Below are 58841 nucleotides of genomic sequence, written 5' to 3' on the forward strand. Positions count from 1 at the left end.
GACGCTCTGTGCCGGGGAACGCCGTGTCTGACGCTCTGTGCCAGTGAAGGTCGTGTCTGACGCTCTGTGCCAGTGAAGGTCGTGTCTAACGCTCTGTGCCAGTGAAGGTCGTGTCTGACACTCTGTGCCCATGGTTTTTCTTGTGAACGTTGTGTCTGACACTGTGCCTGCGATGCTGCTGCATGTTTTTCATTACACCTGTGTTCACATGGACTTGTGCAGATGACAATAAACTTGACTGAATCTAGTATAACAATCGGTCATCATCGCATCCATTGCGAGTTGCCACAGCCTTACCTAGAACACCTCCTACACTATCAGGAAAGCTCACCAATGCCTCCACTTTCTGAGGAGGCTGAAGAAAGCTGGACTTTGCACGTCTATATTCATGTCATTCTACAAGTGCAGTGTAGAGAGCATCCTAACAAACTACGTCACTGCATGGTACGGAAGCTGCACTCCGACAGACAGGAAGACTCTACAACGGACAGTCAAAACTGCCCAATGCATCACTGGCACCAGGCTACCTGCCACCAAGGACACATATACAGAAAGGTGCCAGAAAAGGGCCAGCAATATCATGAAGGATCCCACCCGCCCTGCTCAGGGACTGTTTGTCCCAATCCCATCATGGAGGAGGCTACATAGCATCCACACTGGGACCACCAGACTCAAAAACAGTTACTTTCTTCAAGCAATAAGGCTGATGAACACCTCCACCCAGTAATCCACCCCTCCACAACTTTATCAATTCCTGTCAGTCACCCTATGTACAGTCACTTCTGTGCCCAGCGCCACTTTTTGGACATAAAATCCATCTATGCATATAAGCTATTTTGTGTATTTCTATTCGTTGTGTTTTTTTTAAATTTGTGTTCTTTATCTTATTGTGTTTAGTTTTGTGTTGCATCAAATCCGGAGTAACAATTATTTTGTTTTCCTTTACACTTGTGCACAGGAAATGACCTTAAACAACGTTGAATTTAACACCTGGCAGTTCAAGTGGAGCTTCTCTGAAATTTACTGAACAATATGCAGTTGCTCGACCAGTCATAAAATGGAGAACATCACACAGAGATCTGCTAAACAGATTTATTCAAAGAAAGGTGTAAAATACAATACTGATAAAACGAGTTTCTTTGTAAGGACACATACAAATCCTGCCCACCATCACACTGCGGCCTCTTTCCACAAGCTGGTGGGGAGATGGCAACACACCCCGAGAGTGGGCACAACTCTGAGGATAACTGATGTTCTGGATGCCATCGTCCATCCAGCATAAATCAGTACAGGCAGTGAACGGGCAGCCCGAAAACAGGCAAGGACCTCAGCTCCAGCCTGCTCAGCTGACCAAAATGTAACTGAGGTTGGAAAATACCTGCCGGGCTTTGAGGGCAGGTGGCTTTTAAAACTGTAAACTGAACACAATATGTTTTCCTTTAAACCCTCAAACCATTCTTTTTCAGGTTAATCTTGTTTCGGGCTCAGCGCAGGCAGAAGTCCACTGATGAAAGGCCTGTTGAGTTGGGAGTCCCAGGTTCGTACACGTGTACACACACGCTGTAGTACAATGCATCATACCCAGGTCAGAGGTGGTTATGTGATAAAATGGGTGCATTCTCTTTAGCAGTCCCCTGAACAAGGTGGAGAGGAATTAAGTCCATTGCCTCTCACAGATTAAAAATAAAGCATCTGAACGTTACACATTGTCAAAGATTCCAAATTTCATAACATGCAATTACATGTACTCCATGACAACTCCTTCCTAGATTACAAAAAGGTGGTACGTAACCCCACAATTTGAAATGGTTCTGTAAGACAACAGTGATGCAATTATCGCAGGCTCTCAGCCCACTCTGTCCATTGGAGATGGCAGGATGAATATCCGAGGGTCAAGGCAACCGTGAGATTGTCAAGTGTGCGACACACACCTCCCAGGCGATCTCAGTCAATGACTGATCTCCCAGATCATCCGGGAGGGAATGAAAAACAGCTAAGGGCATTTTTTGCCATTACACCACTGTCAGTGGATTCAGGATGCCGTGAGGCACTGGTCAAACTGTGGACGGGGTGCCGTCGGGCACTGGTCAAACTGCGGACGGGGTGACGTGGGGCACTGGTCAAACTGCGGACGGGGTGACGTGGGGCACTGGTCAAACTGCGGACGGGGTGACGTGGGGCACTGGTCAAACTGCGGACGGGGTGCCGTCAGGCACTGGTCAAACTGCAGACGGGGTGCCGTCAGGCACTGGTCAAACTGCGGACGGGGTGACGTGGGGCACTGGTCAAACTGCGGACGGGGTGCTCGCAGGGTTGGAGTCCAGAGGAACTGCAAGGGCCCCAAGAATGAAAGACTGATCGGATTCAGGCAGCTGGGAAGAGAAGTCACTCGATAAAACCTTCCAAAATATGGTCCCACCAGAGCAGGCAACACCAACAGATGGACATTCTTTATGTTCATGAATCATGAGGTGACTTACCTTTCCTGACAACATCAGAAGTTTAGAAGAATCTTTTCCCTTATCTTTTCACATGAACGCTCGGCATCATAAAACACAAAAGTCTGTGTTCACCTTTCACGCACATTGAAGCCGCTGAATGGCTCAGACCGTTCCCAGGTTAGTTACCAAAGCTAATCCTGCACTCAAAAGTAACACAGACAGAACTCAGTATGTCAGGCAGCATCTATTAGAGAGGAACAAACAGCCGAAGTTTCGGGCTGAGACTCTTTATCAGGGAAGTCCTGGTGAAGGGTCTCGGGCTGACAGTTTTTTCCCGTTCGTAGATGCTGCCCGACCTGCTGAGTTCCTCCATCATTTTAATGTGTGCTACACTTCAAGATCACCCCCGAGCAATGAGGGTCCCAATTCTGACCTTCACAGTGATAACAGGCAGGGTGCCCTTCCCGCCTAGCTTGTGGGCCTTTTCAACAATGAATTGCTCTGTTTTCATCCTTTCATTTGTACTTGCCGTTCAGCTGAGCCACAGAGTACGTAAAATGGAGGGTGTCGGCCATTCCCCACCACCACACCCCCGCTTATATTCACCAAAACAAAATGGCGGGTAGGTCAGCTGTGAAAATGGAACAGAACTGGCCAACTTCAGAGCAGGACTGGATCTCCTCAGTAAAAGTGACCAAAGATGTTGAGCAAAACGCCAGTCATTTGGAATACCAATCCCTTGCTGAGATTTGTCAAACCCAAAAGGATCAGGCCAGCCCAGCTCAAACAGCTACTTAGACTGGAGTGTTCAGCCTGAATCACTGCACAACACCAGGACACCTGCAGTGGGCTTTCAGCCTGTGTTTTGGGTGCTCTCCCGTGAGATGGCGACCCTCTCAGTCACACACAAGAATGCCTAGATAACAATTATATTTTTACTGAGGGGGGGGCAGAATTTGAGATGAGGAGCTGTCAAAAAGCTCTCTCCCCTTCCCCTCCCATCTCCCCCATCATCCCCTTGAAAACAGTTAAGCTTCTCCCCTGCAACCTGGTGGATACTAAAGTCCACCAGCTCCCTTGGCGATCCACACTGACTTGGGCCTCGGTCCAGACGGAACCAGATACAAAACCCCGTGCACGAGAAGCTGATAGATTCAGAAGGCCCAAAACGCAACCCCTCAGACCAAAAGGTGATATGTCGCAAATCCTCTCCCCCACCCCACCCCCCTCCCCCAATCCATCTGGCAGAGTCCAAGTGCCAGGTGCCCATTTCAATGGCCGCTGCCAATCCAGTCTTCAGTCAGATTTGTCCTTCTTCTTGGTGGTAAACGGGACCTTGCTGGCCACGGTGGAGCCCACTGTGGAGACACCTCCTGCCATCGCGGACATGCCACCCTTCACCAGTCCAACGCCAGCCGCCGGCACAGAGGTGACGGCCGTCTTGGTCGCTGACAGACCTTTCCCGCCCAGCCACACCACGCCTCCGACTGTGGCGCCGACGGCTCCCTTGGTGATGTTGTAGAGGCCGCCAGTGACCTTCCAAATCATTCCAGCTTCTGTCTTGGGGTGGTCCTTTGAAGTATCAGGAACTGGGAAGGAGAAATAAAAAGGTCAGCGGTCACACCTGACGAGAGGAAGGATGTGGAGACTTTAGAGAGGGTGCAGAGGAGATTTACCAGGATGCTGCCAGGATTAGAGAGCACGTCTTTCGGGGGAATGGTTGAGCGATTTCCCCTTTGCAGCAGAAGAGATAACTGATGACTCGATAAAGATGTACAAGGTGGTAAGAGGCATAGATAGAACGGACAGCCACAGACTTTTCTCCCAGGCCTAAAATGGCTAATAGAAGAGGGCATAATTTTTAAGGTGATTGGAGGAAGTTATGGGGGGGGGGGGGGATGTCAGAGGCAAGTTTTAAATTTTACACAGAAAGTGCTGGGTGTCTGGAACACCCTGCCAGGAGTGATGGTAGGGGCAAATAAAATAAGGATACTTAAGAGACTCATGGATGTTAGAAAAGTGAGGGCTATGTGGGAGGGAAGGGAAGGGTTAGATTTAGCTTACAGTAAGTTAAAAGGTTGGCACAACAGTGTGTGGTCAAAGGGCTTATACTGTGCTGTAGTGTTCTATACTCCAAGAAACCACTAAAATCTACAAATCAGTGACTAGGAATGAGGGAAGGGCAGAGCAAGTAAAGGTCTTTGTTCCTGCCAGGTGGTTGAAGGAATGGAGGCTGCCATTTTGTGAACTGGTTCGTTCAATCAGAACAATTCAATGTGGACACAAAGAGTTTGGATCAGAAGACATTGGAGGGGAATGAGTCCATTTGGCCCATCAAGTCTGCTCTACTATTTCATCATGGCTGATTTATTATTCCTTTCCTGTCTTCTCCCCATAACCTTTCACACCGACTAATCAAGAACCTATCAACCTCTGCTTTAAATACACCCGATGACTTGGCCCCTACAGCCACCTGTGGCAATGAATTCCATAGATTCACCAGCCCCTGGTTAAAGAAATTTCTCCTCATCTCTGTTCTAAATGGACATCCCTCAATTCTGAGGCTGTGCCCTCTGGTCCTAAACTCACCCACCATAGGAAACAAAGCTCTCCACATCCACTCTATCTAAGCCTTTCACTATTCGATAGGTTTTAATGAGATTCTCTCTCATTTTTACTCCAGCGAGCACAAGTCCAGAGCCATCAAACGTTCTTCACACATTAACCCTTCCATTCCCAGAATTATTTTCATGAATCTCTGGACCTTCTCCAGTGCCAGAGTTGCCTGCTGAGGATCAGCTATACTGAGACCTAAGATAAGATGCTGTTTATTTGGTTATGTGGGAACAGCAGGTACAGGCCCATAGAAAGAACAGCTTGTGATCTTTAGTATCCCGAGCCCAGAATTCGGATGACCAGGCTAAACCGGTCTGAGTTGGAAAGAACAAAGGAAGTTACTGGAGACACAAATAAGACGTTTGGCCCATCAAGTCTATTCTGCCATTTCATCACAGCTAATCCATTTTTCCTCTCAGCCCCCATCTCCTGCCTTTCCCCCATATCCCTTCATGCCCTGAGCAATCAAGAATCTATCAACCTCTGCCTTAAATATACATAAAGACTTGGCCTCCACAGCTGCCTGGGGCAAAGAATTCCACAGATTCACTACTTTCTGGATGAAGAAATTCCTCCTCACCTCCGTTCTAGAATGACGCCCCTTGATTCTGAGGCTGTGCCCTCTGGTCTTAGATGTGGGGGAAAGAGTTATAATGTAAGACCGCTTGCAGCCTTGGATCAGATCCACGATTAAGCCGACACAGGTCAGTTAAGAGGAGCCTGAGCCAATGAAATCGAAAGATAACAGATTGATCTGATAAGGAAAAGGATAAGAATAGAGGATTTTGGAAGTACGGAGAGCGACATCTCTGTGGAGAGCGACCGTTGCAGATGTGATAATCCCATATCAGAAATGTGGAGATTCCATGAAGAATGCCTGGCTAGTGTAGACTCTAATTCCCGGAAATTATGTAGAACAGAGAACACGACAGCACGGTAGAGGCCCTTCAGCCTACAATGTTATGCCAAACTTTTAACCTACCTCGACATCAATATAACCCTTCCCTCCCACATAACCCTCTATCATCCATGTGCCTATCTGAGGTAAATGTCCCTAATGTACCAGCACCCCGGCAGCACATTCCACACATCCACCGCTCTCTGTGTAGCGAAACTAACCCTGTCATCCCTCCAATTGTCTTAAAATTACACCTCCTCGTGTTAGCCATTTCTGCCCTGGGAGGAAGTCTCTGGCTGCCCGCTCTAAGCTTCTTATCATCTTGTACATCTCTATCAAGTCACCTCACATCCTCCGCTCCTACCCCAAGATCAGCCTGACCCTTTCCTCCCACGTACCCCCCCCCCCCATTTTTCTATCATCCGTGTGCCTATCTCACTCAACCTGTCCTCATAAACATGCTCTCTAACCCAGGCAGCATCCCGGTATATCTCCTTTGCACACTCTCTAAAGCTTCCACATCCTTCCTATAATGAGGTGAGCAGACTGAACACAATACTCTAAATGCGGTCTAACCATGGATTTATGCAGTGCTGTTTGAATACATAAAGGTGATTAATCTGCTTAAAGCCATTAAACAAACAGGTAAGTGGCAAGGAAGCATTTAAGGAAATATCTCAGCCCACAGTCAAACTTAAAGCTTGGCCATTTGGGAATGGTACGGTTGACTCCAGTTCAGTGGGCCATCAGTTAATCGGGGCAGCTGCTTATTAAAGGTCAAAATTGAGAAATTGGTGGGATTTTTGTTCGATTGGGGCACCGTGCCAGTTCACTGGAGCAGGAGACTGCTCACCGTGGTTTCCAGCTTGGAGAAGCCACAAACTTCCGGGAATAAAAACAAAACAATTTCACTACTTCAGCAAGTTCGAAACTACAAAGAATTTGAAGGTATCTATAATCGTCTGATGAAACTGAAGATTTGGAGGATGCAACTGAAGATTCTTTGAAGGCAGTCCATTATCTGCACAAGGTGTTTGCACTGATTTTATTCATCGCGTACACTGGATAAATTCCTCCGTTGATAATTATTATGAACTAACAGAGTTTTATAGTACAGTAGCACTATTGGTAGTGTTCTAATTTGTTCTGCATCCTATTAAAATATACAATTTGTTACTCAGTTGGTCTTTATACCTTTTAACTATTTCCATGAAACTCAGCTAGTTGGGCTAGCCACTTAAATTGGGCCAAAATGTACTGGCCCTGATGTGTCCCAATTACCCGGAATCCCCTGCACTAGAAACTGTTCCTCTGCTGACGGGTCAGTCAACATCTGGAAAGCTCCAGCAAGAGAGCTGGTGAAGCACGTGCTCAGTAAAGGTCAAAAATCTTTAAAGATGAGCTTTGTCGCATGTACATCGAAACATACGGTGAAGTGCGTCGCTTTGCGTCAACGACCAGCACAGTCCAAGGGTTGTGTTGGGGGCAGCCCATAAGTGTTGTAACAGCTCTGATGCCAACATAGCACGTCGAGAACTCACTGACCACTAACCCGCATGCCTTCGGAATGTGAAGGAAACCAGCAGGAAAATGCGTGTGGGCACAGGGAGAATGTCCAAACTCCTTACAGACAGTGGCGGGAATCGAACGCTGATTGTTGGTCGATAACCACTGCTTAAAACGCTGGGCTAACCACCTGGATACCATGCTGCCCGTTAACAGTGGCGGACGCCTAGCCCGAGAGGAAAATGGTGGCGGCAGAACTGTCCTGAAGGCCAGCTGCCCCCACCGCACCTCCAGTCCTACCAGGCCTGAATCCAGCCACTGGCTTGAAGGGCGGACACAGGAGGGTGATGACGCCAAGGGCCCGGAGGGCTGGAAGAGAGGCGAGCGGATGATGAAAGACAGAAGGGCGGCTCGGACTCGGTCAAATGAGATGCAGTAAATAGACAGCACGGTAGCATAACGGTTCGCACAAAGCTCTCTGGCACCACGGAACTGGGTTCAATTCCCGCCACTGACTGTAAAGGAGTTTCTATGTTCTCCCCATGACCATGTGGGCTTCCTCCAGGTGTTGTTTCTCTCCCACATTCCATGTACAGACTGGGCACATGGATGGCACAAGCTCGTTGGGCCAGGAGGGGGGACTTACCACGCTGTAACTCCAAATTAATTTAGGGCGCCATGGTAGCGTAGCAGCCATCTCGAAGCTATTACAGCTCAGTGCACTGGAGTTCAGAGTTCAGAGTTCAATTCCAGTGTCCTCTGTGGGGAGTCTGTATGTCCTCCTCATGGAAAGAGTGAGTTTTCGCCCGCAGCCCAAAGGCATATCAGTTAGTAGGTTAGCTGGACATTGTAAATTGTCCCGTGATTAGGTTAGGGTGCAATTGGGGGTCGTTGGGCCTATTCTGTGCTGTATCCCAATCAATGCATAAACAAATATATGAGATGGAAAGGGTTATGCAAAAATTTAGGGATCTGTAGCAGACAGAGTTACGATGCACATCAGTCAACTCCCAACTAAAGAGTTTAGTAGCACTATGACCATTCTGAGTTAAAATGGACTGTTTTCTTTTCATTCTACTTCTTATTTTCTTGCTTGCTGCTGCAAGTAAGTTCTTCATTGCACCTGTGCAAACATAGACTCGTGCATTATCAATAAACTTGACACTGACTTTGCACAAACCGAAGATCAATGGCTTATTTAGAGATAGAGCACTGTAACAGGACCTACCAGCCACACAAACCCTCACCATCCAATTACACTGACCAATTAACCTACTAACCTGTACCTCCTTGGCCTCTCATTTCACTTGTTTCCAGTCAGGCAGACTTTCTTACCTTCTGGTTCGTGCTCCAGAACGCTTTCCTCCTTAGTGCTTTGCGATGGTGATCGGTTCATCTCTGCACCGTTCACAACCTGTAACGACAAGGAAATGTCTCCGTGAAACCATAGGCCTGAGACCAGAGCTCTCAGCCATAAGTTGAACAAACAAATAAACGTTACCAAACGATTCAGCACCATGAATCAGAGCGCGCGGAACCAGGAGGCATGTAACCTATTCAGCAATGACTCCAGCACAAGAGGAGAGGGGAGGAGGGGAGGGGGTGCGGACAAAGAAATTGTCGATATTTCAGGTGGAGATGCTACATTTGGGCTGTCATTGAAACGTATAAACTGTCATACGCACAGTCATTGAAACCCCACTTTTTAAAAAAAGGAGGGAGAGAGAAACCGGGGAATTATAGACCAGTTAGCCTAACATCGGTGGTGGGGAAACTGCTGGAGTCAGTTATCAAAGATGTGATAACAGCACAGTTGGAAAGCGGTGAAATCATCGGATAAAGTCAGCATGGATTTGTGAAAGGAAAATCATGTCTGACGAATCTCATAGAATTTTTTGAGGATGTAACTAGTAGAGTGGATAGGGGAGAACCAGTGGATGTGGTATATTTGGATTTTCAAAAGGCTTTTGACAAGGTCCCACACAGGAGATTAGTGTGCAAACTTAAAGCACACGGTATTGGGGGTAAGATATTGATGTGGATGGAGAATTGGTTAGCAGACAGGAAGCAAAGAGTGGGAATAAACGGGACCTTTTCAGAATAGCAGGCAGTGACTAGTGGGGTACCGCAAGGCTCAGTGCTGGGACCCCAGTTGTTTACAATATATGTTAATGACTTGGATGAGGGAATTAAATGCAGCATCTCCAAGATTGCGGATGACACGAAGCTGGGTGGCAGTGTTAGCTGTGAGGAGGATGCTAAGAGGATGCAGAGTGACTTGGATAGGTTGGGTGAGTGGGCAAATTCATGGCAGATGCAATTTAATGTGGATAAATGTGAAGTTATCCACTTTGGTGGCAAAAATAGGAAAACAGATTATTATCTGAATGGTGGCCGATTAGGAAAACGGAAGGTGCAACGAGACCTGGGTGTCATTATACACCAGTCATTGAAAGTGGGCATGCAGGTACAGCAGGCGGTGAAAAAGGTGAACGGTATGCTGGCATTTATAGCGAGAGGATTCGAGTACAGGAGCAGGGAGGTACTACTGCAGTTGTACAAGGCCTTGGTGAGACCACACCTGGAGTATTGTGTGCAGTTTTGGACCCCTAATCTGAGGAAAGACATCCCTGCCATAGAGGGAGTACAAAGAAGGTTCACCAGATTGATTCCTGGGATGGCAGGATTTTCATATGAAGAAAGACTGGATGAACTGGGCTTGTACTCATTGGAATTTAGAAGATTGAGGGGGGATCTGATTGAAACGTATAAAATCCTAAAGGGATTGGACAGGCTAGATGCAGGAAGATTGTTCCCGATGTTGGGGAAGTCCAGAACGAGGGGTCACAGTTTGAGGATAAAGGGGAAGCCTTTTAGGACCGAGATTAGGAAAAACTTCTTCACACAGAGTGGTGAATCTGTGGAATTCTCTGCCACAGGGAACAGTTGAGGCCAGTTCATTGGCTATATTTAAGAGGGAGTTAGATATGGCCCTTGTGGCTACAGGGATCAGGGGGTATGGAGAGAAGGCTGGAGCGGGGTTCTGAGTTGGATGATCAGCCATGATCATAATAAATGGCGGTGCAGGCTCGAAGGGCCGAATGGGCTACTCCTGCACCTATTTTCTATGTTTCTATGTATCCAATCTTCCACTGTATTTAATAGTATTTCTCTTCAAAACAAGGGTACACCAGCTGCTCAGCCACAGTATGACAACGTAGTGGTTAGCACAATGCTTTATAGCATGCCAGCTGTAAGATTAGGGTTCCATTCCCACTGCTGTCTGTAAAGCAGCTGCACATTCTCCTTGTGACCACACAGGTTTCCAGCAGGTTCCCTGGCCTCCTCATGCATTCCAAAGACGTTTGGGTTAATGTTAGTGAGGCCTAGGCATGTTGTGTTGGTGCTGGAATTGTAGAAACACTTGTGTGCTGCATCCAAACATCTCTGATGCATTTTATGATACGTTAAGATGTACATGTGACAAATAAAGCAAATGAAATGAAACCTTTGCACCTTCTGTGTTCTTGACCTTTCTTCTCTTCCTATTGCTACAACCCCCCAAACTCTATGGATTTGAAATTATATCAAAGAAAACAAGTTTGTGCCCAACTGTTGGGTGTAAATAGCATTTAATAGGTGATTTTGGGTTTGACCTGCAGTGTTCACATCAGAAGAATGAGAACAGATCTTACAAGAACATAAAATTATGAAAGGGATACATAAGATAGAAGCAGGAAAATTGTTTTCATTGGTAGGTGCGACGAGAACTAGAGGACATAGCCTTAAGATTTGGAGGGTAGATTTAGGACAGAGATGAGGAGAAACTGCTTTTCCCAGAGTGGTGAATCTGTGGAATTCCCTGCCCAATTAAACAGTGCAAGCTACCTCAGTGAATATATTTAATACAAGGTTGGATAGATTTTTGCATAGTCGGGGAATTAAGGTTATGGGGAAAAGGCAGGTAGGTGGAGATGAGTCCATGGTCAGATCAGCCATGATCTTATTGAATGGTGGAGCAGGCTTGACAGGCCAGATAGCCTACTCCTGCTCCTATTTCTTATGTTCTTATGATTCTGCCAATCAGGAAGGTGACTCGACTCTCCCCAATGTCCTACATGATGACATCTTATGTTGGATTAGAGTGTAAAGTTGTTATTTTTCTTCTCATTTAACTTGCCTGTGCTTGCTCATAATCAGGTGTATTGTTCAGGAAGTTTTCAGTGAATATGGCATCAGAATCAGGTTTAATGTGTTGTGAAATTTGATGCCTTTGCAGCAACAATGCATTGGAATGCATAATAAAAACTTAAATTACAATAAGTCCATATAAAAAGGAAAGTTAAATTAAATAAGCAGCGCTTATTTCTACCTCAGAAATAGTGAGGTGGTACTCATGGGTTCATTGTCTATTCAGAAATTTGATGGTGGAGGGGATAGAAGCTTTTCCTGAATCATTGAGTGTCTGTCTTTGGATTCCTGTCCCTCCTCCTTGATGGTAGCATTGAGAAGTGAGCATGTCCTGGGTGATGGAGGTCTTTAATGATCAAGCAGCACATTTTGAAGATGTTCTCAATGCTGGGGAAGCTGGTGCCCATGACAGAATTGGCTGAGTTTACAACTTTCTGCAGCTTTTTCCTCGATCCCGTGCAGATTCTATATTTTTGTAGAGGGTTCTCTGCAGTAGGCATCTCACCACAGAACCTGACATTTCATAGGCTGATCCTCATCACTAGAATGTCTAGTCTGAGCTGGCTTTTTGTAGAAGACAACCATAACTTCTTTGCCTTTTTCTATTCATTCTTTGTTCTCTCCCTCCCTTACAGTAAAATTAATTATTGAACTACGTATATATCACATACAACCTTGAAATTCATTTTCTTGCAGGCATTCACAGGAAAATGAAGAAACGCAATAGAATTTATGAAAACTGCACATAAGGACTGACAAACAACCAATGTGCAAAAGACGACAAACTGTGCATATAAAAATTAACAATACTGAGAACACAAGTTGAAGAGACCTTGAAAGTGAGTCTGTAGATTTTTGAATCATTTCAGAGTGGTGGGGAATGAATATAATTAGTGGGCACTTGGGGACAGAGTCCTCACTGCCGTCTCCATTGTAGACGGGGACGGTGTGGGTTACACCTGGATTACTTTAGTATGGAGTGTTCAGTCCAACACATACTCTGCAGGTGTATGTGAAGCATTGTTTGTCAATAACAGTTTATCACATGTCTGAGCCCTGGGCTGGGAACATTTAAACCTAACAAAAAAATATCAACAACCAAGAATAGACACAATGGATTCTGCAGATGTTGGAAATCCAGAGCAACACACACAAAATGCTGGAAGAACTCAGCAGGTCAGGCAGCATCTGTGGAGGGGAAATCAACAGTTGACATTTCGGTCAGAGAAATTCAGCAGAACTGGACAGAAGAGGTAGAGGGCAGAAGAAGGTGACGGCGGGGGGCGGGGAGCAGAACAAGCTGGCAGGTGAGATCAGGTGAGGGAGAAGATGAGTGTGTGAAGGGGGGGGATGAAGTGAGAAACTGGGAGGTGATTGGTGGAAGAGGTAAAGGACAAAAGAAGAAGAAAGAATCTGATAGGAGAGGAGAGTGGACCAAGGCAAAAAGGGAGTGTCACACATCAATGATCTGGATATCGGAACTGACAAGTTTGCAGATGATACAAAGATAGGTGTACTCGAAGGGCTGAATGGCCTAATTTTGCTCCTATGTCTTGTGGTTTTATGGGATGTGCTAGCACTGGAGAGGTTCCATTCACAAGAATGATCCCGGAAATGAAAGGGTTCACGTATGAAGAGCGTTCGATGTCTCGGTACTGTATTCGCTGGAGTTCAAAGAAACAAGGAGGAATTTATTTAGTCAGGGGGTGGTGAGTGTGTGGAATTCATTGCTAGACAGCTGTGCAGGGAAAATGTTCAAGTGTTCCTTTGCATTCTGGTCTAACTCCAAACATCCCCTGCTCCTTCAGCTTACTGCAAGCTTACAGCATCTCATGGGGACTTAGCTACCTCTTCCACTGCTCTGGATCATAATGGGACTGCATGCATCCAGTACCTGCACCCTGTCCACCATGACCTTCTGGGGCTCCAGTTGCCAGTCACTGTCATTCCCCTCCCCTTTCCCACGTGTATCCACTCTCCATCTCCAGCACTGCCAGGAGTTTAACAAAAACTAGACAAACAACACCTACATCTACAACCCTACACTTAATTCTCCAGTTTCAAAGTTCAAAGCAAACCTAGTTTCAAAGTTTGTATACGTCACCATATGCAACCCTGGGATTCATTTTCTTGCAGGCATTCACAGTAGAACAAAGAAATACAATAGAATTGATGAAAAGCCAGACAAAAAACAGACTGACCAACAACCAATGTGCAAAAAAACAACAAACTGAAAATACAAGAAATAACTAGACAAGTAAATAAAGAATACTAAGAACAGGAGTTGTGGAGTCCTTGAAAGTGAGTCTGTGGGTCATGGAACCTGTTCGGTGTTGAGGTGAGTGACGTTATCCACGCCGCTTCGGAATACCGATGGGGAATAACTGTTCCTGAACCCGGTGGTGTGGGTCCTGAGGCTCTGGTACCTTCCTCCTGATGGCAGCAGCAAGAAGAGAGCATGGCTCGGGTGGTGGGAGTCCTTGGTGATGGGTGTAGCTTTCTTACAGTAGCGTTTTCGGGTAAAGTACGCCCCTCACTACCCCAGTCCACTGCCACCCTGTTTTTTCCCTCTCCTCCGGCCACTTCATTCGCCCATCACCCTAAATGGGTCCACCTCCACTGGCTGTGCCCTCTGGCCCTGGATTCGCCCACTACAGGAAACATACTCTCCACATCCACTCTTTCAAGGACCTTCAACATTTCACAGGTTTCTATAAGGTCCCTTCTCATCCTTCTAAATTCTGAGTGCAGGCCCAGAGTCATCAAACGCTCCTAACACATTAACCCTTTCACTCCCAGGATAATTCTGTGAACCTCCTCTGGACCCCCCTCCAACGCCAACACACCTTTTCTTAGGATAAGGGGCCAGAAAAAACAGGTGGGTGTTGGGGGTGATGGCGGCCTGACCAGTGTCTCAGCCTTACAGAGACAAGTGATTAGGGTCACATGAGATGAGCAACTGCAGCATGGACAAAGGACACAGTTTGAATGTTGGTCCTTCAATCAGCCTGGTGTCAGGGGGGAAACAGAATTAGCAAAGCCTGTTCTTTTTCTCCCCTGTGAGTAATTAGAACTGCAGTGAGGTGTAAAATCCCACCGTGGATGAATCTTGCATGTTGCACATTTAGGAGAGTCACACACCAGAGGAAAAAAGGCCCAAGAGGGGAAATATACTGCTGGAACTGCACTGAATATCCCCATTACGTGCCAACACTTGAGAACGTGCAGAACGCTGCCCAGCTCTGGGTGAGACCAGGTCCCTTGGTGGGGTGTGGGGAACACTCTTGTGCCTAATGTCATTGTTACAGCTGTGCCCCGAGCAACCTCACAGTCATCCCACATTATTCACAATTCCTCTCACTTTTCACACTAAACACCTGCTACATCTTAAATTAAAATCGGAGGTCGAACCACCAGCCTCCCTATTACATTTCGCGAACAATAACGGGCATGAACAATCCATCGGAGAAAGGAAGGCATGCCGCTAGCTGCAGGAGTTCGAGAATTGGCATGGCACCAAAGACACTTGCAAGTTTCTCCCGATGTACCATGGAGAGCATTCTAACTGGTTGCAACACCATCTGATATGGAGAGGCCGCTGCACAGGATCGGAAAAAGCGGAAAAAAGTTGTAAACTCAGCCAGCTCCATCATGGGCACTGGCCTCCCCAGGATCGAGGACTTGTTCAAAAGGCCATGCCTCAAAAAGGTGGCACCCATCATGAAAGACCCATCACCCAGTGCCCTCTTCTCATTGCTACCATCATGAAGGAGCCTGAGGACACACACTCAACGTTTCAGCAACAGCTCCCCATCAGAATGGACAATGAAGCCATGAACACCGTAATCGCTCTACTCTCTCTCTTTTTTAAAATAAGATTATATATCTCAATCAGAAGGGCATCTGTGTATACACAGATTCCCTTCTGCCAACTACTGTTGTAAAGTGCAGTTATTTAAGGTACTGTTAGTTGAACCAGACTGGCAATTCTCATCTGACCTCTCTCAGTAACAAGGCGCTTTTGTCTAGAGGATGTTTCCTTTGTTTCTTGCACCATTGTTGGGTGTGAAAACTCTAGGGTATAAATCAGCCATGATGAAATGATGGAGCAGACTCGATGGGCTGAAGGGCCTAATTCTGCTGCTATGTCTTATAGAGATCAGCAGGTTCTCAGATACGCATGTTTACCACGAAACATCCCACGGATCACATTTCTCCTCCGTTCTCATGTTTGGTCTGAACAACAACTGAACCTCTTGACCATGTCTGCATGCTTTTAAGCATTGAGTTGCGGCCACGTGATTGGCTGATTAGATACTGGCATTAGCGAGCAGTTGTGCAGGTGTACCGAATGGGGGGAGGGGGAGTTTTTTTTTATTGTAATTTTTGGTATATTTTATGGACTGCTCAATACACCAGATTTCACAATATATGATAATAAATCCAATTCTGACGAATCCACACACTATTAGGTCAACTGGATAAGTCACCATAGCCTGAATCACAGAGGATGGGATTTTACACGGCAGGTGACGATACATCCACTTACACTGGGCCAAGCAGGCACACATATACAACAAGTGCACACATATATGGCTCCTCTGTGGAAAGAGTTAGGAGCTCCAAGTTTCTGGGGTTGCACATCACAGACAATCTCATCTGGTGCTTCAACGCCACCTCTTCAGTCAAGAAAGCACAGCAGCATCTCCACTTCCTGAGGAGATTCAGGCGAATGACGTTCACCATCCCCATTCTAACGAGTTTTTACAGGAGTGCCTTCGAGAGTGGCCTGACCAGCTGCATCACTGTCTGGTATGGGAATTACAAGGCATCTGACCGCAAGACCATACAAGGGATTGCTGAGAGGATCGTCGGGGTCTCGCGTCCACCCGTCTTGAGATATTTATCAGGAGTGCTGAGTACGTAGGGCCCTTAGCATCATCAATGATCCCTCCCATCCATCCAACGATCGCTTTGACCCCCTACCATCAGGCAGGAGGTACCGTAGCATTAGGACAAGAATTGTTAGGATGGGAAACAGCTTCTTCCCCCAGGCCATGAGGGTACTGAACTCCCTGCACCACCCAGGTCTCATCATGTAAGAAGCACCAATTGTGTTATACCGTCTACTTTTTAAAGTTGTATTGCAAGTGCACCTTACTATATGTTAATTTATTTGTGGTAATATTACTTTGTGTCATGGGTGAATTACTTGTACTGTGTTATGCACCTTGGTCGGGAGGAAGGTCTTCTCTGGCGGTGTATGTGGGTATGGCTGAATGACAATAAATTTCAACTTGAACTTCGTCGCAACCCTTCACTGAAGCTGCCGTGTGCCTCAGAGGTGGGAGAAACCCACTCCCACATGGTATCTCGATGCTTGATGTAGTGAATTACTTGCAAGGTAGAGCGAGGTTCTGCCCCACTCCCGCACTGCACCAGATCGTCAGGGTACCTGGATGGGACACCAACTTCGATGGGCTTTGATCGACCCCCACCCTCACCTATTTATTTATTTAGGGATAGACTGCGGAGTAGGGCCTTCTGGCCCTTCGAGCCACACCGTCCAGCAACCTGACAACCCCGATTTAACCCTGACCTAATCTCAGGTCAATTTACTAACCGGCCTGTCTTTGGACTGTGGGAGGAAACCAGAGCACCCGGAGGAAACTCATGTATTCAATGGGGAGGATGTAGAGACTTCTCACAGAGGACGCTGGAATTTGAACTCCAACACCCCGAGCTGTAATCGTGTCGTGCTAACCACTGTGGTGCCCAGTTGCCCCGAGTTGAGGATGCAAGCACTCACTGATGGTCTGCTGGTTTGGATTCAGTGTTTTCACTCCCGCAGGCTGGGTTCAATTCCCGCACAGGGAAGATTGTTTGGGACGGCACGCTGATGCAGCAGTTAGCGTAACGCTATCACAATGCCAATGGCCTAGGTTCAATTCCCGCTGCCATCTGTGAGTTTGTACGTTCTCCCCCTGACTGGGTGTACTGGTTTCCTTCTACGTTCCAAAGACGTGCGGGTTAGTAAGTTAATTGGCCACATGGGTGTAATAGGGCGGTGCGGGCTACTGGCCAGTTATCGTGCTATATCTCTAAATAAAATGCATCAAATTGAATAGCAGAGTGGACTCCAATAGCATAATTCTGCTCATATGTCTAAACTGCCACTGTGGTCCTCAGCTCTGCCGTGGATCGAAGAGCCTGTTCCATGCTGTGTCTCTATAAAATAAAAATAACCTACAGTCTCTCCCCACAATCCCTTTGACCCGTTATAAACAAAAAACTCTGTTTTCAATAGCTGTTGACTCTTCCCTGTCGCCATCATCAGTTCAGGCAGGTCATTATGGATTTATCACACATTTGTACCCCCCCCCCACCCATTCCCTAATAAACACTACCCCCCATCACCTTTGAAACTCCACCACGGATGGTCCCAAGCCCGGCTGTGAAAGGTGGCAAGATGGACATGGGGCGAACAACCCATATCCCGAGAATACCCAGTGCTACAGTAACGCCAACACAAGCTCCAAAGATCTCACCCTGGGAGAGGAGGAATGCACCAAGGAGATGGGCTACACCTGAGAAGGTGAAAGACTGGTCCAGGACTAAGGGCTCTGGCGAGCTGCTGTCGACAGTCTATGCCCCAGTGGGGGTGACAGGTTTGCCATCATACACACACAGACTAGACCAGGTACGAGTGACCCATTTCCTCCCTGAAGGCATTAGTGAACTCGACGGATATTTTGTGATCCAGTAGTTTCATGGTTATCTGTACTGTTTAATTACACTGGACAACAACGATTTTGTTTCCCAAACACTTCTGAGTGTATCTTGTAGATTTTGGGCTGCTGATCGTGAAAATCACCATGAAATTTCCCCCATCACCAACATTTTTTTGATGTCTATATTTGTTATTTCAATTCATAATTCAAATCAATTAAATTGGTGCCCACAATGTAAACTGAAAAGTTTTCCATCTTGTCCTGGCGTGCCTGGGCATGCTTAGGCAAAGCGGAAGTTGCTTGGCAAGACAGGTTTTAGAAAAACTATAAGTTTCCATGAAGGATTTTGATATTTGAGACAGATGTTTCCCAGAATAGCTGATGCCAAGATTAAGGAGTGAATTTTTGTTGGTCCAGAAATCAAACAGGTCATCAACAACAGGCAATTCAAAGAACTTCTAGTGGGAATGTAGAAAATCGCATGGAAGGCACTCAAGGATGTTGTCGAAAACTTTCTTGGCAACTACAGATCACTAAACTATGTGCAGCTGGTTGAAAACATGCTTCAAGCATACAAATCCATGAAGTGCAACATGTCACTAAAGATTCATTTTCTACATTCCCATTTAGACTTCTTCCCTACAAATCTTGGCGCTGTCAGTGACGAGCACGGTGAAAAATTTTACCAGGACATTGCAGTCATGGAGAAACAATATCGAGGGCAACTGGAATTCATCAATGCTGGCTGATTATTGTTGGACACTTAAACGAGAAGCCTCGGGCACTGACAGCAAATGAAAAATCAACAGAACATTTATAGCTTAGTTAAACTATTGCAAAGCGTCAACATCGTTATGCAATTAAATGCATTATATTCAATAGAAGTTAATTTCTTGTCTCTCCAAATTCCTATGTGATAGAAGAACTCTGAAATTATATTTGTGTTCAGCTTCAACAAAAACTATTTCTGAGGAAGTAACACTTCCAAAAAAATTTGCTGTCAAGTGACTGAAACTTAAGTGATATAGTGTGATCAGTGGCCCAGAAGAACTCCGCAAGTTAGGCCAGAACTTACCATTCCCTTCCTATTTACCGCCTCTGGATCCTTCAATTTTATACACCTCAATCAGGACCCCCCTCACCCTCTTCACTGCCAAATAAACACCAACAGTCATTACATTTTTCCAGTTCTGACAACAATTCTGGACAGCATCCGATTTCATCACTGCTGGCATGGAGGGGCCACTGCACAGCATCGGAAAAAGCTGTACAGGATTGAAAACTCAGCCAGCTCCATCATGGGCACCAGCCTCCCAGAATCCAGCACATCTTCAAAAGGCAATGCCTCAAAAAGTGGTATCTATCATTAAAGACCCAGCACATGCCCTCTTCTCATTGCTACCACCAGGGAGGGGGTACTGGAGCCTGAAGGCACACACTCAACGATTCAGGAACAGCTTCCTCCCCTCTGTCATCAGATTTCTGAATGGACAATGAATCCATGAACACTACCTCGTATTCCTCTTATAAACTATTTATTTTTGTAACCTGTTGGAACCTTTATGTCTTGCACAGAAGAAGAAATTTCACAACATACCTCAGTGATAACGCCACGGAACGACACACACAAAATGCCGGAGGAACTCATCAGGTCAGACCTCAATGGAGGGGAATAAAATGTCAACGTCTTGGGCCGAGACCCTTCATCAGGACTGGGAAGGAAGGGGGCAGAAGCCAGAGTAAGAACATAGGGGGAGGGAAAGGAGTACGAGCTGGCAGGTGATAGGTGAGATCAGGTGAAGGGGGGGGGTGAGATGAGAAGCTGTGAGGGATAGATGGCTGAAGAAGGAATCTGATAGAAGAGGGGAGTGAAACTTGGGAGAAATGGGAAGAGGAGGGGACTCAGGGGGAGGAGATGGGCAGGTGAGGAGAAAGAAGGGGTGAGAGGAGGAAATGGAAAAACAGGGAAGGGGAAGGGGGAAGCTCCACCATTACAATAAGAAATATAAAAAAAATAAGTAAATAAATTCTGCAAAAAGAGAGCAAAGTAATTTGGTTGTTGAGAGACTGTTCAGAAATCAGATGGCAGAGGGTATCTAAAAAATATCTTCAAGTAGACAAGTGCCGTTATTGTGGTTGACACAAGTGAATACAAACTGCTTGATAGAAAACCACAGTAGAATTACTTAGAAGCAGCTATAAACATTTAAACAATGAACAACAAGCCAAGCCACCTGCATCAAAGTCGGAGACTATTCATGCACTGGGGAGATCAGAGTATCAAAGGAGATTGATTGAGTGAATGAGCATGGGTGGGCGGGAGGAAGGAAATGGGGCTTGTTTTGCTGTGTCCTGCCCGAGACGTTGACTGTACTCTTTTCCATAGATGCTGCCTGGCCTGCTGAGTTCCTCCAGCATTTGATGTGCACTGCTTGGGTTTCCAACAACTGCAGATTTTCTTGTTTGTTTTGCTGCTTGCTATGTTCTGTCGTGTTGTTCTGCCGAGCATCGTGGGTACGCAACGTTGGTGCCGGAATGTGTGGCAACACTTGCGGGCTGCCCCCAGCACGTCCTTAGGTTGTGTTGGCTGTTAATGCAAACGGCGCATCTCACTGTGTGTTTCGATGTTCATGTGATACATTAATATGAATCTGAAACTGAATATACGGCCAGCTCATCCTTGGTGTCTTGGTTGTTAAAACAAACAAAGCATTTCACCAGACATTTCGATGTACATCTGGTAATAAATACATCTAAATCTGATTAGGACTCCACTGGTCTAAAGCCCATAGGGTATGTGAGCTGATCCACTATGAACACAGGAGATTCTGCAGATGCTGGAAATCCAGAGCAACACACATAAAATGCTGGAGAAACTCAGCAGGTCAGGCAGCATCTATGGTTAAAAAAAAGAGTAAACAGTCGATGTTTCGGGCTGAGAACCTTCTTCAGGTCTGGAAAGGAAGGAAGAGGGAAGATGCCAGAATAAAAAGGTGGGGTGGGGGAGGGAAGGAGGTCAAGCTAGAAGATGATAGGTGAAGCCAGCAGGGTGGGAAAGGTAAAGGCCTGGTGAGGAAGGAATCTGATAAGAGAGGAGAGTGGATCGTGGGAGAAAGGGATGAAGAAAGGCACCGGGGGGAGGTGATAGGCAGGTGAGAAGAAAAATTAAGAGGTCAGAGTGGAGAATACAAGAGGGAAGGAGGTGGGAAAATCTTATTACTGGAAGTTGGAGAAATAAATGCTCATGCCATCAGGTTGGAGGCTACCTAGGTAGAATACAAGACTTTGCTCTTCCATCCTGAGAGTGTCCTCATCGTGGCAAAAGAGGAGGTCATGGACCAACATGTCAGATGGGGAATGGGAATAGGAATTAAAATGGTTGGCCACTGGAAAATTCACTGGTTTGTATCATTGCTCTAATGAACACCTGCCAGGTAACTCTCCAACTACTTTGCATACAATACCTCCTTCTGGCATGTAACATTATCTAAGAGCTTCTGAATCTAGAAGCACACTCCCAGTGTCCAAATAATTGGAAGCAAACAGCAGTGGCAAAGGTGCCATTGGCGTGGCTGAACTCTCAGCTACTCGGCAGGCATCTGCAGCAAATTCAAACACTACTCCGAATACCTCAACAGTGTTTTATAGGTTGGAGCCAAGAAACATGACGCTGCCATGGATGTGGAAGCTTTAGAGAGGGTGCAGAGATTTACCAGGAAGCTGCCCGGATTACACAGCATATCTAACCAGAAAAATGACAGTAAATGTGCTGCTTGTGTCAACGTCCAATACAGTCCGAGGATGTGCCCGTAAGTGTTGACATGCCTCTGGCACCCACACAGCATGCCCACAACTCAAGAACCCTAAATGGTACATCTTTGGAATGTCAGAGGAAGCAGAGCGTCTGGAGGAAACCCGTGCGGTCACGGGGAGAAGGTACAAATCCCTTACAGACAGTGTGGGAAATCCAATCCCGGTCGATGTTCACTGGAACTGTAAAGTGACTGCACTAACTGCTTTACTAAAGTGTCATCCCAACATTTCCAACCCTGATCACAGCCGTGGTCTTGTCCCACTACAAATCACAGCAATGTACCAATGATCCGAATCAGGTTTATTATCACCGGCATAAGTCGTGAAATTTGTTAACTTAGCAGTAGCAGTACAATGCAATAGATGATAATACAGGGAAAAAAGTAAAAGTATATACATATTAAATAGTTAACTTAAAAATAGTGCACAAACAGAAATAATAAAAGTGAGGTACTGTTCATGGGTTCAATGTACACTTAGGAATCAGAAGGCAGAGGGCATGAAGATGTTCCTGAATCACTGGGTGTGCCCCTTCACGCTTCTGTACCTCCTTCCTGACGGTAGCAATGAGAAGAGGGCATGTCCTGGGTGGTGAAACCGCTCCTTGAAGATGTCTTGGATGCTACGGAAGCTAGTACCCAAGATGGAGATGACAAATTTTACAACTTACTGTAGCTTTTTTCGATCCTGTGTAATAGTACCCCCCTCCCCAACATACCAGACAGTGATGCAGCCTGTCAGAACGCTCTCCACGGTATATCTGGTGAAGTTTTCAAGCGACTTAGATAACAAATCAAATCTCTTCAAACTCCCAATGAAGTATAGCTGTGTCGATATGTTGGGACCAGGTTAGATCCTCAGAGATCTTGACACCCAGGAACTTGAAACTGCTCACTCTCTCTACTTTGATCATTTGCGAGGATTGGTTCATGTTCCCTCGTCCCACCCTTTCATCCACAATCAGTTTTTAGGTCTTATTGATGTTGAGTGCAAGGTTGTTACTGTGACACCACTCAGCCAGCTGGTATATCTCACTCCTGTACGCCCTCTCATCTCCATCTGAGATTCACTCAACCAGCTGGTATATCTCACTCCTGTACACCCTCTCATCTCCACCTGAGATTCTGACAACAATGGTTGTATCATCAGCAAACTTATAGATAGCATTTAAGCTATGCCTGGCCACCGTGTCTTGGGTATAGCGAGAGCAGAGCAGTGGGCTAAGCACGCATTCCTGAGGTGCACCAGTGTTGATTGTCAGCGAGGAGGAGATATTAATACCAATCCACACAGGTTATGGTCTTCTGGTTAGGAAGTCAAGGATTCAGTTGCAGAGGAAGTTAGAGATCCAGGTTTCTCTCTCCTTTTTCTCCCTCTGTCCCTCTAACTATACCCCTTGCCCATCCTCTGGGTTCCTCCCCCCTTGTCTTTCTCTCCAGACCTCCTGTCCCATGACCCTCTCATATCCCCTTTGCCAATCACCTGTCCAGCTCTTGGCTCCATCCCTCCCCCTCCTGTCTTCTCCTATCATTTTGCATCTCCCCCTCCCCCTCCAGCTTTCAAATCCCTTACTCACTCTTCCTTCAGTTAGTCCTGACGAAGGGTCTCGGCCCGAAACGTCGACTGCACCTCTTCCTAGAGATGCTGCCTGGCCTGCTGCGTTCACCAGTCAACTTTGATGTGTGTTGCTCAGGTTTCTTAGCTTATCAATCAAAATTCAAAGTAAATTTATTATCAAAGTACATCCACAGTACTGTGCAAAAGTCTTAAGCACCCTAGAATTTTTTTTAAAACATTGGTTCAGATGAAATGGCTTCTACAGAGCCCTGATCTCAACATCATCGAGGCTGTCTGGGATTACGTGGAGAGACAGAAGCAAGCGAGGCAGCCAAAGTCTACAGGAAAAACTGTGGCAAGTTCTCCAGGATGCTTGGAACAATCTACCAGTCAATTTTCTTATAATATAATTTCCTATAATTTTCTTACAATTTTCTTGTATACCACAGTATACCTAAGAGAATTGATGTAGTTTTAAAGATAAAGGGTGGTCTTACCAAGTATTGATTCGATTTAGTGTTTTCACTGTTTACTGCTCTTTATAGTAATTTTTTTGATACTTAGAAACTTCATTGTTTTTCAAAACATCTTCACTTCAGTTTTTTTTACATGTATCTAAGACTTTTGCACAGTACTATATGCCACCATATTCAACCCTGAGATTCATTTTCTTGCAGGCATTCAGAATAGAGCAAACAGACAGAGAATCAATGAAAGACTACACCCAACATGCAATAAAAACAAATACATCAAGAAAAAACAAGAAATAATAATAAATAAACAATAAATACTGAGGACATGACATGAAGGGTCTTTGAAAGCAAGTCCATGAGCTGTGAAATCAGTTCAGTTTTGAGGTGAGTGAAGTTATCCCCTCTGGTTCATTAGCCTGATGGTTGAGGGGCAATAACCATTGCTCAACATGGTGTGCGAGTGCCTAGACTCCTGTATCTTCTTCCTGATGGCACCCCAACCTCACGCTCCTGCTTTCACCAGCCGTTCCTCTTCCCCAGACCCCCTACGGAGGTCACACTTCCTGTGCCACCGTAGCCTGCCCACAGCTCACCATCCCCAATCTAATCTTTAATCTTTTTGATGATCTTGTCTCGGAGTGGGCGACCTTAGATGATCAGGAAAGCTGACTGATGGATCTGCGTTCCAACGAAGCTGGAGGGAGCTGGACTTTGCACATCTTTCTACAGATGCACAGTAGACAGCATCACTGCATGGTACAGAAACTGCACTGCAGCGGACAGTAGCGGGTAGTCAAACCTGCCCAACGCATCACCTGTACCAGCCCATCCACCATCAAGGACATATATACAGAAAGGTGCCAGAAAAGGACAGTAAATTCAGGAAGGATCCCACCCACCCCGATCATGGACTGCTTGTCCCACTCCCATTGGGGAAAAAAGTAGATAGCATCCACGCCAGGATCACCAGACTCAAAAACAATTACTTTCCCCAAGCAGTAAGGCTGATCAACACCTCCACCCATTAACTCACCCCTCCACATCCCCAACCACCACTACTTTATCATTTCCTGTCAGTCACCTTATGTACAAACACTCCCGCGTCTAGCGTCACTTTGTGGACATACAATCAATCTACGTATACAAGCCACCTTATGTAATTATATTTATTGTGTTTTTTTTCATTATTGTGTTCTTTATATTTTGTGGGGGGTTTTTGTGGTGCATCGGATCCGGAATAACAATTATTTTATTCTCCTTTACACTTGTACTGGAAGTGACATTAAACAATCTTGAAGATTAAAGATTAGCTTCACCGTTCACGAGTCAATGACCAATGCAGGTCAAAGATGTACTCAGCGCAGCCCGCTTCAGACAATGACATAGCGTGCCCACAACTCATTAACCCTAACCCATACCTTTCCCCGCAGGTGTCACCACGCTTCAGACAATGACATAGCGTGCCCACAACTCATTAACCCTAACCCATACCTTTCCCCGCAGGTGTCGCCACGCTTCAGACAATGACATAGCGTGCCCACAACTCATTAACCCTAACCCATACCTTTCCCCGCAGGTGTCGCCACGCTTCAGACAATGACATAGCGTGCCCACAACTCATTAACCCTAACCCATACCTTTCCCCGCAGGTGTCGCCACGCTTCAGACAATGACATAGCGTGCCCACAACTCATTAACCCTAACCCATACCTTTCCCCGCAGGTGTCGCCACGCTTCAGACAATGACATAGCGTGCCCACAACTCATTAACCCTAACCCATACCTTTCCCCGCAGGTGTCGCCACGCTTCAGACAATGACATAGCGTGCCTACAACTCATTAACCCTAACCCATACCTTTCCCCGCAGGTGTCGCCACGCTTCAGACAATGACATAGCGTGCCCACAACTCATTAACCCTAACCCATACCTTTCCCCGCAGGTGTCGCCACGCTTCAGACAATGACATAGCGTGCCTACAACTCATTAACCCTAACCCATACCTTTCCCCGCAGGTGTCGCCACGCTTCAAACAATGACATAGCGTGCCCACAACTCATTAACCCTAACCCATACCTTTCCCCGCAGGTGTCGCCACGCTTCAGACAATGACATAGCGTGCCTACAACTCATTAACCCTAACCCATACCTTTCCCCGCAGGTGTCGCCACGCTTCAGACAATGACATAGCGTGCCTACAACTCATTAACCCTAACCCATACCTTTCCCCGCAGGTGTCGCCACGCTTCAGACAATGACATAGCGTGCCTACAACTCATTAACCCTAACCCATACCTTTCCCCGCAGGTGTCGCCACGCTTCAGACAATGACATAGCGTGCCCACAACTCATTAACCCTAACCCATACCTTTCCCCGCAGGTGTCGCCACGCTTCAGACAATGACATAGCGTGCCCACAACTCATTAACCCTAACCCATACCTTTCCCCGCAGGTGTCGCCACGCTTCAGACAATGACATAGCGTGCCCACAACTCATTAACCCTAACCCATACCTTTCCCCGCAGGTGTCGCCACGCTTCAGACAATGACATAGCGTGCCCACAACTCATTAACCCTAACCCATACCTTTCCCCGCAGGTGTCGCCACGCTTCAGACAATGACATAGCGTGCCCACAACTCATTAACCCTAACCCATACCTTTCCCCGCAGGTGTCGCCACGCTTCAGACAATGACATAGCGTGCCCACAACTCATTAACCCTAACCCATACCTTTCCCCGCAGGTGTCGCCACGCTTCAGACAATGACATAGCGTGCCCACAACTCATTAACCCTAACCCATACCTTTCCCCGCAGGTGTCGCCACGCTTCAAACAATGACATAGCGTGCCCACAACTCATTAACCCTAACCCATACCTTTCCCCGCAGGTGTCGCCACGCTTCAGACAATGACATAGCGTGCCTACAACTCATTAACCCTAACCCATACCTTTCCCCGCAGGTGTCGCCACGCTTCAGACAATGACATAGCATGCCTACAACTCATTAACCCTAACCCATACCTTTCCCCGCAGGTGTCGCCACGCTTCAGACAATGACATAGCATGCCCACAACTCATTAACCCTAACCTTAGGACTGTGGGAGGAAACCAGAGCCTCCCCAGGAATCTCACATGGTCAGGGGGAGAAAGTACAGACTCCTTAAATGTAGCAGCGGCAGTTGAACCCAGCTCACTCACTGTGAAACGTTACACTAGCCACTATGCTACCATGTTGCACCAATGAATGTCCTGGATTTAGTCATCTGCCGGCCATTCAGACACGAAAACGGAACTCGGGCTCAACGATACCTGAACAGCAAGAGTTAGAGTCGTAGAACACGACAGCACAGAAACAGGCCCTTCAGCCCATCCAGTCAGTGCCGGGCCATTAATCTGCCCAGTCCCATCGACCCACGGCCCTCCATAACCCTCCCATCCATGTACCTATTGAAATTTCTCTCAAGTGCTGAAATCGAACCTCTATCTACCACTTGCACAAGCAGCTCATTCCATTTTCACCATCCTCTGAGCCTTCCCCTTTAATATTTCACGTTTTCCCCTTAACCCATGATTAAAAAGCCTGCTTGCGTTTATCCTATCTATACCATTCATCATTGTGTATACCTCTATCAAATCTCCCCTCAATCTTCTACATTCTTGGGAATAAAGTCCAAACCAATTCAAACTTTCCTTAGAACTCAAGTCCCAGTAATATCCTTGTACATTTTCTCTGCACTCTTTCAATCTTATTTACATCTTTCCTGTACATAGGCGACCAAATCTGCACACAATATTCTATATTAGGCCTCAATAACATAACATCAACATAACATCCCAACTCCTGTACTCAATACATTGATTTATGAAGGGCAATGTGTCAAAAGTTTTCTTTACAACTCTACCTATCTGAGATGCCACTTTCAAGGAATTATGGACGTGTATTCCCAGATCCCTCTGTTCTGCCGCATTGTCTATCAACCCCTAAGCCTCCCGAATGATCTGGAGTTCATCCAGTTCCAGCTCCAACTCCTTAACAGAGTCTGTTAGAAGCTGCAGTGGGACGTACTTCTCGCAGTTGTAGTCATCAGGGACACTGGAGGTCTCCCTGCCTTCCCATATCTTGCAAGAGGAGCCTTCAACTATCCTGCCGAGTATCCCTACTGCTCTAAAATACTTAATTAAATTACTTTTTGATCAGCAGTCCTGCAATGTTTGAACTCAAAGGGCAACTTTTATCTTTGATAAGCAATTGAGTGGTGCAAGAAACCTGTGGTCCTTACTCAACACCCTGCCAAAAAAAATGTGGTCAGCCATGCAACCATCTAAGTTTGGGATTCTGATGCATTCACAAATACGTGGAAGGGTACGCGCGTGCATGGGGATGTACGCACTCACATACATGGCAGTGTACACAATCACAAACACAAGGACACCCTGAAGGTTAACTTGCAGGATGAGTCACTGGTGAGGAAGGCAAATGCAATGATAGCATTCATTTCGAGTGGACTAGAATATAAAAGCAAGGATGGAATGCTGAGGCTTTATCGGGCAGTGGTCAGACTGTTGTTGGTGAGCAGTGTTGGGGCTCCTATCACCACCGAGATGAAGGGTATTGAATTTCAGAAGAGGAATTTAATACACATATGTCACCATATCGATATTTAGCACAGTGGTGGAAAATACAGTCCTACAGACACTGGAATGAGCAACACACACACAAAATGATGCAGGAACTCAGCAGGTCAGGCAGCATCTATGGGAATTAATATACAGTTGACACTTTGGGGTGAGACCCTTCATCAGGACTGGAAAGGAAGGGGAAGACACTAGAACAGGAAGATGTTGGGGAGGGGAGGGGAAGGGAAGGGAAGGACGATAGTTAGAAGCTGATAGGTGAAGCCAGGTGGGTGGGGAAAGTGAAGGGCTGGAGAGGAAGGAATCTGAGAGGAGAAGAGAGTGGACCATGGGAGAAACGGAAGGAAGGGGAGCACCAACGGGAGCTGATAGGCAGCCGAGGAGAAGAGGTACGAGGCCAGAGTGGAAAATAGAAGAGGGAAGGGGGAGGGGGAGAAAAGGGAAGAAAAATACCAGAAGGAGAAGTTGATGTTCATGCCTTCGGGTTTGAGGTTACCCAAATGGAATACCATGTGTTGCTCCTCTACCCTGAGAGTGGCCTCATCATGGCAAAAGAGGAGGCCATGTCGAAATGGGAATAGGGATGGGAATTAAAGTGGCTGGCCGCCAGAAAATTCTGCTTTTCGCAAATGGACTGGAGGTGTTCAATAAAGTTGTTTCCCAAGCTACATGTGAGCTGTAAACCATGCCAATTTTCCACCTAACTCTGCACATTAACACAATGCAACAAGCTGCCTGTAATTATGTCTAACACGTCACAAGAGTCAGATGACAGCCAGTGCTCAGTGCCCTACCTAAAATATCTTATGTAAGGAATCATTAGAGATATTCAAAAGTAGAAAATCTAAGGTGAATTCTACACTAAGAACAAAATTTTGAAAGGAAAGAAAATTGTAAGGATGTTGCTGGGACTTGAGGACCTGAGTTATAGGGAAAGGTTGAATTGGTTAGAACTTCATTCTCTGGAGTGTAGAAGAATGAGGGGAGATTTGACAGAGGTATACAAAATTATGACGGGTACAGATAAGGTAAATGCAAGCAGGCTTTTTCCACTGAGGTTAGGCAAGTCTAGAACTAGAGGTCATGGGTTAAGGGTGAAAGGTGGAATATTTAAGGGTGAAAGGTGGAATATGCAGCTTCCTGCACGCATGCTGAGCTCGTTCATTGGCGCTGCTTCCTGCACGCATGCTGAGCTCACTGACTTTATTAACTTTGCCTCCAACTTTCACCCTGCCCTCAAGTTTACCTGGTCCATTTCCGACACCTCCCTCCCCTTTCTAGATCTTTCTGTCTCTATCTCTGGAGACAGCTTATCCACTGATGTCTACTATAAGCCGACAGACTCTCACAGCTATCTGGACTATTCCTCTTCTCACCCTGTCTCTTGCAAAAATGCCATCCCCTTCTCGCAATTCCTCCGTCTCCGCCGCATCTGCTCTCAGGATGAGGCTTTTCATTCCAGGACGAGGGAGATATCCTTTTTTAAAGAAAGGGGCTTCCCTTCCTCCACTATCAACTCTGCTCTCAAACGCATCTCCCCCATTTCACGTACATCTGCTCTCACTCCATCCTCCCGCCACCCCACTAGGAATAGGGTTCCCCTGGTCCTCACCTACCACCCCACCAGCCTCCGGGTCCAACATATTATTCTCCGTAACTTCCGCCACCTCCAACAGGATCCCACCACTAAGCACATCTTTCCCTCCCCCCTCTCTCTGCATTCCGCAGGGATCGCTCCCTACGTGACTCCCTTGTCCATTCGTGCCCCCCATCCCTCCTCACTGATCTCCCTCCGGGCACTTATCCTTGTAAGCGGAACAAGTGCTACACATGCCCTTACACTTCCTCCCTTACCACCATTCAGGGCCCCAGACAGTCCTTCCAGGTGAGGCGACACTTCACCTGTGAGTCGGCTGGGGTGATATACTGCGTCCGGTGCTCCCGATGTGGCCTTCTATATATTGGCGAGACCCGACGCAGACTGGGAGACCGCTTCGCTGAACACCTACGCTCTGTCCGCCAGAGAAAGTAGGATCTCCCAGTGGCCACATATTTTAATTCCACATCCCATTCTGATATGTCTATCCACGGCCTCCTCTACTGTAAAGATGAAGCCACACTCAGGTTGGAGGAACAACACCTTATATTCCGTCTGGGTAGCCTCCAACCTGCTGGCAGGAACATTGACTTCTCTAACTTCCGCTAATGCCCCACCTCCCCTTCATACCCCATCCGTTATTTATTTTTATACACACATTCTTTCTCTCACTCTCCTTTTTCTCCGTCTGTCCCTCTGACTATACCCCTTGCCCATCCTTTGGGTTTTCTCTCTCCCCCCCCCACCGTCTTTCTCCCTAGGCCTCCTGTCCCATGATTCTCTCATATCCCCTTTGCCAATCACCTGTCCAGCTCTTGGCACCATCCCTCCCCCTCCTGTCTTCTCCTATCAGTTTGGATCTCCCCCCTCCCCCTCCCACTTTCAAATCTCTTACTCACTCTTCCTTCAGTTAGTCCTGACGAAGGGTCTCGGCCCGAAACGTCGAGTATACCTCTTCCTAGAGATGCTGCCTGGCCTGCTGCGTTCACCAGCAACTTTGATGTGTGTTGCTTGAATATTTAAGGGGAACTGGATGGGGACCTCTTCACTCAGAGGGTAATGAGAGTGTGGAACAAGCTGCCAGTGGAAGTGGTGGTGGTAGAGTTGATTAAGAAAAGTTTGGATAGCCACACGTATGGGAGAGGTAGGGAGAGCTATGGAATAGGTGCAGGTCAATGGGACTCAGCAGATTAATAGCTCGGCATGGACTAGATGGACACAGCTTGTTTCTGTGCTGTCATGTTCCATGACTCTAAGAATCTTAGAAAGTTCTTTCATGACTGAGACTAACAGCCATCCTCTCCCATTGACAGAAGGGAGAATAGACCCATTCTTATCACGATGCAGACACCATTGATGGGTTTAGAGTCCATACACGAGTTGAGCTGTGTGCTGTCCTGATGATTCCATTAGGAACATTGACAAACTCGGCAAAATCCAGGCTGATTAAAATCTCAGCCCAGGCAAAGGAAGATTGCAAATTCAAATCCAGACTTCACTGTGGACAGAAATCAAAACAATAATTGTACAAAGGCACAGGTGATGCAGAAGAAATGAAAGAGTGTGGACATCCTGCGGAGCTTTAGGATGAGAAGAAATTCCAGGTGGGAGAGATTTTGGCCTTCTGGCCCTTCTAGCAGGTGGTAAAGTCAAAGTTCAAAGAAAATTTACTGACAAAGCTTGTTAATGTCACCTGCTGCATAGCTCAAGTGCATCAAGGTGCTGGCGACCTACAGCAACATTTTGCAGCAGCTCACAAAACCACTGGATGTTCTTCCTGAGCTACAATCACTGCAGTCTGCAACTTCCCTCAAAGAAATGCACTTTTGAACCACCTAAACAAACGAGCAACTTTACTATCTCCTGAAGGATTCGGCGAACTTGACTCTCAGGAATGCAGGTACGGCATGTTGAAGTGGATGGCATTTTGCCGGAAGAGAGAGTGCTGGGACAGACTTTAGCCAGATTAAAGCACCGAGGGCCAAGAGCAGAGAATGATTGCTCTTCCCCGCTACTCCAAGCCAGCCAAGGTCCCCCACCCAAACGGGAGCCGTCTCCCTCTCTCTTCTCACCACCACCATCGGGCGGAGGGTGCAGGGGTCTCGGCTCCCAGGCCACCTGGTTTCGCCTCAGCGCTGAACTGACTCCACAGCCTCTAGACTCACGCTCAGGGACTCTGCCTTCGTTGTGTGTGGCTTTTCATGGATTCCATTGTAGTTCTTCATTTTCCTGAGGATGCCCGCAAGAAAATGAATCCCAAGATTGTACATGGTATACATACTTCGATAGTAAATTGACTATGAGATCCATTTACTTGTCGGCATTTGCAGGAAAGTAAAGAAAGGAAGGAGGTACAGGAGTCTCAAGACTCACACCACCAGGTTCAGGAACAGTTGTTACCCCTCAATCCAACTCTTGAGCAAGAAGGAATAATTTCACTCATCTTCCCCCACCCCATCACTGAACCATTCCCACAATCTATGGATTCACTTTCAGGGACTCTTCATCTCACGTTCTCGATATTTATTGTTTATTTATTTGCATTTACACATCGGTTGTTTGTCCATCCTGTTGTGTTGATTCTAATGCGTTTCCTGTATTCACTGTAAATGTCCGCAAGAAATTGAATCTCAGGGTTGCATATGGTGACATATATATACACTTTGACAATAAATTTATTTTGAACTTTGAACAAAGTGGACATAAAGTCTTTGAGAAAGTTTCAAAACATGCGTTCTGAATGCTCAACCACCCCTCCCCCCCAGCCTGTCCCATAAACATTAGATCACTCCCCCTGACTCAGCCCTGAGGGAATTTTACTTTTGGGGCTTGGCAGTTAAAGATATATAGAACAGTACTGCACAGTACAGACCCTGAACAGAACACAATACTCCCAGTGTAGTCTAACCAGGGTTCTAGGGAGCTGCAACATGGTTCACAGCTCTTGAGTTCAATCCCCTGACTAATGAAGGCCAGCACACCATACACCTCCTTAACCAGCCTATCTACTTCTGCAGTAACTTTTAGAGATCTATGTACCTGGACGCCAAGACCCCTCTGTTCCTTCACACTAAGACTGCTGCCACTCGGTGCTTGGGCCCAGCTCCAGGTCAGTGATATTCTACACAGCAGAACAGCCATTGCATTAAATCTAACATGAACTACAGCTCTGACACAACTGGCTGATCAAAATGTGTGTCTTCTTTACAAACAAAATTATAGCAGGAGAATTAAGATCACGGCTCACAACAGGCACAGTAATTCCCATAGCATGAAGAACTAAAAATACTCCAGAAATGGGACTTGCTGGCTTGCTTGCAGAAACATACTGCTAATTCTCAAACCTTTGGGGGATCAGCCACATAATTAATGAAGTTTAATTCACTTTTACACCTGAACAGGTCCCCAAGGCTGAAATCACCTTCCCCCACCACTCTCCTGGATACACCATGGACAGCATTCTAACTGGTTACGTCACCCTCCTGAATGTACCACCAACAGCACTCTGTCTGGTTCCATCACTGTCTGCTACGGAGGGGCCACTGCACTGGATCGGAAAAAGCTGCAGACAGTTGTAAACTCAACCAGCTCCATCATGGGCACTGGCCTGGCCAGCATCGAGGACATCTTCAAAAGGCCATGCCTCAAAAAGGCAGCGTCCATCATTAAGGACCCTCACCACCCAGGACATGCCCTCTCCTCATTACTATCATTAGAGAGGAGGTACAGGAGTCTGAAGACATACACTCAGTACTTCAGGAACATCTTCTTACCCTCTGCCATCAGACATCTGAATGGGCAATGAATCCACACACACTACCCCAGTATTTTATTTTTACTGTCTTTTAACAAAGCCTGCAATTTCCGTACGAATCATCTCCCTAACAGAGGTTGAAATTTCCCTCTGAATTAACTCCGATATCGCTTTCAAAGTCACCGGTGATTCAGTCGGAGGGAGATCCGTAGCTTTCGGTTTAACCGGAGGTTTACCATCCTTGCCGTCTTTCTCGTTCTTAGACATAGCAGATCTAAGTTCCATCCAGTTGTCGGAGAATTCAGTTTAATTCAAAGTATTGTAAGAGTTGATGCCTTAATGGTTAATTAAAGTATAGCTGACCATAGAGAAAAAAAACTCAGAGGTAATGGAGCGAGTCAAGAACGCGACTTCACTCCATGAGCGCTACCGGAAGTCCCCCTATTTTTACTGTCTTTTTGCACTACTCATTATAATTATGTGTGCACACACACACACACATTTGACTAAATGAGGAACTCAGCATGTCAGGCAATGGAATAAACAGTTGATGTTTCTGGCCCAGACACTTCATCAGGAAGGGGGAAGAAGCCAGAATAAGGTGGCAGGGAGAAAAGAGGAAGGAGGAGTACAAGCTGGTAGGTGATAGGTGAAAGCAGGTGAGGGGGAAGATGGGTGGGTGGGGAGGGGGATGAAGTGAGGCATAAGTGATTCTGTAGATGCTGGAAATCCAGAGTAATACACACCAAATGCTGGAGGAACTCAGCAGGTCAGGCAGCATCTGTGGAGAGGGAAAACAGCTGACGTTTCAGACCAAGACCTTTCATCCAGACTGGAAAGGAAGAGGAAAGGCACCAGAATAGAAAGGTGGATGGAGGGGGAAGGATAGAAGAAGGACACAAGGTGATAGGTGAAGCCTGGGGTTGTTGGGGGGATGGGGGAGAAATGAAGACACTGGGAGGTGATAGATAGAAGGGGTTACAGGCTGAAAAAGAAAAAAAAATCTGATAGGAGTGGACAGTGGGTAACCTCCAAACTGATGACATGAACATCGACTTCTCTAACATACGTTAACATCTCCCCTCCCCCACTTTTCTCCATTCTGGTTACCCCCACTCACCCCCTCTCTTTTCCTCAGCTGCCCATCATCTCCCCCGGTGACCCCCTCCTATCAGATTCCTTCTTCTTCAGCCCTTGACTTTTTCCACCAATCACCTCCCAGCTTCTCTGTTGACTGTTTATTCATTTCCATCCACGCTGCCTGACCTGAGTTCCTCCAACATTTTGTGTGTATTACTTTGACTTCCAGCTATGACCAGTAATAGTTCTGTTCACTGAAGGAGCTGTAAAACATTCAACGATATTGCATCGTTGAGGAAACATTCACCTATTCACAACTGGGGCACAGTATTTATCAAGAACACACCTTTGCTTTCTCTCTGGAGTAGATGGGGTTAAGGGATGGGACACAATGAGATAACTCCTGCAACCTTGCAAAATGAAATTCCAATGATCATATCCCTCTGGGCCAAGTTAAATACAACAATATAAATCAAGTTGGGTGTGTCTTATTAAAACCCAGATAACAAGATTAATTTGCCAATGGCTCGGTTTGAAGAAGAAGAAAAGCCTTAACTCTGAGTGGAGTCATCGGGACACCATCATGACTGTGTTTTTTTTAGCAGGCTTTCTTATTTTTACAAGGCTGAGCTGCTAGCTCGACACTCAACCCATCACGGATGGAAAGCGTGCAAGGTAGCCAGCTGGATTCGAACTCGTGAGCCTTTGCTCCGAAGTCCGGCGCCGATGCCACTACACCACCAGCTGGCGAATGGCTCGGTTTAGTTCCACATTATTCAGCACTTGGAGGGGAATACACAAACTAATGCTGGAGGTCTGGCAGCATCTACGGAGGGGAATGAACAGTCAACGTCTCAGGCTGAGACCCTTCATCAGGACTGAGAAGGAAGGGGTAAAACACCAGAATAAAAAAGGTAAGTGGATAGTTGGAAGGTGATAGGTGTAGCCAGGCAGGTGGGAAAGATAAAGAGCTGGAGAAGGAATCTGATAGGAGAGGAGTGGACCGGAGGAGAAAGGGAAGGAGGAAAGGACCCAGTGGAAGGTGATAGGTGCAGGGGTAAGGAGGACAGAGTGGGAATGGAAGAGGGGCGGGGGAGGAGAAATCGATGTACATGCCATCAGATGGGAGGCTACCCATGCGGAATATGAGCTGTTGCTCCTCCACACGGAGAATAACTTCATTGTGGCAGAAGTGACACACATGTTGGAATGGCAATAGGGATGGGAATTAAAATATTTGGCCACCAGGAAATTCCACTTCTGGTGGATGGAACGGAGGTGCTCGAAACAGTGGTTTCCCAGCTTATTTGGAGCTGAAGAAAGTCCTGAGGTTACTGGTCAAGTCATTACATACTGAGCTCACACAAAACAGGAGAATTCTCTGAAGAAATGGCTAGAATTAAGTTAAGCAAGACAGGTAGGAAAACACAAATGTGCACACACAGGTGACAGAGAGACTGGACACAATGATCACTGGAATCCCATTCTCAAACACGTGCAACACCTCCCTGTGAAGAGTGATCTGCATCTTGGAACCAGCACCAAAAAGTATTCCAGCAAGTTGGTAGGGTGGTTAAGAAGGCTGCTTATGCGCTGGCCTTCATTAGTTGGGGGATTGAGTACAAGAGCTGTGAGACAATGCTGCAGCTCTATAAAATCCTGGTTGGACCTCTCTTACAGGACTCGGTTCTGGTCACCCCAGTATGGGAAGGATGAGGAAGCTTTAGAGAGGGCACAGAGGAGATTTAAAGGACGTTGCCTGGATTAGAGAGAGTGTCTAATGAGCGCTTTTCTATTTGGAGCGAAGGAGGGTAAGAGGTGACTCAGTAGAGGTGTGCAAGATGATAAGATGCACAGATAGAGTGGACAGCCAGTGTCATTTTTCTCAGGGTGGAAATGGCTAATACGAAAGGACCTGATTTTAAGGTGATTATTGAAAATTTAGGTGGGGGGGGGGATGGCAGGGGTAGTTTTTTTCTTGATATACAGAGAGTAGTAGGTGGATAGAATGTCCTGCCAGGCGTGATGGTAGAGGCAGCTACATTAGGGAATTGAGCTAACCCTTACGTGGACGATAGGAGTTCTGTGAGAGAGAAGGATTAGATTGATCTTGGAGTAGGTTAACAGGTTGGCACGACATCGTGGTGTACTATTCAATGTTCCTTTGTCCAAGGGAACAGCTTAAAGTGAAATGGGGGCTATCATGGCAGGGGTGGAAGGAGGAGGGGACGGCAAGGTTTAAAGAGGAAAACAGATATAATCCCAGGCACACAAGAGATTCTGCAGATGCTGGTGATCCAGAGTAACACAAAATGCTGGAGGAACTCAGCAGGTAAGGGAGGGATAAACAGTCAACGTTTCAGGCTAAGACACCTCAAGACTTGGAAAAAATTGTTTTCTCCCTCAGAGCTGCTGCTGTTACTGAACGTATTACTGTACTATAGCCAGAATACGACTACTTTTCCCAGAGAGACCCCCGGCCACCAAGGTGGAGCATTTATATTAACCCTTTAGAATCAGGGAGACAGTTAATGAGCACAGACAACAGTCCATTCACCCAACCATGGTGCCTCGTTTACCTGTGTCTGGTCAATGTCCTTCTAAACCACGTAATTGTCCAAATATCTTTTAAACGCTGTGGCCATTGAACACTTAACATTGAAGGACAATACACCACAGCACAGCAAATCCAATGCAAATGATATTGGCTATATTTCATTTGCCGTTTGAGAAAATTTGGTATGTCACCAAAGACTAACAAATTTCTACAGATGTACTGTGGACAGCATTCTAATAGGCTGCATCACCATCTGGTGTGGAGGTTTTAATGCACAGGATCATGAAAGAGCTGCAGAAAGATGCAAACTTAGTCAGCTCCATCAAGGGCACCAGCCTCCCCTGCATGGAGGACATCTTCAAAAAGCGATACCTCAATTAGGCAGCATCCATCATTAAGGACCCCCCTCACCCAGGACATGTTACCATCAAGGAGGCGGTACTAGAGCCTGAAGACACACAACAGCTTCTTCCCATCTGCCATCAGATCTCTGAATGGACAATCAACCCTTGAACACTACCTCACAGTTTCTTCCCCAGTCTTTTTGAACTACTTTCTATATAGGATTGTAATTGACAGTTTTAATTATGTACTGTAATGGACTGCTGCTGCAAAAACAACAAATTTCACGATACCTGCCAGTGATATTAAACCTGATTCTGAGGATGAGTTCTAGGTTTCGTGGAATGATTCTTTCTGACTTCATTCCTGGTGATCTACAGGGATTGACCTTGATCCCGACATCCAACTGGAGAGGCACTGCTCAAGGACAGGGAACCCCATGACTGGTACTGACTGTTACCGTCCGTCAGCCTGCAGTTTGGCTCCATGGCTCTGGATCTGTACTCACTGGAATTTAGAAGAATGGGGGAGGGAATTCACTGAAACATACTGAATATTGAAAGGGCTAGAGTGGGAAATTCTAAGACCAGAGGGCACAGCCTCAGAATACAGGGATGTCCCTTTAGAACGGAAATGAAGAGGAAAGTCTTGAGCCAGAGGGTGATGAATCGGTGAAATGCATTGCCACAGAAGGCTGTGGAGGCCAAAATCATTGAGGCTGATAAATTCTTGATTTGTAAGGGCTTCAAAGGTTACGAGGAGCAGAATGGGGATTGAGAGGGGTATTTAGCCTATCAAGTCTGTCCTGCCTTTCCATCATCAGCCACGAAGGAATGGTGGGGAAGGCTCAATGGGCCAAATTGCTGGTTAATTATAAGCATCAATGTACTCTCACCATTCCCCAGCCTGCAGGTTGTCCACTCATAACAGAGATCATTAAAAATAACGAAAGATTAGCTTTACCCATCACACAAACATCAAAACATGCAGTGAAATGCGCCATTTGCATCAAGTTAAATCAGTGAAGGTTCTGCTGGGCAGCCCGTGAGCGCCACCAGACATCCGATACCAACATAGCACGCCCACAGCTCACGAACGCCAATCCACATTCATTTGGACTGTGGGAGGAAACCGGAGCACCCAGAGGAAACTCCTATCAGACAGCGACGTGAATTGAACCCCGATCTCAGAGCTGGCTAATGCAAAGGATTTGAGCCAACCACAGTGCTACCATGCCACCCAAGGGGAAGTGGTTGTATTATTCGTTTGCAACACACAAAATGCCGGAGGAACTCCGCAAGCAGCATCTATGGAAATGAATAAACAGTCAGCATTTCGGCCCATCACCCTTCATCAGGGCTGGAAAGGAAAGGGGAAGATGCCTGAATAAGGTGGTGAGGGGAGAGGAAGGAGAACAAGATAGAGGGTGATAGATGGGTGGGGAGAAGTTGACAGGTGAATAGTGGAAAAAGCAAAGAGCTGGGGAAGAAGGAATCTGACAGGGAAGGAGAGTGGACCGGAGGGAAAAGGAAGAAGGAGGGGCACCAGGGGGAGGTGACAGCAAGGTGAGAGAAGAGGCAAGAGGCCAGAGTGGGAAGATGAAGAGGTGGTAAAGAGGAAGGGAAAATTAGATGAATTGGAGAAACCAATATTCATATCATTTGGATGCTTAAACTACCACTGGTGAGCTAGGACAAGAGACACTATTCATCCAGTCAGTAAGGGGAGACCCGTGTTGAGGATTTTACAACATGCCTACCACACAGCCCACCCTCAAGTTTAAAAATATCGTGCTAACGTTCGGATCCCACACCGGCTCGGCTCTCGCTAATCCCATCCTTCAGCTCCACGTTTCCAATTCCAATGCTTACCATCCCAGATTTTCCAAAGTTCCACAATGAGATGCTATACCTCTCCCCCGGGTCTGGCACCTTCCTGAAATCTCTCCTCCGGGTCTGAAACCCTCCCCATACCTCGCCCCAGGATCCAGCACCCCCACCGATACCTCTCCCCAGGGTCCGAACCCCCCCCCTTGCGATACCTCACCCCAGGGTCCGGCACCCCCCCCCGATACCTCTCCCCAGGGTCCAAAACCACCCCCCCGCTACCTCTCCCCTGGGTCCGCCCCCCCCGCCCCCGATACCACTCCCCAGGATCCGAAACTCCCCCTCCAATACCACTCCCCAGGGTCCAAACCCCCCCCGATACCTCCCCCCAGGATCCGGCCCCCCCGAAACCCCTCCCCAGGGTCTGAAACCCCCCTCCGACACCTCTCCCCAGGGTCCGAAACCCCCCCTCCCGATACCTCTCCCCAGGGTCCGCCCCCCCAATACCTCTCCCCAGGGTCCTGACCTCCCCCGATACTTCTCCCCAGGGTCCGGCGCCCCCCCGATACCTCTCCCCAGGGTCCGCCGCTCCCCCGATACCTCCCCCCCCGGGGTCCGCCGCTCCCCTGATACCTCCCCCCAGGGTCCGGAACCTCCCCCCGTTACCTCTCCCCAGGGTCCGGAACCCCCCCAAATACCTTTCTCCAGGGTCCAAAACCCCCCCCCAAATACCTCTCCCCATGATCCAGCACCTCCCCGCCCCCAAATACCCCTCCCCAGGGTCCAGCACACCCAATACCCCCCCCAGGGTCCGGCACCCTCCTGTTACCTCTCCCCAGGGTCCTGACCTCCCCCGATACCTCTCCCCAGGGTCCGGCGCCCCCCCGATACCTCTCCCCAGGGTCCGCTGCTCCCCCAATACCTCCCCCCAGGGTCTGGATCCCTCCCCGATACCTCCCCCCAGGGTCCGGAACCTCCCCCCGTTACCTCTCCCCAGGGTCCGGAACCCCCCCAAATACCTTTCTCCAGGGTCCGAAACCCCCCCCCCAATACCTCTCCCCATGATCCAGCACCTCCCCACCCCCAAATACCCCTCCCCAGGGTCCAGCACACCCAATACCTCCCCCCAGGGTCCGGCACCCTCCTGTTACCTCTCCCCAGGGTCCGGACCCCCCCCCGATAGCTCCCCCCAGGGTCTGGCCCTCCCTCCCGAAACCTCTCTCCAGGGTCCAGCCCTCCCTCCCAATACCTCTCTCCCGGGTCCGGCACCCTCCCCCCAACCTGATACCTCTCTCCCCAGGGTCCGGCACCCCTTCTCGATACCTCTCCCCAGGGTCCGGCACCCCCCCGCCCCCCGGTACCTCTTCCCCAGGGCCCGAAACACCCCTCCCCCGGGTACCTCTCCCCAGGGTCCGGAACCCTCCCCCAATACCCCTCCCCAGGGTCCGAAACCCCCTGATACCTCTCCCCAGGGTCCGAAACCCACCCCCAGTACCTCCCCCCCAGGGTCCGAAACCCCCCCCCGCCCATTACCTCTCCCCAGGCTCCGAAACCCCCCCCCGATACCTCTCCCCAGGGTCCAGCACCTCCCCCCCCAAAACCCCTCCCCAGGGTCCAGCACACCCAATACCTCCCCCCCAGGGTCCGGCACCCTCCCGTTATCTCCCCCCAGGTTCCGGCACCCTCCCGTTATCTCCCCCCAGGTTCCGGCACCCTCCCGTTACCTCTTCCCAGGGTCCCGCACCCTCCTGATATCTCTCCGCAGGGCCCAGCGCCCTCCCGATACCTCTCCTCCTCTCCCTTTCAGATGCCCCACCTGAATGAAATGATTGCCATGATGCTTGAACAAACCATAATTCAGACCACAAGACATTGCCACACTGCTGGGCCATTCGGCCCATCGAGTCTGCTGCTCCATTCCATCATAGGTTATTTATTATCTCTCTCAACCCCATTCCCCTGCCTTCGTCCTCGTAACCTTTGATGCCCTGACTTGTCAATAACCCATCAAGCTCTGCTTTAAATGACTCGGTTTCCACAGCCAATGAATTCCACAGGTCAGCACCTTCTGGCTAAAGAAATTCCTCCTCATCTGTGCTCTAAAGGGACACCCCTCTATTCTGCCCCCTGTGCCCTCTGGTCCTAGACTCCCCCAGCCTCTCCACACCCACCCTACCTAACTTTTTCAATGTGATAAGAGTCATAGAGCACCAGAGCACAGAAACAGGCCCTTCAGCTCATCTAGTCAGTGTCCAACCAGTCCCATCGACCCACACCTATGTTTTCTATAGTGGGGAGTCTCTTTAGAGCAGAGATGAGGAAGTACTTCTTTAGCCAGAGGGTGGGGAATGTGTCGAATTCATTGCCATGGATGGCTGTGGAGGCCAAGTTATTGGTTACAGTTAAATCAGAGTGTTGATAAGTTCTGGATTAGTCAGGGTATCAAAGGTTGCAGGAAGAAGGCAGAAGAGTGGGTTTGAGGGATAATAAATCAGCCATATTGGAATGGTGGAACAGGCTCGATGGTTGAATGGCCTTATTCTGTCCCTCTGTATTGTGGAATGTTCTGCAACATGATCAACCAAATGGCCTCCACCTGTGCTGCAAGGAAATGCAAGACATTGAGGTCCCAGGGCAAGCTGGGCAGTGTGGTCAGGAACTCAAATCATGAAGATAACTGTCAACCCCGAACACACGGCTGAACAAAATGAAGACCATAAGGAGCAGAATATGACCATTCAGCCCATCGAGTCTGCTGCTCCATTCCATCATGGCTGATTTATTATCCCTCTCAACCCCATTCCCCCACCTTCGCCCCGGAACCTTTGACATACTGACTAATCAAGAACTTATCAACCTCTGCCCTAAATACACCCAATGACCTGGCCCCCACAGCCCACTGTGGCAATGAATTCCACAGTCACCACTCTCTGAATAAGGACATTTCCTCTTCGTCTCTGTTCTAAATGAATGCCCCTCTAAGCTGAGGCTGTGCCTTCTGGTCCTCGACTCACCCACTTTCGGAAACATCTCCCACATTCACTCTTTCTGGGCCTTTCAATTGGTTTCAATGAGATCCTCCCTCATTCTTTTAAACTCCAGTGACTACAGGGGCAGAACCATCAAAAACTCCTCACATGTTAACCCTTTATTTCCTGGGATCATTCTCGTGAACCTCCTCTGGACCCTCTCCAATGCCAGCACATCTTTCCTTAGATAAGGGCCCAGAATTGCTCACAAAACTCCTAGTGCAGTCTGACCAATGCCTTATAAGCCTTAGCACTATATCCTTGCTTTCATACTCTAGTCCTCTCGAAATGAATACAATATGCAGTAGGCCAAATGCAATTCCGTGCACCAGGGCTGGAAACGGCCCAGCATATCAGACCCAACCCTCCGCGGACCATGGACAAGACCTTGGTGACATGGCGCTACCGACTTGTCACCGAGGAGCCCGCTTAACTGGAAGGGGCAAACGGTGAACCCAGTGACTTCCACAACTTCGGACTGCTCCTCTGCAAACACCACGCAGTTGAGCAAAGGAAGCCGAGGAGCACAACTGTGCCACTTTTTACCTCGTATGAGCACCGTGCAAGAGGCTAAGACCTTCTGTCCCCCTCTCCTCCAAACTACACCGCGGTCTTCGTGCGGATCATCCGCTCCTGAAACGTTTATTACGGGTAACATATTAATTCTCTCCCTCTCTTTGGAGGCATAGCGTCAAGAATAAACATGCATATCCACTTACGAGTAAATACTGTAGATTTCACTGCAGATTTTAAAACAGTTTTCGGATCTTACTTTAACTTCAAATCTCTCGCTCCCTTTTGAAGCACAATAAGACATGAATGTCGACCCAGTTTAAATATTTCAGATATTTAAATAGATCTTAAAAAAAACAAAAAAGTTGTGTCTTACTTTCCTCTGACAATAACAGAAGATAAAGACGCCTGCGATACCTTCACCATTCTTGGGTTGCCCTCTGCTCCCCGACCGGTGAACACACAGCTCCTGGACTCGGCGGGGGTCAAGCAGTCCGCTGTCTGCACGGAACCGACCCGCTCGGCGGCTCACGGCTCACGGCTCACGGCTCCTGGCTCAACGCTGCCGACGTGGCGCTCCGCCCCAGTCTACACATACACATACTCAACCGGACGTGGCGTCAAGTACAACGTGGTGGTGGAGGGGGGAAGAACTGCCGAAAAAAGGTTAATTGTCACTGCATAGCTGTCAGTGGAAGGAGGGGTAACTTCTGTGAGGGGGGATATCTGCGCCTGAACCTGAGGCGTCACAGTTCAGAGGTTCCCGCTGAAGAAGAGGTCGGAGTCCACGTGCAGGAGTCCCCTAAATGTTCATTTGCAGGTTGGGTCGGTGGTAAATGCAATGCTAGCACTCATTTCGAGAGGACCAGAATACAGAAAAAACAAGGTTGTAATGCTGAGGCATTGGTGTACCGGAGTATTGTGAGCCGTTTTGAGCCCCTCATCTTAGAAAAAAATGTGCAGGTATTGGAGAGGGACCAAAGGAGGTTCATGAGAATTATCCCGGGAATGAAAGGGTTAATATTTGAGTCGGGTTTAATGCCTGTAGGCCTGTACTCGTTGGAGTTTAGAAGACTGAGGGGGGCTCTCACTGAAACCTATCGAATATTGAAAGGTCCAGAGAGAGAGGACATGGAGAGGACGTTTCTTGCAGTTGGGAGTTTAGAAAATACAGGGACTTTCCTTTAGAACAGCAACCAGCAACAGCAATTTCTTCATTAGAAGGCGGTGAATCAGTGGAATTCATTGCAATGGATGCTGTGCAGGCCACACCATTGGGTATATTTAAAGTGGAAGTCAATAGGTTGTTGATCAATAAGGACGTGAAAGGTTACGGGGAGAAGGCTGGAGAATGGGGTTGAGAGGGATAATAAATCAGCCATGGTGGAATGGTGGAGCAGACTCAATGGGCCAAATGGCTTAATTTTGCTTCCACAGCTAATGGTCCAGCAGCTAATCTACACAAAATACTCTGCAGATGCTGGGGTCAAAGGAACACTCACAACACGCTGGAGGAACTCGGCAGATCGGGCAGCATCCGTGGAAACGATCAGTCAATGTTTCAGGCTGGAACCCTTCGTCAGGACTGTAGAATGAAGGGGCAGAGGCCCTATAAAGAAGGTGGGGGGAGGGTGGGAAGGAGAAGGCTGGTAGGTTCCAGGTGAAAAACCAGTAAGGGGAAAGATAAAGGGGTGGGGGGGGGAAGCAGGGAGAGGGATAGGCAGGCAAGGTGAAGAAGGAATAGGGGAAAACACAATGGGTAGTAGAAGGAGGCGGAACCATGAGGGAGATGATGAGCAGGAAAGGTGAAGAAGGAATAGGGGAAAACACAATGGGTAGTAGAAGGAGGCGGAACCATGAGGGAGATGATGGGCAGCTGGGGGAGGGGGCAGAGTGAAATAGGGAGAGGGGGAGGGAATTACCAGAAGTTGGAGAATTTAATGTTCATACCAAGGGGCTGGAGACTACCTAGATGGTATGTGAGGTGTTGCTCCTCCAACCTGAGTTTAGCCTCATCATGGCAACAGAGGAGGCCATGTATGGACATATCTGAACGGGAATGTGAAGAAGAGTTGAAGTGGGTGGCAACCGGGAGATCTTATCTACATCCAATTGACCACAGCCATCCTTGCCAAAGCATGTTGCGAAGATAACACACTTACTGAGAACTCCTGTGAATACAGGGGACTTCCTACAGGGTCTACTTTTAATGTAAGACCAGAATACAAGGAAGCAGGATTTGGCCATTCTGCTAGTTCCTCCACTCCACACCATCAGAAAACTGTCTTTGACACCATCACTGACCTCATCCACTCTGGAGAACTCCCAACCACTGCCACCAAACTTATAGTTCCCTTACCCTGTACCACTTGCTTCTACTTCTCACAGGCCAGACTGTCCGGGTAGGCCGATTGCCTCTGCCTGCTTCCGCCTTACTGCAACCACGTCCTCGCACCTCGATTCCATTTGATCCCCCCCCCGGTTCAGCCCCTTCCACCCTACATCCGCGACACTTCTCACACCCTTGATCCCTTCACTAACTTTCAATTCCCTGGCCCTGACCACCTCACTTTCACTATGGATGTCCATTCCCTATACACTTCTATCCCCCATCAAGAAGGCCTCAAAGCTCTCCTCTTATTCTTGACAGAAGAACCAACCAGTTCCCCTCCGCCACCTCCCCTCTCTGTCTGGCAGAACTGGTCCTCACACTCAACAATTTTTCCTTTGGCTCCTCACGCTTATGGGGATCTGGGGAAAAGGCCGGTAGGTCCATGGTCAGATCAGCCATGATCTTACTGAATGGCGGAGCAGGCTTGACAGGCCAGATGGCCGACTCATGCTCCTATTTCTTATGTTCTTTCTCCAAACCCGAGGGTCAGCCATGGGCCCAAGCTATGCCTGCCTCTTCGTCAGCGATGTAGAACAGTCCATGTTCGAAGCCTTACCCATTTATACTCCCCAACTCTTCCTCTGTTACACTGACGACTGCATTTGTGCTGCTTCATGCACCTGTGCTGAGCTCGTCAATTTCATCAATTTTGCCTCTAATTTCCACCCTGCCCTTAAATTCACTAGGTCCATTTCTTACAACTCTCCCCCTTTATCAATCTCTCTGTCTCCATATCAGGAGACAAACTGGCAACTGAGATCTTTTATAAACCTACTAATTGCTGTAGTTATTTTGACTATACCTCTTCCACCTTATCTCCTGTAAAAGTTCTATTCTCTCATCTCAGTTCCTTCACTTCTGCGACTTTCCATTCAAGGATATGAGAGATGTCCTCCTTCTTTAAAGAATGGGGTTTCCCTCCCTCTTCTATTGATGCTGCCCTCACTTGGATCACCTCCATTTCCCAAACAACAACACTCACCCCATCTTCCCACCGTCATAATAGTGATATAGTCCTTCTTGTCCTTACTCACCACCCCAGCAGCCTCCTCATCCAACACATCATCATCCACAACTTCTGCCATCTGCAAAGGGATCCATTAAACATATCCTGACCTCCCCCCCATCTCTCCGCCTTCCACAGTGATCACTCCCTCCACAATTCCCTTGTCCATTTCTCTCTTCCCCACTAATCTCCCTCCAGGCACTTATCCATGCAAGTGGCTTGAGTGCTACACCTCCTCCCTCATCTCCATTCAGTGCCCCAAACAGTCCTTCCAGGTGAGGCTTCACCTGTGAATCTGCTGGGCTTGTCCATTGTGTCCGGCACCCCCAGTGCAGCCTCCTCTACATTGGTGAGGGCCGTCATAGATTGGGGGACCGCTTCGTCGAGCACCTCCACAGCATCTGCCACAAGCACAATTTCCCAGTGGGCAAACATTTTAATTCTGATTCCCTTTCCCTTTCTGACATACCAATCTATGGCCTTGTACCAAGACGAAGTCTGACTCAGGGCGGAAGACCAATACCTTATATTCCGTCTGGGTACCCTCCGACCTGATGATAGACTTATCGTTTTCTCCTGCCGGTGAACAAAAATCCCACCACCCCCCACCCCATTCCCCACTCTGATCTTCACTTCTTCTCACCTGCCTATTACTTCCCCCTGGTCTTTTCCTCCTTCCTTCTTCCTATTGTCCACTCTCCCCTCTATCACATTCTTTCTTCTCCAGCCCTTGACCTCTCCCACCCACCTGACTTCACCTATCATCTTCCAACTAGCATCCTTCCCCTCCCCCCACCCTGTATTTCAGGCGTCCCACCCCTTCCCTCTCAGTCCTGAAGAAGGGTCTCAGTCTGAAACATCAACTCTTTACTCTTTTCCATAGAATCTGCCTGGCCTGCTGAGTTCCTCCAGCGTTTTGTGTGTGTTGCTTTGGATTTCCAGCATTTTCAAATTTCCTCGTGTTTGAAATTAGGCCATTCAGCCCATCAAGTCAGCTCTGGCATCACGGCTGTTTTATTATCCCTCTCTACCTGCTTCTCCTGCCCTTTCCTCATAACCTTTGACTCTGATTTATTAAAAACCTACAACCTCCACTTTCACAATCCCCAATGACCTGGCCTCCACAACCATCTGCGAAAATGAATTCCACAGATTCACCACCCTGTGGCTATAGAAATTTCTCCCTAACTCTGCTCTAAAGGGATGTACTTCTATTCTGAGACGGTGCCCCATTGTCTTTGTCTACCCCAGTACCAGAAACATCCTCTCCACATCCACTCTGTACAGGTCTTTCAAATGGAATCGGTTTCAATGATATCCCCCACCCTCAATCTTCTGAACTACACAATATAGGAGTAGAGCCATCAAATGCTCCTCATAAATTAACCCTTTCCTTCCTGGGATCATTCTTGTGAGCATCCTCTGAATCCTCACCAATGCTCCCGTATCCTTTCTTAGATAAGGGGCCCAAAGCTGCTCATAATACTCCAAATGCAGTCTGACCAAGATGGGAGACCACAGTGGACAGCCCGTAAATGCTGGTATTCCGAGAAACATGTATGAGTGACCTGTACTCTGTCAGTATAAACTACATAGCTTGAGAATAAGTCTACTTTGTACTTGGTCTGTCTCCATGAAGTAGTCAAAACATCAATGAGGGGCCCACGTGAAGAGATGTGCATTTGGGTACATGGCCACAAAACAACAATTTTCACGGCCTTTGGTAATAAACCTGATTCCCATCAATTCTAAAAGACTGGAGGGCCCAACGGTTTGAGAGTTTGTTGAATTACAAGGTTCTAAAGGATCAGAAAGTTGAGAAGACTCCAGTGCCTATGACTCTGGTGACCAGTTAGACTCAGTGACCACTTTATTAGGTACACCTACCTGTACACCTGCTGGTTAGTGCAAATATCTATAATCATCCATCCAATGATATGGCAGCAACTCAATGCATAAAAGCATGCAGACATGGTCAAGAGGTTCAATTGTTGTTCAGATGAAATATCAGAATGGGGAAGAAATGTGATCTAAATGACCATGACAGTGAAATGATTGTGGGTGTTCGACGGGGTCATTCGAGTATCTCAGAAGTTGCCAATCTCCTGGGATTTTCACACACAACAGTTTCTAGTTTACAGAGAATGGTGCAAAAATTTTTTAAAAATCCAGTGAGTGGCAGTTCTATGGGTGAAAACACCTTGTTAATGAGAGAAGTCAGTGGAGAAGACTGGTTCAAGCTGACCGGAAGGAGATAGTAACTCAAATAGCCCCACGTTACAACAGTGGTGTGCAGAAGAGCATCTCTCAACGCATAATGCATCGAACTTTGAAGTACTTGGGCTACAGCAGCAGAAGTTCATGTCCAGAGATACAGCACAGTCACAGGCCCTTCCAGCCCCACGAGCTGTGCCATCCAAATTACACACGTGACCCAGTAACCTACTAACGGTTATGTCTTTGGAATATGGGAGGTAACAAGAGCACCCAAAGCAAAACCAGACGGCCATGGGGAGATGTACAGATTCCTTCAGAATCAGGTTTAATATCACTGGCATATGTCTTGAAATTTGTTGTCTTCGTGGCATCAATACATTGCAATGTATAATAATAAAAACTATAAATTACAATAAAATATACAAGTAAGTAAAGCAAAAGAGAAGAAAAGTAGTGAAGCAGAGTTCATGGGTTCATCGTCCGTTCATAAATCTGATGGCGGAGGAGAAGAAGTTGTTCCTGAGATGTTGAGTGTGTGTCTTCTGTATCTCCTCCTTTATGGAAGCAGTGCGAAGTGGGCAAGCCCTGGCTGATGGCTGTTCTCAATGATGGACGCCACCTTTCTGAGGCATTTACCTTTTGAGGATGTCCTCGATGCTGGGGAGGCTGGTGCCCGAATTTCTGCAGCTCTTTTCGATCCTGTGGAGTGGCCCTTGCATACCAGAGAGTGATGCAACCAGTTGGAATGCTTTTCTTCCAGACGGTGGTAGGGATCGAACCCTGATCTTATGTACAAGCTCCTTGTGGACATTGAACCCAGGTTGCTGGTACTGTAATAAGGTTACACTGACCACTACACAACCATGCTGTCCATTGTCCCACTAATACTTGAAGGCAAATTCCCATCACCAATCGCTTCATTGCTTAAATCTGATCCACCACAGGATGGAGACAAGCTTCAAGTTTCATGTTTAATTATCATTGAACCATACATGAATACAGCCAAACAAAATAGTGTTTCTCTGAGGCTAGGGTGCAAAATGCATTACCAAAAGCACACAGCACACTTCATGTGGCACAAATAGCACACTTGGTTACGGTTTCAGGAGAAAAAAACACAACAGTCACAAAGAGAAAACATAATATAGCTCACGTCCCCGAGTTGTCCTGGCCCAGGTCGTTCTTCCACCAAGTGAGCGCTGGAGAGCAGCAGCAAGTGAAAACTGGAGGGCAGCACAAAGCAAATACTGGAGGGCAGCACTGAGCGAACACCGAAGAGCAGCATTGAGCAAATACTGGAGAGCAGCACAAAGCAAATACTGTACTGGAGGGCAGCACTGAGCAAGCACCAGAGGGCAGCACTGAGCGAACACCGAAGAGCAGCACCGAGCAAGCACTAGAGGGCAGCACCAATGGGAGGGGCCAGCCCCAACAGTACCAAGTTCATGGCTCCAATCAGCAGACGCTGAGTTTAGGGACAGAGATGTGGGAGGGGAGGAATTAGAGGTCAAGCTAGAGTCTAAGACTTTGAATGCCAACAATGCAGATGTGGGATATCTATAGTCAGATGTTGGGGACCAGCAGACCAGCGTGGACAAGGGTCAGTTGTTCCCCTGGAGTCAGCGAGCTGTCGGTGGGTTCGGGAGCTGGAGTTCCATGTGGGCAGGAGGAATGAGGTCTGATGACCTTCTGGGTTCGTGAATCGGAGTTCAGAACCAGAATCAGAATGTGGTTTATTATCACCGGCCTATGTCATGAAATTTGTTAACCTTGCAGTAGCAGTACAATACAAAACCTGATAATAGAGAGAGAGAAAGAACTGTGAATTACAGTAAATATATGATAAATTAATTAAATAAGTAGTGCAGAAAAATAGGAAATTAAAAAAGGAGTGAGGTAGTGTACAGGGTTCAATGTCCATTCAGAAATCAAATGATAGAAGGGAAGAAGCTGTTCCTGAATCACTGAGTGTGTGCCTTCAGGCTTCTGTACCTCCTTTCTGATGGTAACAATGAGAAGAGAACATGTCCTGGGTGCTGGGGGTCCTTAATGATGGATGCCGCCTTTCTGAGGCATCACTCTTTGAAGGTGACCTGGATACTACAGAGGCTAAAGCCCAGGAAGGAGATGGCTAATTTTACAACTCTCTACAGCCTGCCTCAATCCTGTGCAGTAGCCTCCCACATCACCATACCAGACAGTGAGGCAGCCGGTTAGAATGCTCTCCATGGTACATCTATAGAAATTTACGAGTGTTTTTGGTGACATACCAAATCTTCTCAAACTCCTAATGAAATATAGCAGCTGTCTTGTCTTCTTTATAGTTGCATAAGAGATATTGATACCCAGGAACTTGAAATTGCTCACTCTCTCCACTCCTGATCCCTCCATGAGGGCTGGTGTGTGTTTTCTCGTCCTTCCCTTTCTGAAGTCCTTTAGTCTTACTGATGTTGAGTGTGAGGTTGTTGCTGTGACACCACTCAACTAGCTGGTATATCTCACTCCTGTACGCCCTCTCATCACCATCTGAGATTCTGCCAACAATGGTTGTATTGTCAGCAAATTTATAGATGGCATTTGAGCTGTGCCTAGCCACACAGTCATGGGTATAGAGAGAGTAGAGCAGTGTGCTAAGCACACACGCCTGATGTGCGCCAGTGTTTATTGTCAGCAAGGAGGAGATACTATTTCCAATCTGCACCGATTGTGATCTTCCGATCCAGTTGCAAAGGGAGGTACAGAGGCCCAGGTTCTGGAGCTTTTCAATCAGAATTTTCGAGGCCTAGTGTTTGGAAAATCCTCAGCTCCTGGACTTGAATCTGATGTATGGAGGTCAAGGCTTGTTGGCCGAAGCCCGAGTCTACGAATGTCTGTGAGTCTGCTGGGGAAGTCAAAGGCCCGATGTCTGTGAATCTCTGAGTCTGCTGGGGAAGTCAAAGGCCCGATGTCTGTGAATCTCTGAGTCTGCTGGGGAAGTCAAAGGCCCGATGTCTGCAAGTCTAAGTCTGCTGAGGAAGTTGAAGGCCTAGTGTCTGCAGGTCCGAGCCCGCTGGAGGCTGATGCTTGAAGAGGGCCTATCCTGAGGTTGGAGGAATGTCCGTGTGTGGAGGGGTAGGAGGGGGGAACAGGACTGGTTTTGCTGTTGCAGTTCTGTTGCTTGTTGTATTCTGTTTTGTATTTTTTGCCAAGCACTGTGGGCATGCTACGTTGGTGGAGGGAAGTGTGGCGACACTTGGCTGCCCACGCCGCACCCCGGGCTGTGCTGGGAGTCAGTGCAAATGACGCATTTCACTGTTCGTTTTGACGTACATGTGGTGAATACATTTGAATCTTGAATCTCAATTTGCCTCAGAGAGCCAGAACTTGATTGATCATTTGGCAGTTTAATCACTGTATTTACTTAGTGATACAGTGCAGAATAGGCCCTTCTGGGCCGAGCCACACTGCCCGACAACCCCTGACTTCACCCTAACCAAATCACGGGAAAATTCACAACAACCAACGAAACTACTTGGTAAATCTTTGGACTGTGAGAGGAAACCGCAGGACCCAGAGACAACCCACACATTCCACTAGGATGATGTACACAGACTCCTTGCAGAGAACCCTGAGATTGAACTCTGCACCCTGATGCCCCGAGCTGTAATAGCATCTCACTGGCCACTGCACAACCGTGGTGACCACGAATGTCCCCCATCTCTGGCTGTCAGGGAAGGTGAGATGCTACTGTTCGCCAAGGCCCACTCACTACCTGATAATATCAGCTATACCATGTGTGGCCTAGGCCTGTCTCTCTTTATCAGGAGCAGTGTGTATGCAGGGCCCTTAGCATTGTCAAGTACCTCTCCCATCCATCCAACAAACTCATTGACCCCCTATCATCAGGCAGGAAGTACCAAGGCATTAGGACAAGAACCGTTAGTGTGGGAAACAGCTTCTTCCCCCAGGCTGTAAGACTACTGAACTTTCTGCCAGCACCCAGGTCTCAAAACAAAGGAGCTGATTGTGGGTTACAGGAGGAATGGAGACAGACTCGTCCCTATCAATTTCAATGGGACTGCAGTTGAGAGGGTGAATATATTCAAGTTCCTCAGCATACACATCGCTGAAGATCTCACCTGGACTGTGTGGCAAAAAAAAAGCACAACAGCATCTCTTCCACCTTAGGTGACTGAAGAAGTTCGGCATGGGCCTTCAAATCCTCAAGACCTTCTACAGGGGCACGTTTGAGAACATATGACTGGCTGTATCACCATCTGGTACTGGAACTGCACCAACCCCGATCGCTGGGCACTGCAGAGAGTAGCACGGACAACCCAGCACATCTGTGGATGTGAACTTCCCTCCACTGAGGACATTTACAGCAGCAGGTGCAGAAAGAAGGCCTGGAAGATCATCGGGGACTCCAGTCACCCCAACCATGAACTGCTTCAGCCGTTTTCATCTGGCAAACGGTACCACAGCATTAAAGCCAGGACCAACAGGCTACGGGACAGCTTCTTTCTACACGCCATTAGACTTTTAAATTCACATGTCTGTACATTGTGATGGAGTCATAACACAAAGATTTTGATTCCCTCACATTGTGGGATGGATGTAAGCATTTAATATAAATTCAAATTCATTATGAGGCACCAGTAGTGTTATAATGTTTCCTTTTTAACTTGAATCATAAATGTACCTTATTATTTGTTAATTTACTTGTGGAAATATTACTTTAATGTGTTATGTGTGTGAATTATCTGTACTGTGTAGTGCACCTTACTCCAGAGGAAGGTTGTTTTGTTAGGCAGTATGTGTGTACGGTTATATGGTTGAATGACAATAAACTTGAACTTGATTTGCTCCTTCTATTTACCTAGTGAGTTCTCCTCCATAATCCTGACCACGGTTTATATACCAGCAGCGGCCAAGCATAATAAAGCACTCGCAATACTGCATGGCACCATCACCAAACAAGAAACAGTCCATCCATAATCATTTCAAATCATAGTCAGGGACTTCAACCAGGCCTGTTTGAAGAAATCCCAACAATCATCAAAATATAACCTGTAGTACCAGGGGTCCCAACACACTAGACCACTGTTATACTAAGGTAAGGAATACCTACCGTTCCATGCTGAGACCGCATTTTGATAAAACCGGATCACTTCACTGTCCCTCTCCTACCTGCATACAGGCAGAAGCTAAAGAGCAAAGCTCCTGAGATTAGAACAACAAAGAGGTGGTCGCAGGAGGCATAGGAACGGCTATGGGATTGCTTCGAGTCGGTGGCTGGGTTGTGTTTAAGGACTCATCTGTGGATCTGAATGAATACATCATGGCTGTCACAGACTTTATTAAAACAGTTTGCAGATGAGTGTCTCCCCACAAAATCAGAAGCCCTGGATGAACCATGAGATCTGTAATTTGCTGAGGGCCAGATCAGAGATATTGAAGTCTGATGACCAAGAAAGTATCAAGAGGTCCAGGTACGATCTCCAAAAGCCATCTCACAGGCATGGCAAGTCCAGACGAAACTTGAGTCACTGAAAGACGCTCAACAGTTGTGGCAGGGCTTGAACACTATTACCTCATATAAAATTAAATCAAGTGACATAGGTGACCACAGGACTTCACTTCCAAATGAGCTGGATGCCTTCTATGCTCGCTTTGACCATCAATATGTAGGGGAACCATCACAAACTCCCACAGCCCCTGTGATTTCAATCTCTGAGGCCAATGTGTGAGCAGCCTTCAGAAGGGAGAATCCACAAGGAGCATTTGGCCCAGATGGGGTAGCTAGCCAAGTACTAAAACACTCGTGCTGATCAACTGGCTGGGTGTTCACTGAGATCGTTAACCTCTCACTTCAGCAGTCTGAGATACCTATCTGCTTCAAGCAGGCTTCAATTATACCAGAGCATAAGAAGAACTTGGTAACCTCCCTCAATTAGTGTTGTCCAGTAGCACTTTTATAGACGGTGATGAAGTGCTTTGAGAGGTTGGTGGTGCAACATATCAACTCCTGCCTGAGAATGGACTTAGATCTGCTCCAGTCTCTGGATTGCTGCCCTGACCACACAGCAGTGAGGGTAAGAATAGGATGCTTTGGCAGATGAACATGTGGCTGAAGAATTGGTGCAGGGGGCAGGGTTTCAGATTGATGGATCATTGGGATCTCACTGGGGAAAAGAGACGGGTTACATCTGAACACAAGGGGGACCAATATTCTGTGGGCAGTTTTGCTAGAGTGTAGTGAGACTGCTAGCAAGGAGGGGCTGATGATAGGGCAAATTTGCCATGTAAAAGGTGGACAAAATCGAAAAGAGCAAATACAGGACTGAAAGTGTTATATTTGAATGCTCACAGTACATGGAAGAAGATACATGAATTTGTAACACAGTTACAGATTGGCATGTGTGAAGTGGGCATCACGGATTGCGGCAGAGAGAAGATTATAGCTGGGAGCTTAACGCCAAAGGATACACATTGTATTGAACGGACAAGCAGGTCGGCAGAGGGGTGGTGTGACTGCTGGTAAAAATGAAATCAAATCAAAGGAAAGAGGTGACACAGAGTTAGAAGGTGTTGAATCATTGTGGATAGAGCTAAGGAACTGCAAGGATAAAAAGACCCTAATGGGAGTCATATACAAATCCCAAACAGTAGTAAGGATGTGGCCTACAAATTAGAATGGAAGATAGAAAATGCATGCCAAAAGGACAAAGTTACAATAGCCAAGGGGGTATTTCAATATGCAGATAGATTGGGAAAGTCAGGTTAGTGCTGGATCGCAAGAGGGGGAATTTATAGAATACCTATGAGATTGGGTGTTGTACAATAGACAATAGGTGCAGGAGTAGGCCATTCGGCCCTTCGAGCCAGCACCGCCATTCACTGTGATCATGGCTGATCATCCACAATCAGTATCCAGTTCCTGCCTTATCCCCATAACCTTTGATTCCGCTATCTTTAAGAGCTCTATCCATCTCTTTTTTGAAAGCATCCAGAGACTTGGCCTCCACAGCCTTCTGGGGCAGAGCATTCCATATATCCACCACTCTCTGGGTGAAAAAGTTTTTCCTCAACTCCGTTCTAAATGGCCTACCCCAATTCTTAAACTGTGGCCTATGGTTCTGGACTCACCCATCAGCGGGAACATGCTTCCTGCTTCCAGCGTGTCCAATCCCTTAATAATCTTATATGTTTCAATAAGATTCCCTCTCAGCCTTCTAAATTCCAGAGTATACAAGCCCAGTCGCTCCAATCTTTCGACATATGACAGTCCCACCATCCCGGGAATTAACCTTGTGAACCTCCACTGCACTCCCTCAATAGCAAGAATGTCCTTCCTCAAATTTGGAGACCAAAACTGCACACGATGAACCAGAATTGATTGGAGAGCTTAAGGTAAAGGAACTATTAGGAAACATTGATCACTAAATGATAAATTTTGCCCAGAAATTTGAGAAGGAGAAGCTAAAGTCAGTATTACAGTGGAGTAAAGGGAATTACAGAGGCATGAGAGAGGAGAGGGCCAGCAGCTGGAATTTCTGGAAGCAACTCGGAAGACCCAAGATATATATACATCCCAATGAAGAAGAAATATTCTAAAGGCAAGATGACGCAACTGTGTCTAACAGGAGAAGTCAAAGCCAAAGAGAGAGCATATAATGGAGCAAAGATTTTATTGGGAAGTCAGAGGATAGGGAAGCTTTCAAATACCAACAGAAGGCAACTAAAGAAGTCATTAAGGTAAAGATGGAATATGAAGGTAAGCTAGCCAATAATATTAAAGAAGATACCAAAAGTTTCAGCAGCTACATAAAATGTAAAAGAAAAGTGAGAGTGGATATTAGACCATTGAAGAATGATGCTGCGGAAGTAGTAATGGGAACAAGGAAATGGCAGACGAACTGACTAAGTATTTTGCATCGGTCTTCACTGTGGATCACACTAGCAGTATGCTGGAAGTTCGGGAGTGTCAGGGGGCAGAGAAATTCAGCAGGTCAGGCAACATCTATGGAAAGGAATACAGTCTTTGTTTTGGGCCGAAACCCTTCAGCTGGACTGGAGAGAAAAAGGCAGGTAGAGTTAAAAGGTGGGGTGAAGGGAGGGAGAATCAAGGTGATGGGTGAAACTGAGAGAGAGAAGGGTGAAGTAAAGACCTGGGAAGTTTATTGATGAAAGTGATACAGACTGGAAAAGGGGGTATCTGATAGGAGAGGATGGAAGGTCATGGAAGAAAGAAAGGCGGGGAGGAGCACCAGAGGGAGGCGATGGGCAGGCAAGGAGATAAAGTGAGGGAAGGAAAAGGGGATGGAACATAGTGAAGGAGAGGGTGGGGACATTACTGGAAGTTCTAGAAATCGATGTTCATGCCAGCAGGTTGGAGGCTACCCTGACAGAGTATAAGATGTTGTTCCTCCAACAAGAGTATGGCCTCATCGCAACAATAGAGGAGACCATGAATCGAATCAGAACCAGAATCAGGTTTATTATCACGGCATGTGATGTGAAATTTGTTAACTTAGCAGCAACAGTTCAATGCAATACATAATCTAGCAAAGAGAAAAAAACTAAACAAGTAAATCAATTATGTATATTGAATAGATTATTAAAAAGTGCAAAAACAGAAATACTGTATATTAAAAAAAAGTGAGGTAGTGTCCGAAGATTCAATGTCCATTTAGGAATCAGATGTTAGAGGGGAAGAAGTTGTTCCTGAATCGCTGAGTGTGTGCCTTCAGATTTCTGTGCCTTCTTCCTGATGGTAACAGTGAGGAAAGGACATGCCCTTAGTGCTGGAGGTCCTTAGTAATAGACGCTGCCTTTCTGGGACACCACTCCCTAAAGATGTCCTGGGTACTTTGTAGGCTAGTACCCAAGATGGAGCTGACTAGATTTACAACCTTATGCAGCTTCTTTTGGTCCTGTGCAGTAGCCCCTCCATACCAGACAGTGATGCAGCCTGTCAGAATGCTCTCCATGGTGCAACTACAGAAGTTTTTGAGTGTAATTGTTGACATGCCAGATCTCTTCAAAATCCTAATAAGGTATAGCCGCTGTCTTGCCTCCTTTATATTTACATCGAGATGTTGGGACCAGGTTAGATCCTCAGAGATCTTGACACCCAGGAACTTGAAACGGTTCACTCTCTCCACTTCAGATCCCTCTATAAGGATTGATATGTGTTCCTTTGTCTTACCCTTCCTGAAGTCCACAATCAGCTCTTTCGTCTTACTGACGTAGAGTGCCAGGTTGTTGCTGCGACACCACTCCACTAGTTGGCATATCTCACTCCTGTATGGCCTCTCGTCACCACCTGAGATTCTACCAACAATGGTTGTATCATCAGCAAATTTATAAATGGTATTTGAGCCATACCTAACCACACAGTCATGTGTATATAGAGAGTAGAGGAATGGGCTAAGCACACACCCCCGAGGTGCGCCAGTGTTGATCGCCAGCGAGGAGGAGATGTTATCACCAATCTACACAGATTGTGGTCTTCTGGTTAGGAAGTCAAGGATATTGGAATGGGAATTGGAAGTGGAATTAAACTGGGTGGCCACTGGGAGACTGAGCTGTTTGTACAGTAGAGAATGGAGTGGAGGTGCTCAGCAAAGCCATCTCCCAATCTACGTCAGGCCTCACTGATATACAGGAAGCCACACCGGGA

At 47.2% G+C, this 58841-nt stretch overlaps 1 protein-coding gene across 3 annotated transcripts; it reads right to left on the reverse strand.

The window, feature by feature from the left end:
* Positions 1 to 1061: 1061 nt before the first annotated feature.
* zgc:153675 (uncharacterized protein LOC768179 homolog) lies at positions 1062 to 44146 on the reverse strand. 3 transcript variants are annotated; one of them, XM_063043701.1, is made up of 3 exons: positions 43942 to 44146; positions 8797 to 8874; positions 1062 to 4030 (listed from the first exon to the last, which is right to left on the reverse strand). In XM_063043701.1, exons 2-3 carry the CDS (start codon positions 8855 to 8857, stop codon positions 3738 to 3740), a joined length of 354 nt encoding a protein of 117 aa, XP_062899771.1. In that variant the 5' UTR covers positions 8858 to 8874; positions 43942 to 44146; the 3' UTR covers positions 1062 to 3737. The 3 variants fall into 3 exon arrangements, with proteins under 3 accessions (XP_062899771.1, XP_062899769.1, XP_062899770.1); XM_063043699.1 differs by having other exon boundaries at positions 8797 to 8875; positions 43980 to 44145; XM_063043700.1 differs by having other exon boundaries at positions 8797 to 8875; positions 43939 to 44144.
* Positions 44147 to 58841: the final 14695 nt, after the last annotated feature.

This window comes from Mobula hypostoma, chromosome 3 (assembly GCF_963921235.1).
Source record: "Mobula hypostoma chromosome 3, sMobHyp1.1, whole genome shotgun sequence".
Lineage (NCBI taxonomy): Eukaryota > Metazoa > Chordata > Chondrichthyes > Myliobatiformes > Myliobatidae > Mobula > Mobula hypostoma.

Coding starts and splice junctions, on each gene's coding strand:
- zgc:153675 (XM_063043699.1), bottom strand. Junction 4,031..8,796: donor TCTGGAGCACGAACCAGAAG/GTAAGAAAGTCT, acceptor TCTCCTTCCCAG/TTCCTGATACTTCAAAGGAC.